Source organism: Argopecten irradians, chromosome 3 (genome assembly GCF_041381155.1).
Source record: "Argopecten irradians isolate NY chromosome 3, Ai_NY, whole genome shotgun sequence".
Lineage (NCBI taxonomy): Eukaryota > Metazoa > Mollusca > Bivalvia > Pectinida > Pectinidae > Argopecten > Argopecten irradians.
Genome location: NC_091136.1, coordinates 50,802,908 through 50,862,183, shown reverse-complemented (window position 1 = coordinate 50,862,183; position 59,276 = coordinate 50,802,908). Strand labels below are relative to the sequence as shown.

Sequence of the window (59,276 nt, the reverse complement as noted above, 5' to 3'; positions counted from 1 at the left end):
CTGTGATAGTACCTGTATGATGTACACTGGTGTTTATAGTACAATCTTACCTCTATGATTGTACCTGCTGTATGATGTACACACTGGTGTTTATAGTACAATCTTACCTCTGTGATAGTACCTGTATGATGTACACTGGTGTTTATAGTACAATCTTACCTCTGTGATAGTACCTGTATGATGTACACTGGTGTTTATAGTACAATCTTACCTCTGTGATTGTACCTGCTGTATGATGTACACTGGTGTTTATAGTACAATCTTACCTCTGTGATAGTACCTGTATGATGTACACTGGTGTTTATAGTACAATCTTACCTCTATGATTGTACCTGCTGTATGATGTACACTGGTGTTTAGTACAATCTTACCTCTGTGATAGTACCTGTATGATGTACACTGGTGTTTATAGTACAATCTTACCTCTATGATAGTACCTGCTGTATGATGTACACTGGTGTTTAGTACAATCTTACTCTGTGATAGTGCCTGTATGATGTACACTGGTGTTTAGTACAATCTTACCTCTGTGATAGTACCTGTACACTGGTGTTTAGTACACTGGTGTTTACCCACAGGTTTGGGGGCACAAGCTTTACTACACAGCTTAACTGCTTCATCAACTTTAAAGATACTGCGCCCATGGAATTTCAGCAGTTCCAACTTTGTTTTGGATAATAGATCCTGAAAACAGAATTCATTACAAATGAAATATCAAAAATATTAGCTTTGATCATGACCATGCATGCACAAAAAGCAGCATACATTTAATTTATAGTGCTGTAGTATTTGGTAAGACTTTTCATACGTCTGTAGGTTCTGCAGGTAAACAATGTACCTTTAATACTCAAATAACCATAAAACACAAACATCCTGTTTAGTTTTCGATCAATATGTTTACTTATTATATATTTTAGCAAGAAAAAATCTTCATGGCATGAGTTTTTCAACGGCGAAAAACTGATGCCATGAAGGTTTTTTCTTGCTAGCAGCAAAAAAAATGATGCCATGAAGGTTTTTTCTTGTTAAAATATATAACAGATGTACAAAGAACATTTTTAAGAACATTCTATATATATATATTTTGAGTAAATTTTGAGTAAATTTTGAGTAGTATATATATATGCATATATATACTACTCAAAATTTGCTTTGGATCACTTTTATTTTGTAGTATATCAAATTCATTTTATTGTACAATATTTATAAAAAATAATTTAATGATCTCTTAACACAGGTCCCAACAGAAAAACTATACAGTTTTCACGCATGCTCGATACAATTTTTGAAAAACAGAGCTACCTCCTAAAATCACAAAAACATGACAATAGGAGCGAAATTGAAATTTGCATTAAAAATAGTTTTCTTGTATAATTTTCATTTTAGTCTTGTGTGACGTCTCCTAGCTTCAATAACAGTGACAATGCGGACGCATGCTTGCAACTAAGTCCTGTTTCCGGTTTTGTAGGATGGATGTCCATTCCTCTTGCAAAACCGTTCCATGCTTTTTCCAGTAACCTTGGCTGGTAAATGCAGGACGAAATGGATATCTGTAGCATGTTCCACACATGTTCTATTGGATTTAGGTCCGGGGAACAAGCAGTCAGTGTGTTTGATAGTTTGACTTTCCCTCTGAAGAAAGGCGGCAGTGACCTGAGCTCTATGTGGGCAACCGTTATCATCCATTAGAATGATTTCCGGACCAATAGCACCAGCATATTATGGTCTAATGCTCCCATTGCCATGTTTTCGTGTTTTGGGGGGCATGCATTTTGGTTCGCAAGTAATGCATCGAGCACATGTGAATATTTCATATTTTTCTGCTGCAACCTGTATTTAGACATCTTAAAGACATATTATTAAACTATTTTTTTATGAATATAGTACAATAACATTAATAATTGATACTACAAAATCAAAGTGATCCTTAGCAAATTTTGAGTAGTATGTATACATGTAATGGTACTTAAAGAAACTTTACTCCAACACTTGGATAACTTTGATAACCCCAAGTTTTATTACATGTACTGGGTATATTATGGTGACTATGATCCCAACAACTTTGAGATAATGCATGGTTTTGACTGTATTTGAAGACATTAACTGACAAGGATTCTAAACGTGGATGTTTTAAAACTAGTTTATCAGGTTACTGGTATATCAAACCGTTTTCGTTTTAAGGTTTGACTGGTTGGACCTAGAAACAATGTAGATGTTCGTTTGACAAATTGTGATAATGTATATGCTGCTTTTACACAGTGGGGGTACGCACGGTCCCAGGTCACAAAAATTTGTGTCAAATGAAATTAAATAATAACACTTCCCGAATATGACTCATCCTACGAACTACATGTACATGTCAATGATATGTAGTCGTGTGATTAATCATATTTTGGGAAGAGCTATTATTTTCATAGGACAACCATTTTTTGTGACCTGGGACAGCGCATAGAATGTACCCTTGTGATTTTACACATATACATACCCGTATCAAGATCTGCAAATCTGTCAGGGTCTATTCTTGAAATAATTACTTTTACAAATGCCCCACAACCAGTGTAACCATATAAACTAAAGAATATACGTAGTTGTGTTAATCTGGTGCATCAATGGCATAGGACAGCTGTAGGAAGGAACGAGCAGACGAGAAAGCCGAAACCTTCAACTTCTTCCGGTTTAATTTGATAACTGTTTTAATTCAATAAAAAGAATACGGATATCTTTAACCTTGCATGTGAAAATGTTGTTTTTAGCCAAACGATCCAGAGCTTCCTTGTGGAGACCAACCCTTCGTAACTTTTTCGATGACATATCTGCGATCTGTGGCCTACTGTAGATCTGAATGTGAAAACAAAATTCGGCGCCACTGTCAATAAAACGCTTAATGTCTGCGTCATATTAGCGTTTGATTTTGTATTTGTTAAGGATGCGCGTACGTTGCATTGTAAAAAAAATAACTTGATTTATCGTTACATCATTAATGGAACAAACATAAAACAATGATTAATTAGGTTAACATATACTTCAATCTCTTTTGGTATCACCAATTTTCAATGACCATTGAATAAACTGTAAGTTATATACGACATTTCGTCCCGCTTGCATATATATATTTATCAATGTTGTGCTCTTTGGTCGAAATGACTACGTTACACGAAATTTTCCATGATGACTCTACGACACGTAGTGAGTCTAAGCAGAAATATATCATGTATATTTTAATAAGATTGTTGATGATATATCGAGGTCTGCATGTATATATATATTTTTACATCGAATTAAGAATTGAATTAAAAAAGAAAGGAACAAACAGAAAAGGTATACTGAATTATATAATAACTTTGTGAATACGAATATTTGACAACCCCCAGTACTGCAAACATGAAAGGTTTAGAACTTAGAGGGACAGAGAAAAATACTAGAACACTTTAAATGCATTTTTATGACAAAAAGAGCAAATCATAGACCGTATGTAACTTGGCATACGAAGTCTCATATCTTGTTAGAGCGCATCCTATTTTTGAACTACTCTTTGATATATTAAAGCATATTCCTATATTATAATATAACAATTTTTTTTATATTTGAATTTGTGAGCGAAACTCACGTCGTTTTCTCTTATACATACGCATCCCTAGTCACAAACCTACATGTACCTTCCCACAAAGGCAGATAATTCTTTAATATACAAAGACGGAATACGCGAAAATACATCTTTCAAACCCCCGCGGTATTTTCGACGACGTCATGACGTTATATTATGACGTCATATCCTGCTATGGAGAACACATAGTTTCATGAAGAAGAGCCATGTCAGAAGCGCATTTTGGAGACAGTGGCATTCAGACATTCGATGATAACGCCGATGAGGAAGTGAAGGATGATCTGCAATCAAATGCGTAATGTCTTTTAGTCTAGCAAAACATCAAGTGAAACATATAGTATTTATGTTTATTACAAGACGATTTCAGTTTACTCATGATCGTAAAGTTACAGTACGTGTGCTTTCAACTTTGTGAAACGGTATTTGGTACTCAGAAGAGAGGTTTCTTGCCTCAATAAGTTTAACAACTTTTGACCAATCCTTTCGCCTACATTTATATGAAATATGTTTATTCCGAAATAGTTAAAAACAAATTGAGGAAATGAGTTTATGTTTAATATGTTTTTGTTTTTGGAATGTAGGACTAGATGCATGATAAAACGTGATAGGACGTGTTCTATCCATGTAAATCATTTTGTTAACCAAATCATCTTATTCACAGAAGCTCATTATCTGTGACATCAGATGTGTCAAATGGCGGACGTTCACGCGAGGGTTCGAGTAAAAATGGAGACCAAGACACGGATTTGGAAATGGAGGGTAATGATTATATACCTTTTGTTTATCCCAAGAAATAAACATAGATATTTGACCGATGCAACGATGATCTCTTTCCATTACTGAGTTGTTAAACTTTAGATATGTAAGGAGTTGTATTACATGTAAATGTTAATGTTGTGGGGATTTTCCCCCCAATTTCATTGATACATAATATCTCATTCACACACCATCGTCCTCATCCTCATCAATTAATTCACATCATTCACATCATCAATCATCTTTACAAAACAACACTTATCCTCATAAATACATCAATATAGAATACAAACAATACATGATATCATCATCATCATCATCATCATCATGTCATCTTCATCATCAATCATCATCACAATCATCATCATCATCATCAATCATCATCACAATTATTATCACAATCATCATCATCATCATCATCATCATCATCATCATCATCATCATCATCATCATCATCATCACCATCATCATCATCATCATATCATCATCATCATCATCATCATCACCATCATATAATCAGTCATCATCATCTTGATATCATCATACCATCATGTCATCGTAGATCATGATTCATCATCATCATCATTTTTAAAACATTAGTCATCATCATTATCATCATCATCATCATCATCATTTTTAAAACATTAGTCATCATCATTATCATCATCATCATCATCATCATCATCATCATCATCATTTTTAAAACATTAGTCATCATCATCATATGTAACATCATGATAAAGATTCATCATCAACTACTTAGCTATGATCATTCACATCAAAACATCTGATATCAATTGATAAAAACTATACAGGTGTTTTTAAAAACACAAAATGGAAATCTATATCAGACAACTGCACTCTACACTACCATCCATACTCACACACAAGTCTCACTCATTCAGGTACTTGCACCGACACTCGCACTACTAATACATACCTGTAGATGAAAAAGAAAAGGAGAGAGTGAGAGATAGGGATTAGGTGGGTGGGGTACATTGATTCACGTACTATATATATTGCCCACACCCCTATATGTGCATAAGTATCTTTACCACTTGCACTTCACAATAGTACTAAGGTTTACAGATCACACCCACACAAGCCTCACAAACCTCATCATGTACACACTCGCACACCTTCATATACATGCCCTTATACACTATCAATCAAATATATTTTTGAAAATAATACTTTTGTAAGCAAGAGAGAGAGAGAGAGAGAGAGAGAGAGAGAGAGAGAGAGAGAGAGAGAGAGAGAGAGAGAGAAGGGGAGGTACATATGTTATGATGTGTTATTTGATATATGTGACGGCGACTGACAAAATGGGCCCAGATGCGGCGATTATGACGTCGGAATAAATGACGTTATAAAGTTACGCACATTTTTTGCCGACGTCACCACGTGTATTTGCGGAAACTCTCAATAAACAACGTTTCATTAAGCTCGCATTTTAGGTATAAATTTAACTACCTGTACAGTATCAATAGATAATATGAAGGGTAGACTGGTAAGTATCAGGTGATCAGTATATACATGTAGGTACTTTCTAACAAAAATATAAATAAATGAATAAATAAAGCTGAAAACAGCACATTAGAAAAAAAAAAATTAGATTGTTTTTCTCTTCGTTATTGGAGATAGCAATTAATATATTCATGGCAAATCAATCAAAGATAAGAGTGAAACAAATCCTGATTTATCTCAATCAGTAGTTAATGCAGTTATTCGACTGAAATTCCAATATGTCACATGTCAGGGGATCCGGACAAAAATATTTATAAATAAATTTAATACAGTTTAACATTTTTTAATCTTATCTAGCAATATTGTTTCTTCACAGATATTCTTGAAATTCCACAGGCATTGCTCTTTCACAAGTTGATAATATTTTGCAATACGTCGTAACATATTTAAAATAAAAGTCGTAAAAGTCACTGAAATTATACCGACTACATCGATATACATGTAGCAAACATATCACAAGTGCGGAATCTTAAAATTCAAACCACGGGATGTTGTTTTAAAGACAAAAATAAAGGCAAGAAAATTGTGTTAGAAGTATTCCTTCTGAATTGTAAGAGGACAAGGAGGCAGATTTCATCAGCTGATAATTGAATTCTGTAGATGAACCACAGGTGTTTGGCTTTATACATATTGTTTTCTCTTTGCATGTAAACATACGTAAATCGAGTAGATAGAGATAGAAAAAAAATATCTATAGAACCAAACACCTGTGGATGATCTTTAATTTTGTATGAGAATAAGTTAAGTTTCTGATCAGTGCAAATGATGTCTATTTTCTTGTAGAACTATGCGACGGTGAAAACAAGGAATGCAGTATTTATAGTGGACGTCGGTATAGTTCAGTACTTATGCTTTGGTCACATCCTCTTCCGATTAGTCTTAAGATTTACTCCTGGCATGAATTTTTGCCTGGTCTCCGGACGGACACCAGCCATGGCCGACCGGTGGACGGGACTCTCAGACAGCATATGGGACGTGCCCGAAGAGTTTTAATTCGAAGTTACGGTGTCCCGTAGAATTTCATAATCGGCCACATATCATTCACATATCGTTTAAGCATCGTCCGATATCCGGCCGGGAATCGAACGGCAATCACATGTACATCGTCCAACATTTGGCCGGGCCTGGGATACAAGTGTCCTTCGTTGTCCGTAATCTACTAAGGCGATATCCGTACGATGTCCAGTGAATATGTCGGTTATCGCTCGGACATCATATGATAATCGGCCAATTTAACATTAGATATGTAAGGTCGATATTCACTGCCTCACCAGCCCCCAAAAAAATTATCTATGGAAACAGACGTCGTATGATTACCTCACAGCCTCCTTTTAATGTAAATTATGTCGGACAAATTTTTTGACCGGTGTTGTCCAGTGTCGGAAAATGGCCCAAAACCAGCGGTGTACTCCCGATTACCCCCTTTCTCCGGATACCGACCGATCATTGTGACCAAAGCATTAATTTTGATGACATTATACAGTACATGGTGCAGGGAGTGGTCAAGGTACGAAGATGATTTATATACTTTGTACAGGTTTGTGAGGATCCCGCACAACAACCCTACCCGGTCTTGTTAAATCACTCATCAATGCTGATATCTTAGGGTAAAACATTATTTTTCATTTCATCTACACTATCTAGAAAGAGCTTTAGGTACAAATAAAACTATTTTAGAAACCACAGGGGTCTGAGAATTAGTTACAAATTATATCAATTTTTATCTGTGTACCAGAGTGTACATATATTGGTTTTAGGGGTCTTATAATCAAGATAAAAAAACGTGTGGAACTTTTGATCCAGTGCATTAGAACCTCTATAGTGATCTATTGGCAATGTGGTGGGTTCAAATTGATATAAATTGTTACTAATTCTCAAAACCCTCAGTTTGAAACGTGTTTTGAGTCTTTATTTTCTATCGTGTGTTTTGCAATTTCTCTTCACGTTTTTTATCCGAAATATATATAAAGTAGAACTCTAAAAAATGGGTTTAGTTCTTGAGTTGTCTAGCAGATATATTGAAAGGAAAGAGTCTGAAATGTAAATGCGATCAATCCTTTCTTAAATTTGATCACTCCATCCACAGGTTTTTGTTTTATGTGCCATATTGGGTCAGTATACTAAATCCAGTAGTATATCTACATGATATAAAATTTAAAATGTGTGAATCGGAGAACTACGAACACTTCCTGATTCACAATTTAAGAAATCTAAATAGTTGACTTAAAACACACATTTAACAGAAAAAACAGTAAAATACATACATCGTTTTAGTGTTTTAAATGTTGATCTGATTAAGAAACACAACAGTTATTAAACTGAATTGCCTTTGTTTACCATAATTACTTCCTTTCCCACCACCATTTCCTGAGTGCTATATATATATATTGTGACCACTTTGCTCGATCCCGAGTGCATGTATAAACTGTCCACGTCATATCGTTAAAAAAAATAACAAACCAGCACACTACAATCAGATTAATAACAACTGATACAAAAACAAGACAGATCTCGAATGTATAGATATTAATAACAATATAGATCCGTATAATTGTATATACAGTATTATATGCCGTATTTTGGATGAGATAGATCGACATTATTCCGGTCATACGGAAAGGAACATAGTGAATTGAAAATATATATTACTGGTTACCATCGTAATCAGCTACACGACGGGTGTTTAGACATGTACACTGTGGTGTCCGAGGGTGAACGCAAAGAGATCGGAGGGTTCGGGCTCGATTCACTAGTACTTTGAAAACCTTATCTAAGCCGAACACGATGTTCCATACATTAGTCTTTTTTTGACGACGGTTTTGTTTACATCATCTATTCGGACTTCGTCAATTCTTAGCACATGAGCGCACACGCATGCATGTGCATGTAGCTAAAAGCTGTTCATGCATAAATGTAATATTATTTGACTTCTTCGGTATATATCTCATCGGTCACTCCATTAATGCTATTCGTATACCAACATTCTAGTTAAAAGAATCTGGAAGCATATACATGTACACTTTAATCAAATGCACAGATCTTTGAATTTTTAAATACGAACATACAAATCAATATCATTGCATGAAATTTCCCTCGTGAAGTTGTTCTTTTGGTAGTTGCTGTGTAACTATGAGTATAAATAAACAAATTATCATATTTGATTTATTAATGATATCATTGGCGAACAAAAAAAAATTCCAAACCATGAAATCACACGCGAAAATATTTTGTTTCACATAGCACGCAGGGTTTCACCCCGTCACATCGTAGAATTATATTGTTACATGTACGTGACACAGATTATCTTGTATTTTGATAGAACGGACAATGGTGTAGTTTCATGTAACACTGATCGAGCTAACCTTTTTTTTAACAAATTACAGGTGTTAAAGACCAGTCTAAAGCATAGTCATATAGAGATTGAACAGTGTTTTGATTGCGTTAAAGGTGGTATGAACGCAATGGGATACAGACATATTCAATGTAGCGCGTTAGCGCTACATGTAGAATATGTCTGTATCCCATTGCGTTCATACCACCTTTAACGCAATCAAAACACTGTTCAATCTATATATTTACATAAATAAATCTACCTTTACGTACAATTTAAAACGGTGATGGTTGCTAAGTTGGGTAACTACGGTAGTCAGGATGACCGAAGATATAGTTCCGATTGTTGAATGCTATAGCTGCAGTTTGGTTTGAAATACAACAATGACACTTTTCAATTATTTTCAACATATATTTTTTTCAATTTGATAATATATATTAATAATGTCCATTTCGAATAAAAATTGAGATAACCAACGCGGAACGACTACCGGTATGTATCGTTGTCAGGGTAGTGATACGGTCCGAAGTGAAGCGAGCCGCCATATTTGATTTTCAACCGAGGAAAGTGACTGTGATAAAGCCTATTGATGGTATGACCGTTGAGCTGCTGAATGTTTGTCATGTATGTATCGGTCTAAGAACGCGATATACACTAAATTCTTCGCAGTCATGACTTTTATTTTATTGTACGGAGGATAGACAAGTGTTTGCGTGTGTGTAGGCCTATTTTGAATGCAAAGGCGGGGCCATTTAAGCTGATGATACTGTTTCGGATAGGCTACCTGTAATGTTTTTTTGTGGAAACCTGTATATGATCTGTTAACCTATTGTTCGCTTAGACGCTCCCAGAATTATTCACCGACAATCAGATGTTCTGTATATTTAGGTGAGATGAGTGACCGTACACACATGTACATCTGACGTAACTATGGGATTCCCCGAACATTCCTGAGGAAAGCCCCCCGGTTGTAGCCCCGACCAGCGATTCATTTTGTAGTTTATTACCGTTACAATGCTTGAACACGTGTTTTGTTTTGATGTCAAATACATATTTAATTGGATCTAATAAAAGCTCTTTATTGTTATTTTAAAATCCGTCAACTTATGACGCAAAATCTTATCGAAGCGTGAACTAGAAGTAGTCCGAACCTGCACTGCGTTTGTATTCATACGTCATTGCGTTTACGCTAATATGAACGCAACTCCCCTCCCGTTGACTGTATAGGGGCATATGTAAATATACGCACGTGTATGTTTTATGTAACGTCATTGGCAGCCTTGTAACATGACGTCAATGTTCATGACGTGATGATTTAACGTCGCTAATTTTGTCATTAATGAATCTACATGTTGCCTCATTCAAAGCCGCATATCTCTTAAATGTTTTATCCTACGGCTTTAATATTTTGTAAACGTGATCTACACAGCATGAAGTAAATGAAGATGTGAAAAAATGAAAATGTGATTTTTCCTCATCTGGGCCCATTTTGTCAGTCGCCGTCACATATTATTTATGTAGTACTGTAGAATGTATCGGCAAAGTCTCATAGCTACATGTCTGTATATATATATATAATGTGGTATGGCAATATTCATGTACATGTACCAAATACCCTGGTACAAATGTATAATAATACAAACATCTTACAGATCTAAGATAGGTTTTCATTTTCTCCAGTTTAAATCAATTTGCCTTCTGACATCTTCATTTCTACTGTTATTTATATACTTTTGAGTTAAAAAAATGTTTTTAATTGCATTCAAAAGGGCGTTGAGACTCAATGATTTGCTAAGGCATCTAGATTTGTAAATATAGTGTTTAATAACAAGTAATATTTCATTTTAAACATAGCTGCAGTGTTCCGATAATATTACGAACGGAAATGATTCCTTATTATAAGCAAATGGGATAAGAAAAATGTCCAATATGTTTTCAAATCTCTGAAGAAGAGCTTGAACCTCTACACATTCCCATAGACAGTGGACAATAGTTTCATTTTCAAAGTTACAGAAAGAAAATAATGGACTAGGTTTTAATTTAATTTTAACAAGAAAAGTGTTAGTTACCAAAATGTGATGAATGATTCTAGCTTGAAACCATTGTAACTTAAAATTTTTGGTTATTGTGAAGGATAATTTAAATATGTTTGACCATTTTTCCTTATCAAAATCAAACTCCTGGTTCCATTTTCTGGCCCCAGTAGGTGTAGACACTGGAGCAACCATACAGTTATAAAAATCTTTGGAGCCTTTTCTGCTCTTGAAGAAGATTTCAAACCTAATAGGTATACTAGGCTGTGGAGGTCTTTCACACTGAAACTCAGGATTTCTTAGAAAACGTGTAATTGCATTTACGAGCCCAAGATACTGCAAAAAGTGATGGTTCATTCGGAATTCGGTAGAGTTGTAGAAATTCATCAAAAGTATAGAAAGTTAAATTACGAGGATTTTTTTATCAGATCATTCAAAGTAGTTATTCCTGCCCTAAACCAGTTTGGAAAGAATACATAATTGTTATTAACCAAGATATCTTTGTTATACCAAAGAGGTGTTTTTAAGATAGTATCTGGTTTAACAGTGCTCATAGAATGTGTGATATTTAAAGTATTCCAGGCTTGTGGTGGGGATTTCTGATCAGTTTATACATTTTGTAATGAAAAGAAAATCTACTTAAAAATATTTCGGTACTGTACAGTACAATAATGGGTAAAGATTTAAAAGCTATTTTTTTTGTAAAGATTCACTTTAGTTTAGAAAATCGAATACATACTGTAATATTACCGGTGTAGACTAAGTGTGTTACTGTGATAACAGTGTATACGTGATAATGTAATCTGAAGAAGACCATACTTTTTTAAGTATATATGAAGGAAATTTCAGGTCAGTTTATACCGAAAAGGAAAAGCAAAATTGTTTTTTAGTACTGAGTGAAGACTGATTTAAAAGGTATTTCTGTAAAGATTCACGTCAGTTTTTAAAGATAAGGAAACACTGTAATGTTACATGTGTTAAGGATGTACTCTCTGAGAAGTCAAAATTTTCTTGTATTAAACTATTTTTTCTCATATAGATTATTTGAAATAGGAGTTCATATCATGCATAAGAGAAAATGGAAGAAAAACATATGACCGTGTGCTCGTTTTTGAGCTATTGTCACTCAAAGATACCTACAATTGTAGTTGACAAAATATTGAATTTTATGTGAATTTTGCTGTTTTGACCATATAAACAAGAGATCAAATCCATAATTTCCAAATGAGGTGTTTGATATGTATGGATGTTCGTAGAATTTACTTCCCAGTGGTCTTCTTTAAAATTATACCAGTTTTGATTAATAAGACAATTTTTTCTCAGAATAACAACAAATGCTACCCCTACCAATTAATTTTGAGCCACAAAATGCACCATTTTCAGCCATTTTTGCGAAAATAAACCCTTTAAAAGAAGAGTTCTGGTATCAAACTTTTTTTTAGTATTTTGTATATCAATAGGGAAAGGGTTGTTCTTTTTAAATCAGGCAGAAAAATGGGGGTCCGTGTGCTTACTTTTTTGCCCCATTTGAATAATTGTTATACTTCAATATTTTAGAGTAAAAAATAAAATTGCTCAAATTACAATTAAATGATAAAATAAAGTGACAAAAGTGTATTTTACAGCAGAAATTTGCTCAATACAACTAAAAATGCTGGCGCAGTGATGATTTAAGTAATGCTAGGTTTACACTGTGTTCCCGGCGACCACGTTAGCCCCGTTTTCCCGAAACGTGGTGCGCCGTGGAATTTTGGCTATTTTTGTCCATGTATTAAAGTTGAGCTAGGTCTTGTGAAGTTTTGCCACGGTCTCTTACGGACTACGTGTTGGATCGTGGATACAGGGGAAAGTGGTGTTCCCGGAGGTTAAAGGTACACTACGGCTTTAGCACGGTCTATCAAGGATAACAAGTACGTTCTCTCTAGTCCTGTTACGATCTGATGAGGTCTGCTACGTTAAAACACGTTTTGATCAAGCTCCGATACGTTTTTCACGGTCCGCCAAGGCTTACTAAGGCTGAAAGCCTGATTACGGGCTTTTTTGGAGCAAATGAAACAATATTTATTGACGAAAATGTCATTTCAAACACGTTTAGTTACAAAATGTGTTAAAAGAAATATATAATTATTATAGCCAAGTGTTTCTACGCATTTTTTTTCTGTAATAAATATCATTTAATCTGCCTTTTACAATAATAGGTTTCGTATAATTTGATGGTTTAAATGTGTTTGATAATGACTATTTCTATCTATTAAAACAATAAATTTCAAAAGGTAGCAAAATGCACCAGGCAAGGCAATGATACTCTATCATATATTACTTGCAACGTAAGACCGTAATAGGACGTAACACGCCGTATTACGTCGGGCTTTCAACCGCTACAAGCCGTGATGTGCCTTGACAGAACGCATCAAAACGGCTATCATCCACCTTGGCTTGCCTTCAAAACCTTGACAAACCGGCACAAAACGTGCAGTCAATCTGCATCAACCTTGGCGAAACGTGGAAAAAACGCAACAGAACGTCACAAAACTTGAAATCACCGTGAGATTCCCGGGAACGTGCTTGCTGCCCGTTCCACCACGGACCGTCTGGAAGTTTTGTTACGGCCTCGTACGCACTGTTACGTTTTGTTACGTCAATGCCGTTTTATTACGTCCTGTGGCGTTCACCATCTGTACCGTGACTGCCGTGACAAAATTTTTGACAGTTTAAAAATCTGGCACGGCATCCACGGTAATCACGACCGCTTACTTTTGTCTATCACGTCCTTCTGCGTTGTCTCACGTTGTCCCGCGGTCACCACGTTTTGTCCACGGTGGTTTGAAACGGGGCTGCCGTGGCCGCCGGGAACATAGTGTAAACCTAGCATAAAAACAATTTCAGTAAAAAATGGTAAAACTGTGACTCTACTCAAGGCGAAAAAAGACACAATTTCAAAATGGCCGCCAAATGGGCCATTTCTTAAAATCCCCGTATAAAAACATCTACTAAAAATAGAAGTGTAATTTTTTGACAAAATTTGCAATTGGCAACTTGCTACTGATATTAATAGAATCTCATAAATTCTCTGATCTTTGTCGAAACGAGACTTCAACGGGACTGAAACCTCAGAAGAATTCATCCTTAATTCTATTTGAGTACATTGTAGCCTTAAAAAACAGAATTTAGCAAAAAATATCGCATAACATTGTTATTTCAATTACAGAGGAGAAGAAGTCCGACTTTGACCTGACGGGACGTGCTCTGTATTTGTCTGTGTGTAAAAATCTTGGGGTTATCCCTGTTTCCTACTTCATGAGACACATGCAGGACCAAGTACTCAACATGCGGCATCACGGCCTCGGCAGTATAGGAGCACAGGCAATGGCCCATCCTCTAATGGTACTTGTGACAAGTTATATATTGACACTAGGCTATTTCATAAAAGCCTAAATACTTTAACGAAAAATACGAAACAATAACGGACAAAACTGCAAATTTTAAATGTATATTCGCGGCATATCTAGTATTTCATATTGATGTCTACCATAAGTAATATATCTGTTGGGTTTTATTTTATAATAACAAATATTTTATGATACTGACATTATTTAAATTCTGGTTTTCAGAACAACACGACTGTTTTGACACTCGACCTTCAAGACAACTGGCTAGAGGGAGAAGGTGGCGAGTATATAGCCGAGATGTTAAAGGAAAACTGCTACATTACCGATCTGGTGACCAGATGTTCAAATAACAACTATATGTGATCAACTTACAACACGCAAATGTTCCCTCCCTTAGAGCATTGATTCCATATTGCAGCTATGAGTTGTTGAATGATATTGCTACAGAAAATAAACGATTTTACCTTATGAATTACATGTATCGTGGTGACACGACCTTATAGAGAAATATTTCAAAATATCATCCATTGAATGTTTCAGGATATTTCAGAGAATCGCCTTGGCAGTCGTGGAGCAACTGCCATTTGCAACATGTTGACGATAAATATCACACTCAAGTCAATAAACCTATCAGGTAAGGTAAGAGAAGTGAACATGTTTTCAAACCCAAGTTATTGCCTTGTCTATTATACAATAGGCGTACTGCACACATCCATGCCTTGAGGCGTACTGCACACATCCATGCCTTGAGGCGTACTGCACACATCCATGCCTTGAGGCGTACTGAACACATCCATGCCTTGAGGCGTACTGAACACACCAATGCCTTGAGGCGTACTGAACACACCAATGCCTTGAGGCGTACTGCACACATCCATGCCTTGAGGCGTACTGCACACACCAATGCCTTGAGGCGTACTGCACACATCCATGCCTTGAGACGTACTGCACACACCAATGCCTTGAGGCGTACTGCACACACCATTGCCTTGAGGCGTACTGAACACACCCATGCCTTGAGGCGTACTGCACACACCCATGCCTTGAGGCGTACTGCACGCACCCATGCCTTAAGGCGTACTGCACACATCCATGCCTTGAGGCGTACTGCACACACCCATGCCTTGAGGCGTACTGCACACATCCATGCCTTGAGGCGTACTGCACACATCCATGCCTTGAGACGTACTGCACACACCAATGCCTTGAGGCGTACTGCACACATCCATTCCTTGGATACTTCAGTTGGGTGCATTACTATAGTTGTTGTACAATCGGACGTAAATATCAAGAAACTGTATAAGATTAAAAAAAACACGTTTTAAAAACTATCTGTAGAACGAAAACACGATTGTTTGTTTAATTAAACGTCCTTTTAACAGCAAGGGTCATGTAAAGACAGCCTCCCATGTGTGCAGCGTGCAGCGTGTATATGTAGTGTGTGGTGCTCGTTTTGGGAGAGTGTGGTATATTGGTTTTGTGTCTTCTTGTTTAATGGAACTGTTGCCCCTTTTTATAGTGTTATATCACTGAAGCATGCCGCCGAAGACACCAACTTTGGTTTGTCTCTCCCAGGGGACAGAACCCGGAGCCTATCTCACAGGGGCGAAAAGGCCAAAAGTTAGGCAGTGTCATGGGAGACGTTAGGAAAACAATGTTAGTTAGGAAGAAGAGAAAAGATAAGGTCCTAAATTTAGTCGCCTTTTACGATCATGCAATATGGGCAGCAGATGGCATTCTAACGCCCTACCTGCAGGGCCAACGAAAACACGAAACTGCAACGTGAGCTCAGCCTTCAATATTTATGTTACCACGTCTGTGTTATTTCTGTTTACAGGTAATCAGTTTGGAGACGCTGACGCTCCTGCATTAGCCGAGGCATTTTACGTGAGTCTTTATAAAGCATGATGATTTAAACGTTTCATTTTAAATGTCAATATGAAACTAAAACGACTTATACCTGTAACTGAAATACATGTATAACTTAGATAAATCGAAAAAACTTAAACACTTCCTAAATGTCGTGTGGTTTAAAGAAATGAAAATTTTTCGAGTTTGATAAACACGATAAACAACAGTTACTTGTTTAGGAACCTCTATTTCATGACTAACATCAAACATTTCCAAGGTTTTCATTGTTATTATTTTAGTCGTAATGCAATATATAGACATCCTTTTGAAAGGAATATGTATGCTATAGGCCCTTTTTGTCCCCTGAATCAAAATATTTTTAAACTAAGTGTTTTGAAAATAAGTTGTTGTATTTGTACATCCCTGATTTAATCATAAGGGTACTTTTATAATTTTGTACTTTTATTGGCTAAGCATGATGACCATCCGAAATATGCATAAATTAAGCGGATTTATAAACATGGTAATTCTTGGCGTATTTATTTTGTTATATGTACTGAGAATATGTGCAAATTTAGGACAAATATAAAGTTCTAGGATGGGCACTATGATTTCTGGACGAAATGCTGAAAATATCGAAAAAAATCCCGTTTGCTTATACACAATGTAAAAATAAAATATAAATGTATTCTTAGGATGGTCACCATAGCAACTACAGCTGAAACGATACAAGATTACCATGCCAGTGGTATCAGTGACGTACACGATATTTGAAATTCAATAATGTTTTGACGGATTTAGGGTCCAAACATGGCACAAACCATACATACTCCTTTAATTTATTTATAATATCAAAACTTATAAAATTACTTTTTAGGAAAATAACAGACTGAAGAAAATCAATTTAAGCCACAATGGTTTTTCAGATGGTTGTGGCGGTATACTTGGGCATGCCATCGGTAAGTCGAACAAGATCGGATAACATGTCATGTACTGAGTAAGAGTTACTTCCCATGATATATCGTTCTAAAAGACTTTGATGGCTCAGGGTGGGCAAATACTGTTTGTATTAAGTAAGAGAGGAATAGAATGAAGCCTTACTTGTTTGTTAACGAACTTTGCACATTGTATGGCATACAGAAAGCTTGAATAAATAGAAAAATGTATGTGCAAGCCTATATATATGCATATACTAAAATATGTCAAAATTAACTTTCATTATGCACAAAGAAAACATTTACTGGGTTAGGACCTTTTGAAATTCTTGCTTTACCCACGGTTTAATGGTGATTTGCTTTATACATTGATATTTAAGCTATTTATGAATCTATCATTGTCATTATTAATCTGTAGGTGAGAACGAGACAATAGAGGATATCGATCTTAGCTGGAATTGTTTCCGGAAATCAAGTTTGATGGAGATCTGTGATGGTATAGCGGTAGGTCTCTAAATATTTTTTGATATTTTTTTTCTTCAAAATATACCTGCTAAAGTGTTGTTTCGAAAACAAAACGACTGCAAGTGATACTTTGTTAAAATATGTTATAAGTGGGTTAAAATGAATCATAATAATATCAGAAACTTTCATTTCGATAACCACGAAAATAAAACCATACAATATGACGGAAGGCGTGCAAATTATCTATCGTTTGTTATTATTTGGTTTTATCATGCAAGGGTAACTGTCGTCTGCGAGAAGTCAATCTGTCGATGAACGGATTTGACAACGAAGGAGCGTTTGGAGTGGCTGACATAATAAAAAAGAACAATACTATAACGACCCTAAACATCAGTGGTAACAGGATAGGTCCCATAGGAGCCATACTGATAGGAAAGGCACTCGAAGTGAATGATGTCCTCATCAGATTTATAGTGAGTATCATTGCTTTCGCTTAGTGATCATGTATGATGACATTTTCACATTTTTAGTAAAAGTCAGAACAATGAGTATCTAGGGATATGTTTTTGTGCATATACGAAATAAAGCATCTAAGTACCGAGATACAAAATGAAACAATTAAGGTTGTACAGTAAAGAACTTACATTTGCTAGCTACTGGTGATAAAATTGAACTGACATTGACGAAGGACGGAGATACAAACGCACTAATACCAAGGCAATAATTTTGTTCCCATTTTTTACCATTAGTGTGAGATAAGTCATTGTAATGAAGACAGTTAAATCATCTATCAATAGGACATCTTTATACTGATCACGACATAATTTCGTTTGATTGGTATCATATTTTATGTACACCAAAACCAAGACAAATCTTAGTAAACTAAGAAGTGATGTCAGTGTTTGTAATCTCGTGTACTATTTCAAGTTACGCCATGCCACAAACAACTGCCGTCGAGATATTACATACCCATTCTAAGGTTTGAACTTTCCCATTTTTGATCAGATGGCCACCAATCCTATCGGTGTAGAAGGTGCCAAGGCTGTCCTCAGAGGTATAAATAACGAGAATAGTCTCATCACAACCCTTGATCTGTCGGTAAGTAGGTATAAACTTATTACAAACAACACAATGAACCACTATGAACCTATCTGAAAATTATACTGACACCAAACTACCCACATCGGAGCACTTGTTGCTATTTTTCAAACCGGAAACGTGTGTCAGTTATGGTAGCGTAACATTAACGACATAAACGTCCTCAGCGTTTTTACCAAAAAGTAACCTCAAAAGAACTCGTTGTTGCTTAACCAAAGTTAAATAAAGACAAGGTAATAATGAGGTATTTAATAAAGTAACATGTAGTATATGCATGCAAACTAGAGGTGGAAATGCAGTAATGAAAATGATGAAGTATTATTAGAATGTCTTCACAAATTTCCAGCTATAGAAAACGAAATACATTAAAACAAACTTTTGGATTTAATGAAGACTCTAATTATTTTGTTCAGGGTATAGAGGTAGACAAGGAATTTCGTGCATTGGAGGAGAGCTTAGTACGAGAAATAAATGTGATCAGAGCACGTGTACTGAGTGATTATGAAGTCCCCATCAGACGGAAGCCAGGTAAGAACAAGTGTAACGAACGTGTACCCAATGAAAGGTAGTCAGGTAAAGGGTTAGAGTAAACGATATCAATACTGTATTGTAACTTTCGTTTTTGGTCTGGGATCTACCCTGACTAATGTGTACGTGCATTTTTGCTATTTCATTTATATCAGACTACTGTTAATAAAAAAAAGATTTAAAAAAAAAACCCCAAAACACACACACACACAAAACCCCCGAAAAAGCCACAACCGTGTGTAAGGGGAGAAACAGCTTCCCGTTGGGACACGGGTGTACATTTATCATTGATGATTTCGTGAGATGTGAACACACTGGATAAGGATTGGGGTAATAAAGCACCGGTGTTTTTATTGTAACACCTGTAACTTTATTATAATGTACACCATGAAATGTTTTTATTTTATTCATTCACAGATAAGTATCTATTCGGAACACCACTTTCTCTGGTATCCTCGGATATTATTATGTCACTTATGAAGAAATATTGCGAGGAGAACGAGATCAAACTGTATGATGCCTTACTCAATGCCGACAAACGGAAGGAAGGCACGCTGTCATCCTACGATTTCCTGGAAGCCTTGCAGGTAAACATTATATTTATAGTGATATACAGAGAAAATATACATACGTGTTTAATTCTTTTATTTTTCGTACTTTTAACTAATAGTATGCAATGATTTGCGACTCTAAATATTTGTTGATGGAAAGATTATTTTGAAGAATGAAATGTTAAACTATTTCCTATACTAACTGACTCAATGTGTTTGTGATCGCTATAACAAATCAATAATTGTGTTTCTTCATAGCAATACAGATATTTATTCAGCTAGCTTTAAAAAATATTTTTGTAATTGGACAAAACTTGTTCGTTTTGGATACTTTTATTTATTCATAGTTCTAAATGCTCCTATTTAATACGTGAGATATGCTACTCGTCATCATAAAGACAGCAGTCTTGCTTGCTTACTTTTAAATTTCCTGTTACGTAACATTCTTTACTCATCTTGAAAGGAATGTTTTATACATTTTCTTTAACATCTGATTGATTGGACACAATGACACACAACTCTTACCTGCTCTGACGTCACGACAGAACATAATAACTCTACCCGGCATCATATCACCCCTCTCCCTTTAATCATCGGCTGAGTCCCGTTACACAGACCGTGACTGCATACAATTATGCCACAAACAGGATGCCATTGTGGCTTTATAAAACAAAGATGGCGGTGAAATGTTTCTTATAACTATATCAACAGATCAAAAGCAGCTGATATCCATTATTGATAGGAGTCTGCGTATGAATGTTTTTAATGATACATCCGTGAGGGCACTGTTATATATTACTTTGTTGAATCACGAGAAGGTTAAGCATACTGTAGTAATTGCATGTATTATCATGTAGAGTGCTGGAATAGAGCTTACTGAAAGACAAGGGGACAATTTGACGACCTTCCTAGAAGGTGTGGCGTGCGAGGGGCTGATTGACTATAGGTGAGTGAGTGTGAAGTCCAGCTCGCTTCATATATTATAAATACTCTTTATTAGATTCCAATGCATTGATATTCTTCAATTGTCTATTGAACTATATAGATGTATATATGTTGTACTTACTTTAGCTGAAAGTAAATATAAATGGATGCTATTATTACGAGCGTTTCTTGACCATGACATTTTTAGATAAAAATAACATATGCATGCCTATAATTACACAACCTATAATTACACAATTATGATTATTTTTTGAATGCCATTTGATACGCTAGAAATATCATGCACGGTCTTGAAATCAAACCAAATCTTCGTAGTAGCATAATACTCACAGCCATTTTCTGCCAATTAATATTAGATTTTTTGTTAACGTTGTGTTTATATTTCTTTTTCAGCCCTCTGAAGAGTAAGTATCTTATCTTATCTAAGACTGTAGAACAAGCATCACTTAGTCAGCTTCAATATTTACCACAGGAATTACAGACCTTTTAATCATTACTTAAAGCATTGATTTGATCATAACTTACTGTCTGCTGCTGTGCCGGTGTTGCATTTACCATTACATATATAACAAACGTTGCTAGATGGTTAGGGTTATCAACATAGATACGTTTTTAATTGAAGATTATAAATGTGTTATCCTCCTAATAGGTAAGCCGACCGCTGGCCCAGCTGTAGAGTGATACCATCTCCATCAGGACACTGTAAAAAACATGAAGATTAATACTTGTGTAAGCTACAGTAACTGCTTCAAAGTTGAAATAAAATGATAAAATCTATTTTACTAATGATATTATTTTTCTGGTTTTATGCAGTAGTTGCATGCTTTATTTATGTGGTTAAAGTTGCATGCTTTTTAAGTTTCGATTGTCACCGAAATAGAAAGATATAAAGTACGTATATTTATTTTACATCGATTGCGAAACAAGTTATATTTTCACCTTAAACTTTCAATCACTTTTGATGACCCAATTGTAAGATCGCGAGCGGTCTTAAAGTGGGAGGAAATCGGAGTGACCGGCGAAAACACTACGTGGGTTTTCGCCGGGCACTCCGGTTTCCTCCCACTTTACGGTGACCCTTTTTCGCTCCCGTGTCGGAGATTGAACTCCGGTCGGCTACGTGAAAGGTAAGTGGTTTAGCCACTAGACCAACCGACCATCTATCATTATTCAAAAAACTTTTTTGATAAGAAATTTGTTTGACTTGGATTCACTTTGATTTGATGGGAGATATTCCAGAAGAAGTGATACCTATACTATGTGACTATACATGGCATGGAGTGTTGACCATTTCTGCTCCTGCTTAGCGCTCAGCATACCAGGAGTGGAACGACTAGCTCGCCCGTTGACAGTATAATGTGACCGGGTTGGGTGTGTTGCTTGGTGTCTTCGGTGGCATGCTTCAGTGATATAGCACTATAAAAAGGACAATAGTTCCACTATGCAAGAAGACACAAAACGAATATATCGCAGTCTCCCAAAACACGCACCTCGCACTGTATACACGAAATACACAGCATACATTTGAGGCCGTCCTTACATGACCCTGGCTGTTAATAGGACGTTAACTGAATCAAACAAACAAACAAACCATTTTGTGACGATCCTTCCTGCAGTGGCATGTTAGATTTGTAGCCATTAATGAAATAGAAAAGTAAATGCGGAAATGAGGGTGACTTTATTGTCGTTGTCCCAGTGAGTATACATGTGATGATTGCGTGGTGATTTAAAGTGATTTATTGAATACTGCGGCAAATAATTATTCTTTTGTATTGTATATAATCCTCTGGCATTGCACCATACTGCCAGAAACATCGAACAGCACACGTACACCACCGTCACATTATGAGCAGGGGTCGAAACTACTTTAGTAACGGAAGTTTTCTGTCTGGATCAGGCAGCAGAACATAGCACATTCCTCACAAGCGGAACACTCAATTTTTAAGACTTAGGTAAATGTGAACGTTAGGGAGACGGAAATTTATTTAAAGAAGACAATTCAGTCGTATTTGCCGTGTAATAGTTCGATGTCTACGCCTTGCCGACAGAATAATTTGAAATACAATGTAGCATACCACACAGTTGATAGCATATTGGTACATGTATCTTGCTAGTAATGTAAACGATTATCGTGTTGCGACTTATGTTTTAGCTGTAAGTGATCCTAAATTATGTCTTATATAAACAATTGGATTCAGTAATTATGTCCGAGACACATTATTTGAAGACATAACCCTATTATATTTGTCTTGAGCTAGTTGAACGATTGGTGTTTGTATTTGCTTTTCTCCAAGGTAATATTGTGGCGTATTAAACATTTAAATGAACTTGAACACATCCACTACTTAACAAATGAATGAATCGTGACGATGTCACTTAAATTAAAATTTAAAAAAAATCTAATTTAAATTTAGATTGAAGATACACACTACCAAAACTGTCGGGAAGAAATCGGCGTACCTCGAACAGAAACTAAATGATCTTGTTTAACTTCGAAATAGTTCTCATTGTTCGCATTAATTGCTTTGTAATCGAAGTAAATCGATTTGATATGTAAACTTAAGCTTTTTTGTGTTTATTTTTAATTTGAGTGTATCCTGTGTCATCATTGTCATGTAGCTACCTGAAGCAAGATGAATACTGTCTTGTATATGCAGAGTGCAATAAATCAAGTGTATTCAGTGCAACCGGGATTAATATGTATAAGATATTTAAACATTGAAGGTAGTAGCTAACGACAATTTAAAGTAAGCGACTACCAGTTGTATTGTTTAAACATAAAATGATTCGACACCCCGCCACATGTAACTCATTATATTCATGTAGTTATACATTGTTTCTAATATTCATTGGCCAAAAGAATGACTTGTGCCAAGTAGGATTACCTAGATAACAATGCTATCATTCCATATTGTTACATATCTTCATGATACTAGCGATTCTTTTGCAATGCGTTCATTCATTTGGAGGTGTGTATTCAATAGACAGTGTATTGTTAACTGGCCACCGAACAAACCACAAAGGACTGGGTCTGGTAAGCTAGCTTCTTACATGCACTGTCATAGCGACCTGTATTCGTGACGTCACACATCCGGGCAGTCGTTCATTATACATGTGTCGGATTTGTATTAATGTGTAATTGTTTAGATGAGAAGTTTAGCACTGATTTGAAAATGGCGTCTATGTTTTATTTATTGAAGATTCCTGTTTTTACGGTAAGTTAATATTAATTTTATGCTTGTAAGTATTGAAAAATATGGTGAATATGACATGCCTTTCCTTATTATTTAATGTAGATGATAAAAGTTTCGTGTCATTGACTGCATTATCAAATTAGTTTATTTCTAATGTGTAATACAGTGATCCACAATGCATGCGTAACATATTAGTTTAGATTCCCGCACTGTGAGTTATTCAAATGCTATTTCTCTGATATGTTAGAGTTTTTTTCACAGTTTAAACATATAATGATGTTATAATTGTGTTAACAAATACATTCATGTATGAAGTTCTACCGATTTTCTGTTTGACGTAAATTCGGAGGAATATACTAGGACACTTTTATAATGTTAATTATTTGTTTTTTTTTCATAACATCGTATTATCGAAGTATCTAAAGAAGGTATCAAGATTTTCTTATTTCTTTTTTATTCATTAGAATATCTGGAGATAATTCTGGTTTCAGTGTAAATGCATTTCTTTATATAAACTATGTATAAGTGGTTGTAGTTTCAATAATGATTGAGTATACAAAAGTAGAAACTCATGTGTACAATATGGAGAGGATCAGATAGAAGTTCAGGTTGGTGTGATCTAAAGAAAAATCTTTGCGTTATTGCCTATGACCAATTAGTCGATACCGTTCAATGAAGTTTGCCATCATTCTTCCATTACCCTTTTAATGTAATTAATGTAAATATACATTTAAATTTTGTATCGAAATTTTAAATACGGATATATAAATTATAAAGAATACACCTAAGTAATGAAGACCCCTATAATTATATGGTATGGTCAGAAATAAGATTTATATTGATATTCTTTATGGAATCTAAAACGAGTGGGGTATTGTACTTTTAATTGGCTATATAAGTAATGAACTATAGAATGTCTTCTCTTGGTCGGTATCACATTCATTAATCAACTTATATCATTGCTCTTTAAATTTCTCTTTTAAATGAATGCTGAACCATGAGCTTAAACTCGAATGATTTTTATGTCAGTTCGCCTACATACCGATTAATGTAATACAGTGCACGCTCTTATAGGGGGAAAGTTTGTTGACCTCGTAACGACTGAAGTAGCTGTCAATGTACTGAAGTGTAACACATGCGATGAGGAAATAAATACATCAAATTATAGGTAAGTATAAAAACACTTGCATTTCCCACTTCTTATTTTCTTAATTACGTAATGGGAAACAACTTTCCATTTGTTTTTATTTGATCTGATTTTCACTGAAAGAATGCCTTCATTCTGCATTAGTAACTGGAATTATTTTTCCATGGCTTTATGGCAATAATATACATGTATACTCTTTAGTTTAAACGCTCTTTAAGGAAACTAGTTTTAACACATCCGTATTAGAAACATTCATTAAAGTTAAGTTAGTTTAACATGTTCGTGTTACAATTAGTATGTCATCCTCTACATAGATTGTGTGAGGAATTACAATAATGGGTCAAATAACATTCACCATCTGGCTTATTTATTGAGTAATATGGACGACGTCCCTTGACTGGTGTAAATTGTACGGTACGATATGGAGTAATTGTACGATACAGTATGCGATAGATGTCAGTTAGCACAATATACAATTCTAATCACGTTCCACCTAATCACACACGTCTGTGAAACAAAGGCAGAAACGGGTGCCGAATAGATGAGCAGTCACTCGGAGCTACCTCGTGGCCGTCACGCTTACGTGGTTGAATTCGTGTAGATGTATCTCACCTTTAGACCAACTGAGTCTATATCGACTGGGGTTAAGTCACAATGATATTCAAATTTGTACTAAAATCAAGGTTAGTTAGCATATTCTTAAGAGCTAAATTAGAGCATGGCGTAATTCTACAGTAGATAGAGTTACCAATTTATAAACATTTTGGAAAAGAATCAAAAGTTGGTCTTGCAGTCGAATACATAGTATGTAGGCCTGATCTAGGCAAAGCTTAAACATATGACAGATGCGACCAAGAGATAATTAAGTTAATTCTCGCCAAGTCCCATACGTAAATAATTCCTGCAGGTGTACATACAAAAATGCTTTGTCATTTAATCAGAGAATGGAATTAATGACTCCATTTTAAGATCCCAGATTTTAAATTGATGCATAATACAGATATCAAGAGAGTTATTTTACAATGATAAGATGATATAACGTATATTTTCACAATCATTCTGTATAATTAGCTTTGGTCATAGATACCATATTTCCTTTCCATTTGATTCATGATTTGTTTCCGTTTGACCGTGTTCGTAATTATTATCAATCCGTCAAAATACTGTAGGTCTATAGCATGACATTTATTCTGCGAAGGAAGTCCATTGTTTTCATAATTGCAATAAAACCATAGAAACACAATGACAACGAAGTCAAAATATTAGAACATTCCTTATAATGCTTGCACAAACATTTCAAAATTTTGAAAGATAAAAGAATCGTACGAAATGAAAAGAAACAAATATGTTTACGGTTGGCAAACTGTTTAAGGCATGTGGTCAGATGCGTGAAAAGAATGGTAACGACCCTTAAGACAGTTTTATATGTCGGAGACAATTATGCAGTATAGCCAACAGCTATTCAAACGAAACTCTTTTGTTTCAGATGTGACATTCACAGTTCAAAAACTCTGTTTGCGTCCGTTCGCGGTGAACAAATGCACAAATGCCGGGGACTGGATCCGCCGGAAGACCAACACTTGTTAAGCCCCCTCGTCTCCAGTCCTCCAGCAAACTTCCAAAAGAAGATGGAGGACAATCAGAGTCGAACAAAAAGGCGTCCTCTCGAATCGGGAGCGCCGTCAGTGTGGCAAGTACGTCACGTATGTCCGAAAAGGACGCCGCTGGTCTCATTACAGACTTAACTCGTCTGAAAGCTATCACACATGATGTGCGTATTCCAGCGAAAGAATTGCCTCATAGAAAGGCAATCGACTTTAATGGTGATCCGACCGATGAGGGTTTTGAAAATACTGATAATATCTTTCAAACTGAAGTGCCATTGCCAGAAGCGGGCTTCGATGTTGTCGAGAGATGGCAGCAAAGTACGCAGGCATCAGACGAGGAATCTAATATTGACGATGATATTGAGGATGTGTTTGGTGAGGATGTTATATCAGTGTCTTCATTAGGATCTAATCCGGACGATGACGCAGACAAATACGACACGGATCTTGAAGGGGAGATTACCAGTAAGTCTTATTGGACTTCGTAATGCTTATGCATTCAGTCATTTTTGTATGATATAATTAAGACGGCACACAACTTCTGTTTATGATGATGCATGCAGAAAGTGACCTTTTCGTTTATATATGAGGCATGTGAATTTGGGATTGCACTTTTTCTATCGAGACGCCACGTGACATCACGTATACATTTTGGTAGCACGAAGTTTGTATGACGTTTCAATGTGGCATTACACATTTATCTAAGATGAGGTACCAGCAAAAGATAAAAGAAATCTCTAGAATTGGTTTAAAAGACGGTCAATATGTGACACAAAGGAACGGATGGACTAAAATCTTGTAATTGTTCAAAATTGACCAAAAATGCATAGGTTTTTTTCCTTATTTTTTCTCATCATGACAGTATATTAGGATGATATTGTCATTGGCCACCTTCTCTTATCAACAGCAATGATAATTCTGTGTATATTTCTGGATGCTAATTGCTGCTTCAAAAAGGATAATTTAGAAGTAAATTTTTCTTTGAATAAGATTGTATAATTAGGCTAGACATCACGCTATCCAACATATCCAACAATCGTTGTTTTACGCAAATCGGATATAGCCTCCATTTGTATAGATTCCAAACTTGCATTCTTTGATAGTCATGTCTCTAAATTAGCGTGTTGTTTGAATGCAGCCGTGCCAGGTACAGATAAGCCAGATGAGGATACGACACCAAAGGGTCGTTATTTACGGATATGTGAGGACATGGGTATTCAACCGGCATCCTACTTCATCAAACACATGTCTGAAACTGAACTGGTGATGAAGTTTCACGGACTGGGTCCCATTGGAATGAAGGCCATGGCAGAGTCCTTAATGGTAGGTGATTGAAGCTGTATGCTAGTATCTTGTAAGGGAATAAAGTTAACTTCTGTTTGAAAGCTAGATTATAAAATCCAATGCGGGGGTTTCAACAAACGTCGATTAGTTCCACCTTTCGATGATTGTGACGTCATATTTTAACCTGATTTTGATGACGTCATAATCACTGGAAGGTGGAACTAATCGACGGTAATCGTACTTTACTCACTTTATTTTGGGATCTCGAAACCCCGTATTGCAACTAGTAGATAACGGTGATCATTTTTCAAACGGATTGGTCACCCTCGAACAGTTGTTTTCGTTTTGACATTAATTTTGGGTAAAGGTATTATACATTATTTCTACCTCAATAAACATCTCAAAGAACTTCCACTGTCTGAGATATAATTTGTTTATGTATACATCTGTTGAGGTAAATCAATATTTGGAAGTTTTCGGTTATCTAAAGGGTTTACCATATAGTTCATTGTTCTTAGTAACACGCCTGTTCTGCAAGTAACAGTTGTATATTTAATGTTATAAGATTTGCAGGTTTATAACTGCCTCATGACTGTGTTTCAGTCCTTCAGTTTTAAATGTTCATTTCTTATTATATGATGCGACTCGAACTAAGATTATTTCTTTTTTCTTTTGTGTAGATAAACACGATATTAGAAAAAATAGACCTAGAAGGAAACTACATTCTTGGAGAAGGCACATCGCATTTAACTAGGGTGTTAAAGGAAAATGTTTATGTTACAGAACTGGTGAGTTTTCGGACAAGTGTATTGTAACACTTATAAAGCTGCCAAATTAATACAGAAAAAATGATCTAGTTTATAATATCATAATTCAATTTTGCTTGTTACGAGCATTTCCATTGGCTTAAAATTCCTTTATCAGCCCATAAAGGAAACAATGGCGTCGCCGTTTGTAACGTTGCTTCGGATTGGCTGAGATGACGGCGTAATGATTTCATAGACAAAAGAGTCCCTAAATGAATTTTGAATATTGAAGAGATTATCTTTAGTTAATTGAATTATAAGGATTAATTTGAATAGATTTTTCATTCAGTTCCTAATGATTATAATATATTTGGTTACGATATCCAAAGGTAAATACCTAAAGGTAAGTGCATTCTTTTACAGGTGCTAACTGATAATAAAATGGGCACCGAAGGGGCAAAAGCAATATGTGAACTTCTCAGTGAAAACAAGACAATTATACACCTGAATCTGTCAGGTAAGTACATCAGTTAAAAGAAAGATTTTACCTTTTTGTCTATCCATCAGGGGTTTAGGAAGGTTATCAATGATAAAATCTTTTATGATTTTAAATATGGATTTCGATTTCTCGTGATTTTTCCTTGCTTATACATAATTTTTACTTTTTGTTGATACTTTGATTACAAATTAGTATTTAATAAGGAAATGACATACAGGGGCGTAGGAAGCGGGGGGGGGGGGGGGGGGTGGGGGGGGGGGGGCAACTGCCCCCCGTTCCCCAGGACGGGGGGGGGCAAACATGTCTTTTTGCCCCCCCCCCCCCCATTTTCGCCGACTGAAATGTTCTAAAAATGCATATTTGAATGAAAAAATGGTCCTCCTGCACAATTTTCGTACTTCATTCTAAAAAAATTTCCGCTGCGCGGCGCATTTCCTAAAACGTTCAAGCACATAATGTTCAAACCTTTAATACATGTAGTAGAAATTCAATACATAATGTCTCTTAAAAGATTAGTTTGTTTATATGTCTTAGCAAGACAATTAATTCATTATTATTTTGAGTTACAAAACAATGTGCCGATGGTGTGAAGCCGGTATGTTCAGATCGAGCAGGGATGCACAATGATATGACGCCACGATTATCATAATTATCATTTCTAAATGCAGGTTACTTTAAATGGAAATATTACCATGGTAAGAACGCTTTAAAATCATCAAAATACATTGTAAAACTCATCTCAGTCATTCTAAATCGTAACCTTTTTCCCGGGGTCGACCCCCAGACCCAAAAATCTCGCGCCTTCGGCGCTCACACGCTTATTTGGCCATTTTTTGTATAATTCGGTAATTTCCTTTTACCAACCCCACTGTCTATAAATGTGTACAAGGATTATATTAATGATAAATGAAAAAAGTATATAAAGTATATATGATTGTGTGTTGAATTAATCTCCCTCCTGTAGGTGCGGGGGGGGGGGGGGGGGGGGGGTTACGAAATATTGAGGACCTTTGCCCCCCCCCCCCCCCCCCCCATTACGTTTCATCTTCCTAGTCCACTGAGTATCATTACCATTATTATAATTTCTTCTAATCAGGAAACGACATTGAGGACACCGCTGCAGAGTATTTCTATGAAATGCTAACAGTAAGTTCCAAAGTACATCCATACGCATTTAAAAGTTAAAAGATGTAAATACATGATGTAAATCATATTTCAATATAATCTTATGACATTAATGATATTGCATTCATTCTTATTTATTAAGTGTCGAATGTTACAGAGATGAGAATGATGAGTAAAAAACACCTGACAGCAATTGATTATTGTATGTATTGATTGATCAATCACTATGTATCCACAGAGAAATGCTGCCATAAAGACCCTGTTACTCCAGCACAATAGTTTTGAAGAAAAGGGAGCAGAATGGTTCGCAATGGCCCTTAACGAAAACGTGTCCTTGGAATCTTTAGATCTCAGCTGGTGTCATTTCCAGACAAAAGGGTGTGTTATGATCGTCGAAGCTTTGAGGGTGAGTTTGATGTTATTTTAAATTATCGACTGGGTTAAGGGTCAAGGCTAAGGGTCAAGGGTTAAGTGGGATGCACCTCCGTAACAAAGATGTTCAAATCATGGAATTTCATGAACACTTTAAAAAACAACGAAGTATAAAACATAGCTTTGAAGTATGCGACGTCTTCATAACGCGCTGAAATATATCAATGCATAAAATATGCAATCTTGTTGTATTTTAGGAAAACGTCGGACTTAAATACTTCGACATTAGTATGAATGGATTTGGCCTGGAAGGTGCGAAAGCGATGGAGGAAACCCTGAAGGAAAACAAATACCTGATCAAGTTGAACCTTAGTTACTGCCGGATACCCCTGGAGGGATCCCCTCACATCGCTGCTGGGCTGCAGACCAATGATACACTAGAGGAACTCAATGTAAGGTTATATTTTGAATACAAATTGGAATATTAAATATAGTCATATAAGTTAACTTTCAAGGATCTTTCTCAACATGAGCGAGTTTCTCTCTAATACTTTCTTTTGAGATGACACCTAAATTAAGATTTTAAAACTTATTTACTACAATGTATTAGTGGTTAAAGTAACTAAATATCCAAGAAATTTAATTATCAGTGTTACTCAAGTTAAATCATTTCAATGTTGATTATTACCTTTTATCAATCATCACGCAACACTGACTTGAACACGTACAGTAGGCCAGTTAACTGTGACATTTCGCTTGAAAATAAGATAACGCATTCTTCGTTTGCAGCACTAACTTGGTATTACAGTGTAAATAGAAAAAGTTAATAAGAAAACTCTGATGTTAAATTAAAGTGTCTGTATAAATATACAGAAGGCAAATATATCATATCTATTTCAGATTGGATTCAATCCCCTATCCGCAGAAGGAGGGTATGCGGTATTGGTCGGAGTCGAGAGGAATACAACTAAAACATTAAAGCGGATCGATTTTGGGGTATAAACTCATTTCATTTAACCGTATTATTTGAGTTTGTGAATATCGATGTTTGATTCTCTTTTATAACAGAGAAGGTAACAGACTGTAGTCCATACCTTTTGTGATGTAGCAATAGTATATCAGAATTAATCAGTGTCAATGATATTCTGTTTGTTTTAGAATTTGATGATCAGGAAAAACTTCAAAGATTTGTGCGACAAACTACGGGAGGACCGACCAATCACGATAAAGTTTGGTGGAGTACTGAGTGACCAGCCCCGGGCTAAGAAGAAGGAGGATGACCCCCTTACAAAACTTATGAATGATCCCCTCAACAAATTGAAAAAGTTTGTGGAGGAGGCCGGATACAGGATGATCGACTTATTAAAACAGTTTGACACAGACAACAGCTGGTCCATATCGTTAGAGGAACTCCAGGAGGGTGTTCGGGTTAGTACTATTTTTTTCTCCTACTAATCCTCTTCAAATGCCATCTTTAAGTACGTGGTTTTGGATATAATGCACAACCTTTAAATTAATGGTGTAGAAGTTGCAGTACTGAATTATTTGTTAATTGATTAATTATGGACAATTTATTGAAGTTGATAATTATATTTATTTTTACGATTTGAATAAAATTGTAATACTTATAAGAGAATTTTTAATTTCAGAAAACTGGGATTGACCTGTCTGATCCTGAGATAAACGAACTGATGAAACGCCTAGATAAGGATGGAAATGGGGAGATAGACTTTAGGTAGGTTATGTGTGTTAAAAATATGGGTACAATATCTATCTTAAATACTGTGTTGCTTATTTTATCACTTTGTGGAATGCTACAAAAATGCTGAATGCAAAATGTTTCATTATAGTATGCCAATATACGTTGTTGTTGTTGATTGTATCTATATTATCAATACAAGTTTTAGTTTAAAGATTAACGAGTTGAAGAGTTGAAATTATGGGTACACTATCTATCTTAAATATTGTGGTGCATATTTTATCAATCTGCATAATGCTACAAAATTGTTGAATGCAAAATGTTTCGTTACATTGTATGCCAATACCTGATGTTTTGTAGAATTTATGTGTCTATATTAAGTTTTAGTTCAAAAAATCAACGTGGATTGAATTTCCTATTCACAGTGAACTGATTGAGGGAGACAATGAGAATCGACAGGCAAGACGAGAAGTTAAAAAGTATGTGGAGGAAATGCAACAGAAAGAAGAGGAGAAAGAGAAACTGGTCAGTGGAGCGGACCCGAAGTCTTACATGCAACTCTTAGAGAACACTAGCGCATAATGGTGGAATTTCGGTCTGAATACTTTCCAGGTCTTTGTTTGACACAGATTGCAGCAAGCCTTGTGCTGATGTTAGCGATATAATTATGGACGCCCATAGACAGTATAACTCTGAGTAATGTGTCATTTCTTTGTGATTCTGATAAAAATGTGAAAGGAAGAAACGGATACATAATGAAACCAATCATGTGGATTGCTTATCTCGGCATGTCTGTGTAAGGATGCACCTGGATAAAAATCGCCAAAACATCGCGCGTGTTTATATGATGTACCATAGGGCGAAATACTATTTATGTGAATTGTATTGTCTGTTTATTCTTTGTTAGATACATGTAACTTTAAGCAAGTTTTGAACATAAGTGTTTGTCACAACAAATTAAAACACTCGGCTGCAAATGAGAGAATACTTCGTTTGCAAAAAATGTAAGGATATCTTATACTTACAGGTACATTACTTCATCTAATTTTATTGGATATGATATTTCTTTTTCGTTTATGAGTATAAAAATGAATTATTGAAGATAATTAAAAATCGGCAAAGAAAAAGAAAATAAAATCTCAGCAAAAATGCTACAATTTCTTTCAAACTATTATACAGACAATAAAAAGACATATTCGTTTGATCACTGACGTAACTGTGTGTGTGATGTAAAAGTATACCTTTAAATATTGTCATCCAAATTCTTTATGAATTACATGTATAGTTACATCGAATATTGCTCACGTTTTCATGAATTGCTTAAAGACGTCAATTGCCTATCAGTATTGCAGAAGTAAACGCATTTATTAATGTTAAATGTGAAGTAATATTTTTTTTAACTTGTATACCAGGTATGTGTAAGTGATGAATTTGATGTTTATGTATTAATTAAAGATATTATATTTGTTTTCTGTAGCTTACATGTTTATTTATTAAAGTATTCTTTTTAATTGGCTGTCGACAGGGACATTCAAGATAAACTCACGTTTCGTAAATACGAAAGATTCACTTAAAATGTACTTTGTATTGTATACGAATTTATTTTTGCTCCATTTTGGTCTGTTAAAGAAGGGTGGATGTGCCACATGTGCAGAGGACAAATAATTCAAATGTTACTATTTTGTCCTTGGATCTAAGTCTGTGATATTGGAGTTTAGCCAAACAAAACAACTACTGTACAATTAAGATAATAAATACATACATTTATCGTACGTATCAGTGTCTTTCTTCTTTGAATGGTATCAGCGCATTAGATAGCACGGCTATACACGTGGGTATCACATTCCAGTTTGAATAGGGACGAGGCGAGTTGGGCATAAAATAACAATCTTATGGGAACATAGCAGGTTGATAACTTTGTAGGCTTGGAATATGATTTTAAATTAGTTAAATTATAATTAAAATCTAAAGCCCTATTATAATGAATGCCTATCATGGATTAAAAGTTTTAAATCCGGTTTAATGTTATAACAAAGCTACAATACGTCGGCTTAATTAAGTCGTTATAAATATTTATTTTGCTCCGTCATTAATTTGTAATTAAGTTTAAATGGAATGAATATCGATCAAATCTTTCTTAACATCTAATTGAATATATTATTAGTGATGATTTAAACACGCTCACAGTAACGTGGTGATATCAGTTACATCAAACAATAATTAAGTGATAATATTAAGGTCGCAAATTGATAAAGATATGAAATATACTTTATCATTTGAAATGCAAGTGCAATATTCTATCTTCCTACATTAAATATTTGGGAAAATTCCCAATAATCGCTTCATTACTAAATTAAGAATACCCTTTTTCGTAATACGTTCTATTTCATAACTTTATCGTCCCACACTCAGTAAATGAAAGACTAACAAACTCAATGATAAACCAAATCACTTTAAATGATGTGTCTTCTGCATTTCTGCAATAAATCTAATATGAAAAAATGAGAAATAAATAAACGTAGTCGAAAACAAAATGACATCCATGAAGCATTAAATCATGACGCCATGAACACTTAAAATTCAATCCTAATGAATAATATAGCCGTGAATTTGGCAGTGGTACTAGCAATATTAGAGTTAAATGACGTATTCGGTAACCAATCGTCACATTTAGGTACATGATACCTGCTCCAATATATTGAATTCGCACAGCCAAAGTTCACAGGCAATTCTTCGACTGAAACTTAATACATGTGCCATATATGTAATGTATATCAGGACAACGATCAAATTTCCACAAGTAAAAAAGATAATATTAGGCAGTCCAAGTCATTACAGCTATAGCATGTCATATAAAGTAGTTTTTTACAAGAACAATAAATAATTCCATCTCCCTAAACATTTACATCTTTATTTTAAGTCAGCAACATATACTAAGTAGGAACATAACGATATTTTATACTGTTCATCAAAATATCGATCCTTAAGTAACATAAAATATTAAAAGATAGTTGAAATGCAAAACTCAATAACAAATATATTATGCAAACACATTAGCCATATCATTTGGCTTTAAGTGGTGTAAGTAATTAAATGTTCTAGGTAAAAGGAAGTTTAATAAGCCATATCCTCACATTATGCTTCACACCATTGGTAATCATGTCTGTCATAATGCTGCATATCAGAATATTGTACAATAGAGGATATGATAGTCACATTATTACTGACAACATTCAAGCTAAAGCGACCAAATCATAACAACAGTGGACCCTGAATATACTGAAAACCTTTAAAATTCGAAAAGTACTTGAAATTATCAAGCTTACAATATAACCATATAAAAATGAATGCATATATGTATAATGTTTACTTTATTTCAAATTAAGCAGTATCTGAAAGCAGTAGACTGACCATCAGTCTCTAGAATATTGAAAAAAAAGTTTAAAAAATTTGGCTTGATTATGTTTGTCTCTACTTCATGTCTGATCTTCAAATCAAACTACGGGGAGATAATCTAGTCATGAACTCTGCTGAGAAAGTTTTATCAACAACATGTCAAAGCAGTAGCATTGGGTAGTATTTAAAGTAGAACATACTGGAAATTCACAAGGATGTATTAAAATACTGCTTAAATGGATCATCGATACCCATCATTCATTATCTTCTTGGTTCTATTAAAATCTGTATAATTCAAATTATTTTCAAATACATAAAATCATTTACTTAGATACCCAGAAGTGGTAAGGCTGCTACTTTTGTGTCAATATATATTTATGTACACCTGGGGTATTAAATTAGCATTGTTTGCCTAATTGTATGCCTCCAATGGTAATGTACCTTGGTACCTGTAGAACATTTATCGTGTGATGGTGATAATTATACTATAAACATGCTCGACAGTAGCTCACCGCGTGGCGGGAGGCCGCCGAAAATATTTGTGTGAAAGATAATCTGATATAGACCTTGCATATATATGTACATGTGTATTCAAGCCTACCTATCTGATATAATGATCACCTAATACATTTTATCTACTAATCAATAAGGATATCAGGAATCATGCCTGTGTACCAGCTAGGCGATTTTGAGGTTTGGATTATGTGGACAGAAAAAGGGGGATAACTCTCTTGACCTTACACGAATACAACGAATTGTTTCGAGCTTTTTCAAATATTTCGATAACGCATCATTAAAGGAGAAAAACAATAAATAAAATAAATATACGAATAGCCTTATTTATCCCACTACACATAATGAAATAAACGATTATTCGATTAGAACAATAACAAATAAGATGAACCGTCACCATGGATACTGCCTTTCGCATTAATCAATCGCCTTAATTAAACAACAAAACATGTACCCAATATTTCATGATCATAGAGAATGAGTGGAAAAAGTCGATAGATACTATTAAAGAGAGATATATGTTAGGAGGACTGATTGCAAAATAACGCTAAAATATGTTTACATGTTATAATACAAAGGATTTAGGGGAAAATAACAACAAAGTAAGGAACGAATGAAAAATAATAGAATTAAGGACGTGATTTTGTTTCGATGACTGGTGATAAAATAGAGGAAAGTTTACTTGATTACTCAGCATATACTGTAAAGAATACAGGAAAACCCGAAGGACATAACGAGCAAATACTAAAGACATGTCCATGTGTTTGGCGGACCGTCGAAGTTTCCAGCGATCTAAGCCATACTCCTCCGGGGGATATTGTGTAGGCACAATTCATTTAATGACCCGGACTTGCTAATGAACCGAAATCAATTAATTCTCCACCAGGTATTGTAATCGTCGGTACACGGACGGCTTGTAACATTATATACCAGCTCGGCATGCTATACAATTCATTTAAACATATCTTTTTAAGTGTTATTGGCTCCAACAATAGTTCACACGGGCGCCATTGTCTTGTATGAACATAAGTTGAAATGTCAGCATCCGTTCGCTGATAGCACGACTGGTTATTCTTTGTTTTTGACATTTTATCCACAGCGACGTTGTTTCTTGTTGTGACGTCACAGACTATTGTCTGCCATTAGTTATTGATTGTCGCTGTTCGCACAGTTTAAAGGATAATCTTTCTGTGTTTGTCAAACAAGATTACTATACATATACGTAAATAACAGTTACCTGAAATTTGACACCTTTCCAACGGTTCTTCAGAATCCGGAGTTAAGACATAGTACTACCCACAAACAACAGCTCATTTAGTGTCCAGTTACAAGGTTACTGGGATATCGCCAACACACGGTTCTTACTTCATATTTACGACTTTTCTTTAATATATCTTTTATTTCTACCATTACCATATTCGACCCTTAATGCAGCCATGTAAATTAAATAGATAGTTTTATTATTTTTATGCGGAAAAAAGTTGACAAAAATCACGCATTCATGTTTATCACATGTATACAACACGTAGACCATGCTGGGTTTTGATTAAGAAATCATTTTACTTGTTGGCAACTCTAGTTACAGGTAATTTAAAAAAGATCTCATGCAAAAAAGAGGTTCTTTTATGTCCTTGAAATTGAAAAAAAAAATATCTATGATTTAACGTTTAGTCTATCTTCATATAAAACACGTCCTGACATCCGCTCATAACTTAAAAGCAGTGTTTCAACATCAAAACAGCGAAGAGTGTCAAAGCTATATTTAGCATACTGACATTATACATCACTCATTTCTGGATGTTTCGTAAACTCTAAATATATCAAATAATGTAAGTACCTCTGATATAGACATTGGTATAAGATAACATTATATCGGTAAAATATCGACATGATAACAGAGACTATCAGTTAAAATAATTATTTGAAACACAATAAGGCACTTGTAACGACTTGCTATGTTTTATGCAACTGATTTGTGTGTGAAAATCTAAAATGCTTTCCTATGGAGAATTTTAAGTTAATGGATACGTAATAGAACAAAGTGTTCCAGAAGGTGTACCTGTATCAGGAAGTATTTATCGTATGTATCTTCTATCGTGGGAATAAAAACATTTATAACTAATTATACGAAATTGTCACCAATGATTCTCATTTGTCTTTTATAATGCATTGGCTCTCAACATAATGCTTTTAGATAATTTATCAGCAAATCTAGGAACGATGAATTGGGGAAAATGTTGAGTACTCAAATATTTAAAATAAAAGTATCCTTTTTGCATTCAAAGTACTTATAAGTAAGCAATTAGTAATTTGATATTCATTCTAATACCAGTTGAATGATGTTAATTCTCTTTTTATATCATTACAACAAATCTATTCGTGATAGAAGGAAAGGCAATATACAGAGTTTTAAACTTGTATTTCAAGTAAGGCAAACTATGTTAATGTCCGAAATATTACAAGTATTAGTCACAATATGTAGTCACAATAGGTTCCATTTGCAGCAGAATTCCGTATGCTTGCCAAGGTTCTATATATTTTTGGATAGGAATCGTGCCGAGGGTCCACATCTATCATAGATTAAGTTTCATTGCCTCTGTTACGGTCATTCACGAACACGGCCATAATGATATTCGATCCGTATTTAGTAAGAGGTATCACCTGTACAATCTATTTGAACCATAAAATTTAGGTGATCTCTCATTCTATATAGGACCTTACATATTTGTTTAGCAATATTGAATATGTACCAAATGCCCGACCTGGATATTGTAAATTAGCTGTTGTGTTTACCTAAGAACAATAAATTTATCAGTTATAGTAACAATATCATCAGACTTCATCTCGTATGCCTGGTATGGTGCTCACAGTTAAAGGGTAAGTAGAGTTTTTTCTTCTTAATTTATAGTATAATAACAATTCTGAATATTTAACAATAATAACCTTAAATAAGAACGATTGCTCTAAATTTCAACCGCTAAACATTTACCACCATTTTAATGTTACCACCTGTAAATATATGTGTATCTGCTTTCTGACTTGTCCTGTCGCTGGATGGTAGATAATGCTAATGATTTACAATGATGCAGTTAACTTCCTCATTTTTTTCCACTTTATTTCTTTAAATTGTTTAATTGTGCGAAACTGAGAACCGTCAAAGTACCGTGGTGATAAAGTCCTATTGACCTTCATAATACACGGATTGACAATCAGTGTTGATAATGTAATATTATTAATCAAGCATTTAAACTTAAAAGCTGGATATTATTCAAATAATCTGCATATTTTTATAAATATTGGAATGTTTTAAAAATAGATTTCCATTTCCTTTTATGTTTTTGATTATGCAAAATAAATGTCAACAATCAAGAATGAATTATGGCACAGATACAATATTTAAATATAAAAGCTGCATTTTGAATTCAAAAAAAAAAAAAGAAAGATGAAAACTATTTGGCATGTATGCCGATCCCATTGTTTGAATCCAGAATAACTTGCGGCATGATAATGCACTGGTGGTATGGACTCTGTAATAAGACAACTTTTAACACATTTGATAATATCATATAGCGTTCAATATACAAATTATGTATGCGTTGATATCATCAGGATTGTTGACCTATTGGTTTCCTAAAACCTGCGGAAGTTAATAAAATATTCAAATTTAAAAGGTGATTGCATGTCGCATCTGTTGTAAAGTTCATTGATTACATACTTACTAATTATCTGTTATTTTGGTCGTTGATATAGTTTACCAATATTGATGTTTGCATGTTGATTTCATGTTAAATATTTTTATTTGGACCACTTGTTCGTCCGGTCCAGTTTGTAAACAGAGACAAAACTGGTCATTGTAACAGGTAGCTCGTAATCAATAAATGGTCAATATTATTTTTTTCTGATCTACTGCTTGATTCATGTCTACAACCATTATACCCAGTAAAAACATTGCTTTGTTGTGTTTTATTGATTAACATAAAACATAAACAAAGACAAGAAAATAGAAAAATAGAATTAGATTCAAGAGGAACTGGAATAGACAACCACAAGTATTAGTCACGTGACACCACGTTAAGTTGGTCTCCAGACGTGGTCAAGCGTTGATCGTACTAAGGACAAATGTATGCAGCTATTAACAGGAGTATTTAATCCATGTGACCCCGTGTTAAATCTATTGTTAATCTCCAGAAGGATTAACCCATTATCAATACACGTCGACGTCTCATTATAGGCCGCTACTAATATGTGGTATATATCTGTATTAGAAGTGAGCCGCGAACGCTCGGTCACATGACCCACATTTCGATACGATCTCCGCCACTGTGGTGTAATCGTACCGGACTCAAGTGTAAGGTTTACTTAGCAGAGAATCAACAACACATATTTCTGATCTATACCAAATGTTTCGTAAAAACACGGAATCTATGACTAAAGTGTTTCTTCACAGCAAAATATTAATATCATCCTCCTAAGGTAAGTTTGCTAATTAGTATATATGTTTAATTAACTTCGACAAAGGGGATATATAGGTATGTTAAGGGCACGCTTATGGTCTCAAACGGTTAATTGAGATGGTCTTGATAGTAACATATGTAAATATACACACTAAGAAACAACTACGTATACCTGTGCCGTATCATTGAAATTTATAAATATCCACTGAAATACCAATTTTCAATTAACAAATACCGTTACATAAACCTTGGATAGTATGATATTTGGTTCCTATTGATTAATTTGTCTTCATGAAATTCGTAGAATATCATTATTAATACTGATTGTATTTACATTGTACTACTGTTCTCGACATGTAATAAGTAGCAGCATGACAACATGAACGATACCATTTATTGAGACAATGACACATTCATTGAATTTAGTAACACAGCTGCAATATAACTCAGTTATAGCAAATAGACGTTCTGGATAGACAAAAGCGAAATGTTGACAAAATTCTGAAAGTATAACGTATGGATGTTATTATTTAATTTGCGAGAACAGTGAGATGAATATCTCACTAAAATACGTAATGTAAATGGATGTAGCGTTATTCTGATGATAAATATTATATTCCAGACGTCCAGAATATCATAAGAAGACAAAATAAAATCAAAATTAAATATCATGGAATGAATTGAAATTGAAAAATAATATAAAGGATGATAAGAAGTAGATATCAGTGTCAAGGAGTAGGTACTAGTGTGTTATGACAAAATTACCCATAACAATAATTTGATGACTTTTGTCCATAGAAAATAAATCGATGCAACGGTATGTATCTTAAACGGTATTTTATACTAGACTTAACTTCAATTGAAATAAATGAACGTTTTCCGAAATTTCTATCATGGTAGTTCATAGAACCAGTTTTCCAAATGAAATGATGATGAATATTGTCCTTATACATCCGCGGGATGGTTATTATCATTTATATAGAATTTTAGTAATGTAAACAGATCATCATTTATATATTTTATCCCATCAAAAAGCGCAGTAAAAATACCTATTATTTAGCTTTGCATTTTGAATATTTGATTTTTCTATTAAAGAACCCCAATATTTTGAAAATATTGATGTCCTTATAAACAAATTTAATGCCGAAAACGTTTATATGTATTAAAAAAATACAGACATGCAGACTGATTTATAAGAAATAAGTTGAATATGAAGAAGACGGTTTTATTCAATGTCAAAATCAATTCAACATATTAATGGTATATCTATACCTGCATTGACATATTTAACAATGTAAGTATAGGAGTGACAGAAATCAATGGTTATACATTACATAAAACACCATACTATGCCTTCTGTCAAAGCCCCTTTTTACAAATATATCTTATACACATAGTCCCTAATGTATTGGTGTTGCTTCTATCACTGTTCTTATATTCCACATTAAAGGCTCCAAAGGCGTCCATTATGTAGCTTACGAGGATCGTTTGAGTGCACAATGGGCCACATACCTGGGATCAGGAGTGCACCTTTAAAGGATCTGTTATTCTAATAGTTGGTCTGTTTCATGTAGACCATAGCAGACCTATATGGCTGCTGCCAACTACCACTATTATAATAGTTCCTAGATCTTCTTGGTATTCTACAGCGACCTGAGCTTGTCGTAATCACAGGCTCGTGTCGGGCACTCCATATAAATGTCACAAATCCATTTAGGAGATTTTCGCGGAACCTTGGAAGTTTAATTGATACGATTGTATCGATATTTTATCCTAATAGATAAAAGTTATCTCTCCAGAAGTCATACTGGGGACGATTGAATTATATTGTAATTAATATCTTTGTCAAGCATCTAATAAACAATACACTTTACAAAAAAATATCAACTACGATGTTCTATGTTATACTCTGTTTCCATAATTCGGTTTTTCTACTTTTGATTAGTAATTAGGCCAGGACTTTTAAAAAACCACGTTTGTATAAAAAAGAAATGAAAATAGGCGTCATCTTCACCGTTTATCACAATTTCTTTCCGTTGGTATGAAACTGATCCATCCAAACTTAAAGCTGTATCATTTTTGACATAAACGATATATATATTGGTAGAGGAAGTGTGGCATTATTATCCTGAATATTTAATTAACAATTTCTGTTTGGTGCCAAATTCGTCTTCGGTTTCAATAAATTTAAATCCCAATCAATATCTGTCGTATTAATTTTGAATATCGGATCCAATAAACTTGATCCCGGTGATCGATTTGGCACATCCTATTTTCTACTATCTCTCGGTCTCATAAGGTACCCGGGACTTTATTAAATCTGTAGACAGGATTCTATGAGTAGTGGTGGCCACAGTTATAATAGATCGGTTCAATATTTGAAAAGCTCCAGTTCCTAGGTGAACTCGAGGGTCATCAGGTCAACATAAGTTACACAAGATATGATTGAATATGAAAGAGTCAGAAATATGATATAACTAGACCAATTGTCTACCTGTTAAATGCTGGTACAGATTTACACAATCATCTGTATATACATGTTAAATACGAAGTAATATAAAGACAACATTTATTATTTCTATAATGAAGGGAAATATTGAAATTGAATACACAATATGATTAAATTGATATATACAGGATTTCATACCCTGTAAAGGCGTTGGTTTGGATTAGGATTAGTGAAGATTAGAGCTAGTTTATCCATGTAACTACCAAAACAAAGCCCTACTGGTAGTTATAATGGCTGTAACAGTAACATAATATAAACTTGCTCTCGGCTACTGCATGTTTTCATTAACAACAGTGCGATTTGGTAACGATTGCAATTAGACAAGCAAGTAAATAGAGGTACAATAAAAATCAATATCAGAATAATAATAATTGATATAAAATACTTAGGTGGGAAACTTAATATTCATACAAACTCACTTATATAAATATGAAAACGTGCACCGATTGATCAACGAAGTTAAACTGAGCGTTTCTTTGAAGGAAAATTATCGTTTAATTTATATCCTTGCATCTCCGGAAGGCACAATGTTTTTATTTCATGCCCAATCGAGTTCTTATGTTACAATTCTCGATGTTTTTTTTTTTTAAATTATTAAGCGGTTAGTACTCGTTCACACATTTTTTCATTTCAAAATATTTTTATTAAATCATTAGATTTAATAGGGATTGGGCAGCAGGCTATGCCTATATAAGCCCTCTCCCTGTGGATACATACATGTACATCTCACAATCATATATATAATATATGTAATTTTACAGACAATATTGAAATTAAATATATATTTAGGATACACTTGTAAGTAATACTATGGTAACACTCCAATAATGAGCAGGTATAAAAACATGTTAAGTATATATAAATACAAGTATATATGCATACCTATGTTTTTGTTTATAGTTAAAATGTGGATACTGTATAGCCAGATAATGATAAGTTGAAATTTATAATGGATTCATATCAGTTCAATATATAGAGTTCCTTGATTTAAATCAGTTGATGTTGATTTGAATTTAATTTGAATTTGGATCCCTCAATATCACTCACACACAAGCCATTCCTAGTGACCGGGCAGTACTATAAAGTCCATAGTGTTACCACTGAGTACTGGTCCTAGTCAGGAATGTCCAGAGAAAGAGCCATACTGAGGGAGTATATTAAAACATATGCATATAAATTAATTATAACATTGGAGAAAATGGGTTTATACATAATGTAATATAAAAATATGAGTGTTATAAGGGTTTACCTATGATCGTTCACACATTTCTTCTTCCCTACCCTTGGTCTCCCTTTGAGAATGTTGTACTGTAATTTGACCTAAATATTTACGTATAAAATCACCCATTTCTATCTTTCTATAGATTCCAATGTTTTAATATTAACACGAACAAGTCCCATTTGTATATATGTTGTCTTGTTTCATGTGTAAGACTAGAGCTTCTAGTACCTGGTCTGTAATATTCACTGTATATTACTTAGAAAGACAAAACTGCACGATAAATAGTACTTGAGATTTGTGTAAACGTTTTTAATATGATATTCGTGTTTCCCTTTTAGTATCGAGTCGATAGATATGATAAACAACTTTACAAACCTATCATTTACACATACTTCAAAGTCGATAAATCCCAATTCACGAACCTAATTTAAAACCAATTACAAATCAGTGTCTGGAATACTGCACGGTGCCCTCACAACCAAAATTGATAAATCGGATATTGATCCACTTTCATGATTTTCGCCGTATGTAAACCAACACGTCTCTACGTATAAGATATAAGCAAACAGTGTGTGAAGGTATGAGCCGGACTACTTGAGTGATAGAAAGTGTAACTTAAAGGTCCCGTTAGGGATGTAAGAGAGCTGAAGGTAACAGTTATGAAGCGAGAGTTTTAACACATTGATCCAGACCTACCTGTACCTGTCAGGATCGAATCTATGCTGCACCAACATGTTCCGCTGCTGATTCTACACAATATATCGATTTATCAATTTTTGTGCAAAAATTGGACTTAAATGTTTAAAGTTTGGTGTAGCATGCTTAAAGGACAAAGTGTATATTTGTGTGCACGCATCCCGTTACGGGGCCAGGTATATGTATTGTATACAGTGCTCTTTGTTTCCTACCTACGTCGAACGAAGGTATTTATGAATATAAATAGACCAATGTAGCTATATCATGGGACCTATTTAGGACAGGGTATGTGATAGATATCCTAACATCTCTTGGAGAAAGTCGAAGGATGAACACGATATCATAGCACATTTGGGAGTACCTTGTGTAGATATTGTAGACATTTTGCATTTCATCCCATTCAGTAACGGTATGTATATATGTAACATAGGTAGGATATGTTATTATTTAAATATTTCCTCGTTATGTATACAATTGACTTGTGTGTGGAAAGATTAAACTAGAAAGGGCATGAGCATTGCTATTATCCAAGTAGTAATTACACAACCTTGGAGTTACAATAGACAGAGTAGTATACAAGTGTCTAGTATTTACTGGTAACATTTATTGGTGCATCTGTAAAATAATGGAACCAGACACAATCGCCTTATGAAAAAACTAGAGTTAGAAATTGATTCCAATGTAAATATCACATGTACACACAGGAGAAGATGGATTAGTCTTCCATGGTTGTTGTACTACATATATATAATGATTAATATCAAAACTAATAGTGAAAAAGAACAGTAGGTAATACGAACCATTTTTCGTCATATACCAATCGAGACAAATATTTATGACATCACATGCTTGAGTAATGTTCAAGATTACAATGTACAAACCATATTTTCTATACAAATGCTCGGTCAAAGGTTATTGTAACGGCAAGGCATTTGACGAGATACAGAAATACCTTATCCTTTGCATAAAATTTAGATAAACTTCATGGTTTACGTGCAATGCTAATTTCATTTATTTCTGTTCTGCAACGTTTGGTTCAGCACTGGTCCCCATGTGATCTAATCAGTCTGTCTTGAAATCGATTGGAGACATATCAAACAAAACTTATAGTATAAGTAATGAACCCACCCTCGTGTTAACAGAGTTTGGGCTTTTTATTAAGGGCAGCAAAGCAAATACTTCTGCCGATAATTAATTTAAAATTAGAAGCCGCACCTGTGCAAGATGTCCATTTCACAAATGTTTTCAGAAAAGATTTGGATTGTAAATAAAACTGTACTGGAAATACCTTCAATATAGAATCATTTGGTGACGATCTACATATAGATGCTAAAATTACCTATAGCGCTGTGGGGTTAATCAGAAATGTCATTGGCAATAATCCATAAAAGGTACCATCAATATGATCCGTGCCTGGTGGTGACACCATCGGTAAAACTTATAACATGTTAATACACAAATGTAGCGAAAATTGCACCCACATGAGCACGGAATCTTCTGTGAGGAACTTAATCCATGTAATCACGCGAAGACATCATTAGTACCATCCACTGAATGCGGTGATTCGGACTAACAACTTTATTGATGGATTGAATGGTAATGCTTCATAGTCATTAGACGATTCCTTAATTCCAACTAATGAACCGTTAATTGATTTTTAAAGTCTGTCTGATTTTCTCGAGATCATTATCTTTTAGCATGAATTGAGAATCATTGCAGTTGCCATGGGAATTCAGTTGGAATAGGTTTCTTATATGAACCTGTTGATTAAGTGAAGAAAACATATTCCGATAGCACGTCGAGTCATGTGTGAGGATCACTATTTATTGTAAGATGTTCTCGGGTGACGCTGTATTAAATAATAATGGCAGGGATCAACTGTACTCAATACTGAGGGTAAAAGTAAATGTCTAGGTGTCAAGTATACAAGGTATGACATCAAGGCGACAGGATGTGGTAAACAGGCTTAAGGTTTTGATATATTTTCTGTATACAAATGCTTTCCGTAATAGCGCCATCCGACTGTAAAGCTACTAGTGTATTGGCCACAATGACAAGGATATCCTGTGGAAAGTTAGGTGATCAGTTACATTTATTCATATCCCATAGAGCCTTATATGTATGTATACAATTGCTTCTTTCAGGCAACAAGATGAGCGTGCATGGTAACACGTAGACTGGTCGGCCCAAATGGTTGGCTGACATTGATGAAGAAGTACTCCAAGGAAGGAAAACGAGTGAAACTTGACTTCATATACTATCCATATTTCTCTTAGCCATGACGGCTTATTTATCGGTTGGAAATGATCTACAGAGAAGGGTGCTATCTCCCCTCCTTGAGAATCCAGAAGGAGAGGAGGAGGAGACACCAAAACCTCCTACACTGGAGGAGTATATCCCTAGACCCGGGACAAGAGGTCAAAGTCGGCAGGCATTCATGACGGAGGCGGCCAACGACTCAGACGGGTCGGATCAGGAACAGAAACCTGACCCACAACAAGTGTCTTCTGACGATATTACTCTTAACATTGCTGTTAATGGAGGGTGTTTCTTAGAGGATGTGAACAGTGATGACGAGGACTCCATTAGTGATGGAAGCTTGTCAATCCCTACAGACGATTTCGACACAGATCTGGAAATAGACTCAGATGGTACGTCACCATTTACTTATAGACTCTTCTAAACATTCTTTTAAAGATATTTTCCAATGACTGATGGTGTCGATTATTTAGTTTCAATATGCATATTCCGTCATTGTATATCAAAGAGTTATCTCCTTTACGGGTATATATCCATTGCCACGTTATCGTTTTATTAGTGAAATTCACGTCGTTTTCTCTTGAAAGTATGACGTGATGCTCGCAAACACATGGCGTCATAAGCAATGCCTAGCCACCAGAACAGCGAACTATGTAAGATGCTTATACGGAATACCAGTAATTATAGATTACATATTGAATGTATACTCTTCAAATGCTGTCTGTCTTCTATAACAATATCATGTAGAAGGTATTAATAAACTTTACATTTTCTATATCATTTCTTACAGAGTGGTTGAATCCTTCCAAGGCAGATCATGACACGACAGGAAGGACAAAATATATCAAAGTGTGCAACGACATGGGAATTAGTCCAGTGTCATATTTTGTGAAAAACTTGGAACAAAAAGAACTTAAAATGAGATTCCATGGACTAGGGCCACTTGGAATCAAAGCAATATCCATTCCATTGGAGGTAGGTGTTGATACGCTAAATAATACCTCGGTAGGTATACATAGCTCATGTGTATGAAAGAGCGGCAGTTACCAAATCAAGTGACAAGGTTACAAACTTCTCGAGATGTCTAATTATACATTTTGTATTGTTTGAAGTGAAGATGGAATGACAAATTTCCAATATCACCCCACGTATAATGAATCGTATATCTTCGTTGGAGATAGCCATTGGAAACCATGAACATGAAAGTTGACCACCACTACCTATTGTGTTCTTTGGTTTTATTATTTCAATAGGTTATTGTGTTTATAACATGTCATACTATTGTCTATAACGAAACATCAGGTATTTTCCATAAACTCTTAAAGCAACTGTCTATATATCATAAGTATTTACTGCTAAAGAATATACCTATCGACGAAGTGTTATGTTGGTAGATTTTGATAACCATAATTTTACAATAATGTCACTGTAATACATACTGTATATCATAATTACATACAAAGATACTATCATTAATTTTTGATACGTATTATACTCCATTAGGTTAGTATCAAACATTACATTACTTCGGATATTTTTATAACGAATATTATACTACCGATATCAGACTTCCTAAGATCGATTCTCACAAGAACAAATCTATGGACTGTGGTCTCAATGGACGGCGAAACACTAAAATGATACTGTGACGAGCATTGTATCGATAACCTGTCCCATAATAATGTGCACCAATATTGATTTTCAGACAAATACAAACATAGAAATACTTAATCTACAAGGGAATGGTATCGACGCCACAGGAGCTAAAAGTCTATGTCGGGTGCTGAGGGAGAATCTGTTCTTAACAGAAGTGGTAAGATAAATATTGTGTATTTGGATATTATAGTTATCTCCCTCTAGAGTAGGTATTGGTTGTTACGTCACTTGTTTATGAGTGTAACGTCATAATTTTTAAAGATACATTTTCGCCACGAACTAACGACCTTACTCTATAAGGCAGCCATATTGTTTACTGTGTGTTAGGCCCGCCTAAAATTGCCAGAATAAACTAACTCGTATCACAACATTGTTTACAGTGATGTTTAGAGAGGGTAGTATACATGGCATTTCTACAATTTATTATTATCCTTATTTTATCTATTCTATGGTTATTTATGATAGCTGTCAAGTTGTATACAAAAATAGGTACTACAAACTGATATATTTACAACATCAAATCTGTTATTTAACTCCATTCATATCTTGTTGTACTTTGCAAGTATTTACACATGATCACATGATCATAAATTGAACAAGGTTAAAGGTTAACGTTTAGATTAGTTATTCTTTTATTCTTGATGAAACACAAATATTATACATTATTTTACTTATTATGTGTTTTTCGATTTTAACCTAGGTTCGGTTTGCGTTGTAATATTAATTTTTTGAGTCTTATTAAAAATATAAATATACTATGAAAATGAAAATTAGTTTCTTTCGTCGCAAAATAATTGAATAAGTAAATAAATACATACTTAAAGATAAACTGAACATAAAGTATATCTGAAATGTACAGAAGCAGGATAAATGTGCACTATGTACTTTTGAGAGCACTGAACTATTTAAGTAACTTAAACCCGAAGAATAGCACACCTGGACTGTTTGAAGTAATCAATATGTTATCATTTCTTTATGAAATAACTTACATTTAAAACGGTATGTCAATATTACTTGTATTTAATTCAGAATCCTTATCAACGGTGACCACCTTTGAAGATTGATTCATATGTTTGAACTTGAATTACAACACATGCCTTCTGTATCTAAGTAAAGGAATTTCTTTCATGTGCGAATGTATTCTTCATTGGAAAGATAAACATGATATTGATGCATTGAAAAATACACAATCTTGAACTTTGATAAATATATACATTAGAGAATTAGACTTATAGGCAATGGCGATTTTTAATACATTTTAAGTAGTGATGTTTAAATGTATTAAAATGTTTACAATCGGGTAAAGTGCCCTAAGGATCGTCAAACAAATTGGACAACAATACAGATCGTGTCGACAATAAAAGGAAGCCATACGCCAGCGCGAGATCTGTATATGTAACTATGATGTAGCCATATTTGGGAGATAAGGCCATTCTTCAGGGACCATTTTGTTAAATAGCCTTCTGGTGGCATGTCGAGGCTTACTCATTCATTATTTGTCCGTTATTCCATACAATGCCGCTCCCTAACAAAGCGTTAACGCATACATTGTAACGATCTATATGTGGAATGGGGTTTAAAATCCAATGTGAAAAATAGGAATAGATTAAAATATGTTCAACTACAATATCTTGAAACTAAACACCCGTGATCTCACATCTCAGACAACATATGGATTATTAAGCATTTGAAATTCATTCAATGAGATATATATGTCACATGAAATAATCATGTAATTAGATATGGTTACGTATGACATATAGTATGCTTCAGATAGAAAATTATTAGATACATTATAAAAGCACACAATTATCTGTTTAAAGTGCAGTTATTGTCTTGTCACTAAAATCATATTTATATACCACGTCAAAGATAATGATCTAGCATTGGGCATAAATTGCTCTACGGATATTTCATTCAATTCCTAATGTTGATTGAAATTGAAATAAACATTTCCTCACATTCTTAAAAAACACATAATGTTTAGACAATTAGGGCTTTGTTAAAGGCATGTACTACTAAAATCTTTATTGATTCATATATCACCAATCTGAATTGGATGCCGAATACCGACAGTGTTTGCATTGCTATTGTTTCCGTCAATATTTGCCATAGAAAAAACACTAGATATATATACCAAAATTTGATATTAAAATACCATAAGAGCATGTAATAGTGTGTTTTTAAAACGAACAGTTGTTAACGTTGAAATTGGCGATACTTATAATTAATCTATGTATATTGAACTAGTTGGGTTTATTGAAACAGCGATTTTTGGATAATTAAACTAGTTCAAAGAATTCCTTTTTTCTATCAAAGAGCGTTACATCTAGATTGAAAGAGCCGACATACAATTTCAAATTATCTTTAGCCTGGGTAATAACTATCGTTAATAATAGCTTGGTAATCATGTCAACCTTTACAGTGGTACCTCCTGTGCTATATCTTCAGTTGTGAGTATTGTTACGTTGCAATACACTATGTACATGTATGTAGATCGAGTTTCAACTATCAACAAACGTTAACTCAGTATGTTATCTATATACGCATTTAAGATATAATTGATGTATTGTATGACATAACATATTAATAAATAACCGTTTTGAACGTTATTCAGGTGCTATCGGAAAATAAAATTGGAACAGAAGGCGCCATTTGGTTATGTCAGTTCCTAAAGGGAAACAGAAACTTGTTCAAGGTCGACCTTACTGGTGAGTAGACATTCGTCAAAGATAAGTGACTATTACAATTAAATACAGAAAGGAAATTCCAAATAACAACTATATCATGTTCCACAAACTTAATCCATTTAACAGAGGTACATAAGAGTGCATTCACGATATTGATCGGATCTGTTACCTCATGGTATGTAATCAATACATGATTGCAATCATCAGGCAGAATATGATTTGCAAGTTTGAATTACGCAATTTATTTCAACTGGTAATTGTGCTGGACTACTATGTGAAATATCAATATGTAAACAGAACTTCAATTTAAAATAAATTAAACACGGGAGTAGCAAAAATAAAGCTACAAAAAGGTACAGAGTAATTAAACAATGTGCTTCAGAGTATTAAGCGTTATATCAAATCATGCGAACAATTACTAAAAGGTTAATATGAGATTAGTTTCCAAATGAAGAAGATAAAGCAGTGACCACAGAACAAAAATACCTGTCATAAATAAGAAGTTGTTAACATACTGTTTATAATTGTTTAACCTCATTACACATCTGTTTCTGCTTTTCTTCCAGCAAATGAAATCGGTGACTCAGCAGGACAGAGTTTCTATGAGGTCCTAAAAGTATGTATATGCTATTTTAACATAAAACGAGTTATAACGAAAGATTTAAAGCGTGTTATTTTCTTTAATTCAAATCAAAAGTTCCTTTCAATATATATTTAACATTCATGTCATATTTGTTTTTTTTTATGATTTATAGGGAAATCCCGTGCTGAAAGAGCTAGTTCTTGCCAATAACTGTTTAGAAGAGAACAGTGCGAAATGGCTGAAGGAATCCCTAACAGACAATGAGAACTTGGAGGTCTTAGATCTGAGTTGGAATCAGTTCAAAACGAGAGGTGCAATCTGTTTGTGCGAGGGTCTACAGGTAGGTGAACCATAAGATTCATGTCAGGATTAAATGAGACAATAACAACAAAATCGACAGTTAAATAGATTCAATGACTAGTCATGCAAAACCAAAAATCTTTTTATCTTATATTGTATTTCACATTCTTCATAGCTATAGCTTTTCATTCATACTATGCGTTGAATGAACCCAGCCCTAAATTAATACAGTATTTGAAATAAGGTCTTCTTTAAATTATCTTTAGTAATGAGCGCTAAATCTATCGATATTTTTCCAAAAGTTCTTTTAAAGTATCATAAATTAATTATGTAATTTACTAATAGGAAAACGTAGGTCTAAAGCGATTCAAGCTTGTGATGGCCGGTCTTGGGAAGAGTGGTGCTGAAGCAATGGGCGTGGCACTGAAACAGAACCGCACCCTTCTGGAACTGGATATCAGTTTCAACCGCATACCCATAGAGGCAGCTGGGGCTATAGCAGCAGGGGTCCGAGAAAATGACACTCTTAAAACATTAAAGGTGATTATTGTAGTATCCCCCATACGACTTTCATTGTTTTCTATGCTGCACCAGCTCTTCGTATGACTTGATTTGAAATGTGTAGATTTGGGAAACAATAAATGTATTGTAATTTTCATATCTATATTTTCTATTTAAAAAGAGTAGTGTTATTCATGAATGACGAAATATTATTTTTTGTCAGATTGGAAACAATCCATTTGAATCTAATGGAGCTATGGTGATTCTCCAAGCCATCGACCAAAATGAAAACAGTGCAATAACTTTCCTAGATTTCAGCGTAAGTATCCCAACATTCTTGTCGCTGCTACAAAACTCCTGCTGTACAACAATTTTGAGGGAGAATCTAGCTTAATTTGTTTTCTCAGCTTTAACACAACGACCTCAATGGAAAAAAGTAGTTCCTGCTTCCGCTTAGAGCGTAGCATAAATGGGGAATTTTTATTATATGACATGGGGACAACACGGAAATATTACATTCTCTCTCAGCATATCCATACACATTATATGCATCATATCTGAATTCCCTAATAACTTTAGGCGTTGAAATATTTTTCAGCAATGAAAAATAAACCACTGCATAGCTAGGTATGTTACACATGAATAAACTACACTTTATAATTAACATGATTTTTTTTTCTTCAGAATATGATGGTGAAAATAGAATTCGCTGAGATTGAAACACGTTTAGCAGAAAGCAGGGGCCTTCGAGTTGTCAACGAGGGTGTCCTGCCCGAAGTGCATCCGAAAAACGGAAATTACGCTAGACTGAGTGCATTTCGTAGAGATCCTATTGAAACTTTTAAGAAATATGCAGAATTCTCTGGTGTTGTCTTAGAAAAAGTGTTTAATTGCAAGAACAAAGTCAAAATAGATGCAACAGAATTCAAGTCTCTTATTAAGGTAAGGATAAACTCATTTATAAAGATATGTTAAGAGTATTAAAATCGGTGTTTAGTATTATAGCAATATATACCTTAGAATAATTATATTGATTTAAATTATGACAATATTAGGTTTGGGAAACTGTTGTGTGTTTAATGGGGATAGGGGGAGGGGAGTTAAACGTTATTTTTCATAACATAGATATTGTTCATGAATCATGTAATGCCAAACACATGAACGGTTTCATTAATAATTCAAAATAGCCGAAGACAATGTAACCATGAGGAGACCAATTGAAGTTTCAAAGGCCAAGCTCTGGGTACCAGAAATGTATCATGTTTAGTGATAATGAAAGGGTTGGGAATAGATGGGAACTACAACCCTCGGGCTGATCATGTATGTGCAAAACATGTACAATATCATATTTCACAATATTGTTTTTGGCAGAATGTCATCTAATGTTTGGAAAACCAACCATAGACCTGAAATAAAACAATATGACGGGTATTGGCAGCCAATGTAAAGATTTTCTTTGATCCCTAAATCTCGGGCTTTAATCCTATTCAGTAGAGTCCTTGGTGGATAAGTGTAATTCATTTAATACTGGAACCAGTCCAAGGGCTAAGTTCATTTGAATAACACACGCAGCACTCGATAAGTCCTTTTGACAAGGGTCAGATTATCATTGAAGGTGTACAATCGGCATCAACACTGGAGATATTGTAGCCTATTAAAACCTGTATTATGTTACGGATTTGCGAACACTACACCCCAGATATGGCTAATTCTAAACCCCTCAGTCTTTCTCTTTAGAAAGAGTTTCTTAAAGCTCATAAATATAATAATCCTCAGTTATCAATAAAGTTAATTAAATGAATTAAATCATTGTTGTAAAATAGCATACAATATTGATTTATATGTGTCGAATTGAAAGCATGCAGTTTTTTTGAAAATTATTAATGAACTTATTACAAAAGCATGTGTGTTATATATCTATTGAATTTTTTTTCAAGGTCTAAACACTCATAGTCAATAAGCCATAAATATATTGCAAGATCATTTGTTTGTCTTATTTGATGTAAATTACATCATTAAATTCTATGTAGATTTATAACCTTATTTCGTGTATGTTAAAGGGTTCTGGCATTGACATTCCCGACCAGCATATAACGGTATTGGTCCGATCATTGGAAGTGGATGGATTCATCTGTTACTGGTAAGAATAAAACTATAAGAGAGATAACCTTCGGTATAAAACGGTAATACATTGCCATGTACAGTAACTTTGATCGCGTACTTAATGTCATTGAAATTTCCGCTCTATTCTTATACTGCCCAAGGGAGGAAACTCCAGGAATGTAGGAATTCAAACTAGGACTACGTGTCGAGATTATGTTTTTTGTTTGCTTTTCAAAGTAAGTTTCCGTGTTCATAACCACTACATATGCGGACCTCTGCATTGTATTCTAATCGATATTTCAGAAACAGGGTAAACATAGGAGAAACAAGGTTAATTGTAAACACAACTTTGACTTTTATCAAATTGAATTTAAATGTTTTGGCGGCCGTGATAGGTACTCGTGAGCAATAGTCCGTTTTAGCTAATTGCAATAGAAAGCAAAACAGTAAGATAATATAGAGGTTTCAGTATTCTTATTGGTAATATTGCATTATAACTTGCAGGAAAATCTTCGAAGAAAATGGAAACGGAAGCACACATGTGAGCTTTTCTGAAAGTGTTGATGAGAAGGGAAATGCAATGGACAAAAACAAAAATAGGCCAAAATCGAAAGACTCGCCAAAATTAGACAATTCAGGGGCGAAACCCAAATCAGCTAAAGCAAAAAAGAAAAAGGACAAAAAGAAGAAAACGTAGCGTAGATTTATATGTGCTAAATTATTTTAGAAAATGTTGTTATACTCTTCCAAGTGACAGTCTTGGAAGAGAAGTGCCCTTGTGCTTCCATGCATAAAGGAAACAAATCAACACCATATATAATTTATAATTGATGTGAATAGTGATCTCTCAGCAGCATCGGATCCATACACAGTGGACGTGTCGTCAGTGTAATGGTGTTCTCGACACAGAATCACTAAGACGACATATCATCATGGAATCGTGGTATCCATTGTCTACATGTACAATGGCTGGATGTGACAAACTGCCGAAATCCCTTGATTACCAGTGACGTCACTTCGTTGTTTGAGACGGCTGGTTTTGCAATAATGCATATATATTCAGAACGAAATAACAAGCAAATACTACCAGACGTTTGGAATATCGGGATGTATAAAAAATACAAATAATTCAAAATATATGATAACCTTTATTTACATCTTTTACACGTATTTACTTAAAATATAATACTTTTAAAAAAGCGAAAATGTAAAATTCTGGAAACAATTTCGAATATATACTGTAGAAAAAGGTTAGAGAAAGAGAATAATCGCTTCACGTGTGTGAAGCATGTTTTAACGTGTTAATGTAATTCAAAGACCTCATACATTTTGTATCTATTTACTGTATTCACTACATCAGTAAGATGAACTAATGTGTAACATTCATGAATCATTAAAGCGTTAATTGAATCGACAATATTGTGATGTTTATTTGAATATTAAAACAATACATCGGACATAATAATTGACTCGTATATTGTAGTAGCATTTACAATGTACAAAATGAGGACAGCATGGAAATATGATGGAAGGGGAATAACTCTTAAACTTTAATAAATCCCTTGTAAAGAGACAATTCACTCAGGCTAATTCTTTTACATAACCAAGAAGCAAAATATAGCATAAATGTATTGTTCTAAATTTCTTATGAAACATATAACGTAAAACATTGACCAATTCCACGACATTGTTAAGTATTTTAATTAATATCGCTGAAATATCAAATCGTTGATCAATGCGATTAAGCAGGTACAATATGGACGCTGTAGCCATACCCGAGCCAAAGTCACGCACGTTAAACAAATGAACTACATAACCACTGAGAAGGTGATAAAATGACTTTTTAGGCAAGACAATTCACCTAATAAGGTAAACACACTACTGTCAGAGCGATCTGAGCAGTTTTAGATAAAAGTTGCATTACTCTACGAGCAAGGGACAGGGTTCGGCATACAAGAAGTTCGACATCAGTGTGTAATGGCGGACAGCGAGCGAGTTTGAACATTTCACACACATGTCACCACCATGGGCTTTTCAGGCATATCACAGTAAAACCGACTGATCTAATTTCCATTAGAACTGGGTATTTTTTCCCGATATATGTTCAATTTTTAATGTTCTCTTAGACTGAATTGTCCATTCATTACCCTATCCATCTAAAATGATCACGTTATAGTTATGATTATAATTACATTTTCAAATTGGGTTTGAGTTCAGTTACTTGATGTTTACGTGTATATGTACTACGTTTTCTATTCTTGAAATGTTTATATATAAAATGTCACCTCACCAACAGGTAAAGTTCTAGTGGTACATTGTAATGATCACAAATACATTATAAACCACTCGGCCACAGCGGCACCTTCACAGGAATAACCATGTGCGAAATCAAGGAAACTCTGAATTATTAGTGCTTTCTTCAGGTTATTAGAAGAGCAAATCAAATGATGTCACGTTGCATTTTTTGGCATTTCTGTATACAGTTATGAGGCTTATAGAAAATTACGGATAAGCTCACTGATATTTTCTATTTTTGAAAATTCTGATAGCACCCTAATTCACCAATTCGTAACAAAATACATTCTTGTATTTTAGACTACCGAAATAAAATGATGCAATCCCAGCGCTAAAAATAACGACTAGTTAAAAAAACCCATGTGCGCTGCAGTTGACAAATGCCACTGTAAATACATGATATAATTTTATAGATATAAGTTTAGTTGTTTTATGGTACTGGTAATTTTTACGCTTAAGGCTATATAGCCTTACAGCGTATTGTGATTGCCTGCGAGACCGGAAATGCCTTTTCGACTACGACACCACCTAGCGTGAAAAAGTACTACACCTCAGGTTCAAAAAATCCGCTTTCTAAAGCAAATATGCTGTCATGGTGTAATTATGATTGCATGAAAAAAAATCTGTAGTATTTCCTTAAGTGTTATAGTTTCAAAAATGTGTCCAAAGCCATAATATCATTGTCTATTAATGGAAAATAATGAGAATAATTTGCATGAATGATAGCGATCGATGACTTTAATTCTCGCCAATCATTTGCATATAGGATGAACTTCTAGTTTAGATAACACTAAATAAAGGAATTGACAGGAATTAAGTATGTATAAGTAGGGTTGGTATGGGTTCTAAATTTTGTCCCCGTGTAACCGAATTTAAGTATCCAATCCGTACCTAGATACTCGACATGTATTCCTACAGTATGTGAACGTATTCCTATGTGAACGTATCAACTTCGTGAGTTAGCTTAGTGGTACAATTTACCGATATTGTTTGGGGCGATCTGCAGATGGAGCAAATTTCAATGTAATCATAATAAAATGTGAGAGATTTATTCTCCAATACTGCAAATGGCATTGGTATATCAATTTAATATCAATCGGTTACATCATACAATCGTAATGTAACAAGCTGACAGAGCCCAGAATGTCCGTGACAAATGTTGTTTACCGCACATGCGCAACAGGAAGTACAAAAGAGTGACGTAGTCTTCATTCGGATAGCCTCTGGTGTTATCATATACAGCATACCGATAGTGAAAGTAAACATGTGCGCCATTCATGATCACTTCTCCGATCATGGGAAATAAGAATTGCAACAATGTTGCTTGTGAACATGTCGTTAGCAAATGAAGTGTCATCCTTTGTGAGTAAAATAGAACAAATGAGTGCTATTTTGTACTTCTTGTTACTGAAT

The 59,276-nt window shown here is 34.6% G+C and overlaps 2 protein-coding genes across 5 annotated transcripts; both read left to right on the top strand.

Annotated features, from left to right (window-relative positions):
* The first annotated feature begins 3,764 nt into the window (after positions 1–3,764).
* Positions 3,765–34,458, top strand: LOC138319727 (uncharacterized). Its single transcript, XM_069262865.1, has 25 exons — positions 3,765–3,899; positions 4,266–4,363; positions 14,460–14,635; positions 14,863–14,970; positions 15,181–15,274; positions 16,478–16,527; positions 17,369–17,450; positions 17,845–17,930; positions 18,170–18,364; positions 18,897–18,989; positions 19,403–19,517; positions 19,935–20,104; positions 20,926–21,014; positions 21,407–21,417; positions 26,890–27,426; positions 28,100–28,284; positions 28,926–29,033; positions 29,415–29,508; positions 30,587–30,636; positions 30,854–31,021; positions 31,245–31,439; positions 31,888–31,983; positions 32,146–32,415; positions 32,637–32,722; positions 33,112–34,458. The coding sequence occupies exons 1-25, from the start codon at positions 3,811–3,813 to the stop codon at positions 33,266–33,268; spliced, it is 3,402 nt and encodes a 1,133-aa protein (XP_069118966.1). The 5' UTR covers positions 3,765–3,810; the 3' UTR covers positions 33,269–34,458.
* Positions 34,459–39,341: 4,883 nt separating this feature from the next.
* On the top strand, positions 39,342–56,985 carry LOC138318967 (leucine-rich repeat-containing protein 74B-like). 4 transcript variants are annotated; one of them, XM_069261822.1, is made up of 12 exons: positions 39,342–39,472; positions 47,621–48,127; positions 48,526–48,710; positions 49,441–49,548; positions 52,009–52,102; positions 52,648–52,697; positions 52,837–53,004; positions 53,310–53,504; positions 53,689–53,784; positions 54,150–54,407; positions 55,526–55,605; positions 56,073–56,985. In XM_069261822.1, exons 2-12 carry the CDS (start codon positions 47,755–47,757, stop codon positions 56,263–56,265), a joined length of 1,800 nt encoding a protein of 599 aa, XP_069117923.1. In that variant the 5' UTR covers positions 39,342–39,472; positions 47,621–47,754; the 3' UTR covers positions 56,266–56,985. The 4 variants fall into 4 exon arrangements, with proteins under 4 accessions (XP_069117923.1, XP_069117921.1, XP_069117922.1 ...); XM_069261820.1 differs by lacking the exon at positions 39,342–39,472 and adding an exon at positions 40,688–41,068; XM_069261821.1 differs by lacking the exon at positions 39,342–39,472 and adding an exon at positions 45,467–45,885.
* Positions 56,986–59,276: the final 2,291 nt, after the last annotated feature.

Excerpts from the sequence above, each read along its gene's own strand:
- LOC138319727 (XM_069262865.1), top strand. The coding sequence starts at position 3,811 with ATGTCAGAAGCGCATTTTGGAGACAGTGGCATTCAGACATTCGATGAT. Across the intron at positions 17,451-17,844 it reads TATACTTGGGCATGCCATCG|GTGAGAACGAGACAATAGAG; the intron begins GTAAGTCGAACA and ends ATTAATCTGTAG. Across the intron at positions 31,440-31,887 it reads ATACACTAGAGGAACTCAAT|ATTGGATTCAATCCCCTATC; the intron begins GTAAGGTTATAT and ends TATCTATTTCAG.
- LOC138318967 (XM_069261822.1), top strand. The coding sequence starts at position 47,755 with ATGACGGCTTATTTATCGGTTGGAAATGATCTACAGAGAAGGGTGCTA. Across the intron at positions 54,408-55,525 it reads AATTCAAGTCTCTTATTAAG|GGTTCTGGCATTGACATTCC; the intron begins GTAAGGATAAAC and ends TGTATGTTAAAG. Across the intron at positions 55,606-56,072 it reads GATGGATTCATCTGTTACTG|GAAAATCTTCGAAGAAAATG; the intron begins GTAAGAATAAAA and ends TATAACTTGCAG.